The sequence below is a fragment of the Eptesicus fuscus genome, chromosome 15 (assembly GCF_027574615.1).
Source record: "Eptesicus fuscus isolate TK198812 chromosome 15, DD_ASM_mEF_20220401, whole genome shotgun sequence".
NCBI classification, from domain to species: domain Eukaryota; kingdom Metazoa; phylum Chordata; class Mammalia; order Chiroptera; family Vespertilionidae; genus Eptesicus; species Eptesicus fuscus.
In genome coordinates, this window is record NC_072487.1 from 32,460,800 (window position 1) to 32,532,888 (window position 72,089).

General features: G+C 43.0%; 2 protein-coding genes across 2 annotated transcripts; one reads left to right on the top strand and one right to left on the bottom strand.

The window, feature by feature from the left end:
- Positions 1 to 12,283: 12,283 nt before the first annotated feature.
- LOC129151752 (fibrous sheath CABYR-binding protein-like) lies at positions 12,284 to 39,278 on the bottom strand. Its single transcript, XM_054727650.1, has 5 exons — positions 39,132 to 39,278; positions 38,454 to 38,688; positions 37,838 to 38,169; positions 12,550 to 12,681; positions 12,284 to 12,370 (listed from the first exon to the last, which is right to left on the bottom strand). Exons 1-5 carry the CDS (start codon positions 39,267 to 39,269, stop codon positions 12,284 to 12,286), a joined length of 924 nt encoding a protein of 307 aa, XP_054583625.1. The 5' UTR covers positions 39,270 to 39,278.
- Positions 39,279 to 39,524: 246 nt separating this feature from the next.
- Positions 39,525 to 53,284, top strand: LOC114232771 (proline-rich protein 36-like). The gene is made up of 5 exons (XM_054727651.1): positions 39,525 to 39,706; positions 40,144 to 40,378; positions 40,663 to 40,994; positions 53,034 to 53,041; positions 53,131 to 53,284. The coding sequence occupies exons 1-5, from the start codon at positions 39,569 to 39,571 to the stop codon at positions 53,282 to 53,284; spliced, it is 867 nt and encodes a 288-aa protein (XP_054583626.1). The 5' UTR covers positions 39,525 to 39,568.
- The last annotated feature ends 18,805 nt before the right edge of the window (positions 53,285 to 72,089 follow it).

Below are 72,089 nucleotides of genomic sequence, written 5' to 3' on the forward strand. Positions count from 1 at the left end.
TTAATATTAGTGTTATAACTAATAGAAAATTTTGTCCACTATTATACATTGTTTTCTAAGCCAATGAGCATGGAAGTCCTCGAGAAGCTGAGTAGCTGAATAAGTGGACACAGTGGAGTTTCTGGACTTGTATAAATGGAGGATCAGACCCTAGACAAGTGACTTTCAAAACACTCCCTTTTTGCCCTGGATGGTTGCTCAATGCTTAGGGCATCAGCCTGTGGACCAAAGGGTCGTGGGGTGCGAATTCCCAGTCAAGGACATATACCTGGTTTGTAGGTTCAATCCCCAGCCCTCAGTTGGGGTGCAATGTGTCTCTCTCACATCAACATCTCTTTCTCTCTCTCTCTCTCTCTCTCTCTCTCTCTCTCTCTCTCTTGCTCTCTCTCTCTCTCTCTCCCTCCCTCCCTCCCTCCCTCCTCCTCATTCCCTTCCACTCTGTCTAAAAATCAATGGAAAAAATATCCTCAGGTAAGGATAAAGAAAAAAAAAACAAAAAAACACTCCCTTTTAGGATTCTCTGCATAACTGTGGGGAGACAGCCATATGTGTGTGTTTTTTTTAATGAATAAAAATCTCTAAAATGTAACAGTCACCATTTCCTCATGTCTTCCTTGTTTACATGACCAGGGATTGTTTGCTCTTTACTCCTAAGTCCTTCGCATCTGCTGCAGTGAATGCTGGGCTTTCTTAGAGCCGTGCTCTCCACTCTGTTGCTGTCTCCTCGCCTTTCCTCCGGGAAATGAGGGGGAATGTGCACAAAGATACCTGTCACAAGTGAAGCTGGCCAACACCAACTTTTAATTGGGTTCTACCGTGGTTTCCGTGACCCCTTCTGATCCCCTGGCATTTTCTCTTTTTTGGGTTTTGTCGTCACTTTTATTGTGAGGAATTTGGTTGGATTTCATGTCTGCAGCAAGAGGAAGAGGCATAGCTGGACCTGGCCCCTCTCCTGTGAGTCACCAGCATGTTACACGGTGACCAAGCCTCTTTATTGCCACTGCTGCTGGGCCAGCGGAGCTTGGAAAGCAGGGATGGAGGGCTCTGGGATTCACTAATGACTCCTGGGGAGAGGCAGGAGGAGGTTTCTGTCTTGGGGAGGCCATTGTGAAAATGCACCCGCCTGTGTCCTGTCAGAAATGAAAGATTTCTCTCCTTTCAGGACCGCTAACGGGGGCAGGGCCAAAAGTCTTAGGGTCTCCATACAGGAAAGTTATTGAGCTTTACCGGGACTTCAGTTCTCATCTAATAAGTGAGAATGGTATTAAATTTGTCATGAGGATTAAATAATTTAAACGTGTAATTCCTAGCTTGCCTGGAGCATAAACACACTTGATAAATGCAGGGTGTTTTTTTTCTTTAATTTTTCTTTCTTTTCACCTTTTCTGACTTTTAGTTATATTGTTGTTTGCTTGTATATGTGTTTCTTACTTTGTAGAATGAAGGATGGGTTTTTGGAAAGCAAGAATACATTTTTACCAAAATCCTTGTACTTTTTTACCTAATAATTTCACATATGTAAATGTCTACTGAAACAAGGGCCCAATTTTTTTTTTCATTTTTAAAATATATTTTTATTGATTTCAGAGAGGAAGGGAGAGAGGGAGACAGAGATAGAAACATCAATGATGAGAGAGAATCATTGCTTGGCTGCCACCTGCATCCCCTGCCCCCTACCAGGAAATCGATCTGCAACCTGGGCATGTGCCTGACCGGAAATTGAACCCACTACCTCCTGGTGCATGGGACGATGCTCAACCAACTGAGCCACACCAGCCAGGCTAGGGGGACCAAATTTTAAAAAGTAGAAAGCTTTTGTCATAAAAAGATCCATTGTCACTTCCAACACAAGGAAAGTTCTTCCTGGTCATTTGCCTGTTTGCCTTAAAAAACAACAAAAAACCCCAGCACTTCCATCACTTACTGTTTTCTTTTTCTTTTGTGCTATTTGCTTCTTATTCTCATTATTGTTTCCATGCAGTTAGTAAATTCTCATCCCTTCCTCAAATCATTAAAAAATAGGCCAGTATTAATTTTCCATGGGCTCAGGATGAATCACTTCCTTCTAAGAAAGATTGTCAAACAGGCTTATTTCTTTCGTCTAGGCAGCCAATTTCCCGGAGAAGCAAAATGGGATTATGATCCATCTTGCATGTTTATGCAGCTATCAGGAGATGTTTCATAATAATAACCATGCCAATCCTTCATAATATTTGGAAGAAAATGGTCAAAGAGCACACTAAGAAAACAGTCAAGAAAGTATTCAAAGGGCAGAAAAGGGAACTTGACTGGACTGGTCGGTTGCTAGATGCTGATCCTCGTCTCCACGTTGCTTTTACAAAAACCCTGCCAGGAAGCATTTTAATCTCCCATTTCTTGAATAGGAAACTGAAACCCGAAGATTTCAGATGGCTTATCTACAGATCAAGAATATGCGCACAGGGCTGCTTGACTTTAATATCCATGTCTTTGCTTTTATTCCCAGATGCCTTCAAGGCAGTGATTCTTACCCTTGGCTACACATTGGAATAATTTGGGAAGCTTTAAAAAAATTGGCAATGCCCAACCCAATACTGAAAAAGAACCAAGTTGGAGGAGTCACACTTCCCAATTTCAAGACTTATAAAGCTTTAGTAATCAAGACTGTTCATTAGTGAAAGGATAGTCAGACACATAGATCAATGGGGCAGAATAGAGAGCCCAGAAATTGACCCACACAGATACAGTCAGCTGATCTTTGATGAAGGAGCAAAGGCAATTCAATGGAGAAAGGATAAGCTTTTCAACAAATAATGCTGGAATAATTGGAAGTTCATATGCAAAATAAAAATTGAACCAAGACCCAGACCTTACACTTTTATAAATCATAGACCTAAATGTAATATACAAAACTATAAATCTTTTAGAATAAAACACTGGAGGAAAGCTATGTTGCCTTGGGTTTGACAAAGAGGTTTTTGTTTTGTTTTTTACTTTAGTAAAATTAAAAATTTCTGCCGAAACTGGTTTGGCTCAGTGGATAGAGCGTCGGTCTGTGGACTCAAGGGTCCCGGGTTTGATTCCGGTCAGGGGCATGTACATTGGTTGCGGGCGCATCCCCGGTGGGGGGTGTGCAGGAGGCAGCTGGTCGGTGTTTCTCTCTCGTCGATGTTTCTAGCTCTCTGTCCCTCTCCCTTCCTCTCTGTAAAAAAATCAATAAAAATATTTTTTTAAAAAATTAAAAATTTCTGTGAAAGAAACTGTTAGGAGAATCAAAGGACAAGATAGAGAGTAATTGCAAACACATCTAATCAAAGACTTATGTTCAAAATATACAAAATGTTCTTAAAACTAGACAATGTGAAAAACAGTTTTAAAATGGTCAAAATATCTGATCAGACACTTCACCAAAGGAGATACACAGGTTTCTAATATTTTTCTCCAACTAAGGAACCAGAACTAAGATAAATGGCTGGTTCTAGGACAAGGGTAGCAAATATGAAAGACGAGCCTGGAGCTGTTTATAGTGCCAAATGTAAGAAGGTGTTTAGGACAACAACACAGCGATGGGGGTGTCAGAGGGACACAGGGCCACCTGAAAGGCCTCCCAATGCTGGAACTTTTGAGCAACAAAATAAAGTAGTATTGGAGTGAAACCCAGAGTGTAAAATAAATAAATGAATCCATACCGATTTGAATAAATTATTGGATAGATAAATAAATGGAGGAAAACAGACATATTTCCTATACAAAGAATTCTGAAAGTCTTATGTAGATACTGTGTCCTCATCTCCTCATTCCTTGAGTGTGGGTTGAACACGGTGGCTTCCTTAAAAAGACTACAGAATGAAAAGGGGGAAGGAAGAGTAATTGACAGTGGAGAAACCTGAACAATACTATTTTAGCCAAATTATTAGGGTCAACATCAATAGTGCTAAGTCACGTTGATATACGTCCCCTTGATTTGATGTGATGAGAATGGCTTTATCTCTATGGTCTTCTTTCCAAAAGCACATAACCCCAGTCTAATCATGAGAACAACATCAGACAAATCCCGATTGAGGGACATTCCACAAAACACCAGTACTCCTCAAAACTGTCGAGGTCATCAAAAACAAAGTCTGTGAAATGGTTACAGCCAAGAAGACGCTAAGGAGACATGACCACTAAATGTAATATGGTTTCCTAGATGGGATCATCGTATACAAAAAAGAAGTTAGGGAAAAACCAAGGAGATATGGAAAAAATATGGACTTTAGTTAATAATCTGTCAATATTGGCGCATTAATTGTGATAAATGTACCATACTGATATAAGATGTTAATAGGGGAAACTGGGAGTGTGGTATATAGGAAATCTCTGCACTAAATTTGCAATTTTTCCCATACACTTACAACTGTTCTAAACTTAATTAAAATAATTTGCAATGCCTGGTTACGACCCTGGGGTTCTGATTTGATTTGTCTGGTGTGTGTGGTCTGACTCGGGACTTCAAAAAGCTGCCCAGGTGATTCTGATATTTTTCCCGGGCAAACCACTGCTCTCAGGGAAGGGATGGTTTTTGCAAATAAGCTGCTTTTTCTCCCTTCCCCTTTGCTTTTTTAATTATAATAAATGCTCTGACCTTTTCCCTGGTGAAACAGGGACTTCATGATCTTGGTTGTTTGAATGCAGCAGTTCCTTAAATGTACAGCCAGTGATAATGGAGTTTAGAGAGTGACAATTCCCATTAAATAAGAAATCTCGTCCAAGAAACTTAAAATACCACAAACAGTAAGTAGACAGGGAGGGTCAGACTATGCTAAATGTGTCTTCAGTTTAAATCTGTGCATGCTGGGATGCCTTTCATTTCTCTCTGCGCTGCTAGGCCATGCGTACTAGTACACGGAGCTACAGCAGCCCCCAGGTTTTAGGTGCAATGGTTTGGCTTTAATTAGTAGTCTTGTTCTGTGGGGTTTGATTGTGACAAATGAGATAAAAAGCATCACCTGCTGGCAAATGCAGCTTAAAGGTTCAGGAACTGGAAGCTGAACCGAGCCATCCCTGTTTTTCTCCTGCACGCCAGCCAGCAGCGGGGGTTCCTGGGGGGGCGTACCTGGTGCCTGAGAGGCCTGGCTCCTACTGACCCCAGCACCCCGAGGCCGAGAGGCGGCGGAGCCCTGCCTCCTCCCCCACGGACAGTTGTGGTGCTTAATTTGGAAACGGTGAGACTCTATTTTTAGACTTACACTGTTTGCTAAAAACTCTTATCAGGGTAGGAAATTGTTTCATGCGCATTAAGGTATGAAAATGATTTATTTCTCCATCATTTTCCTTCCTCGGAAATAGTTATCGGTAGGCATTTCTACTTTTTAAAAGCCTCTAAGAACATTAAGCAACCAGAAAATATTTGTCGACTAAGTCTTACACTTTGCTAGGCACAGGGGGATATTTAAAAATTAAAAAATAATAGTGGCCTTTTATTTATTCATCCAGGCAATGCTTAGTTGAGTACATATCATGTACCAGGCATCTGCTAGGTGCTAGATACTAAACAAAAACAATTAAGATTCGCCTCCTTTATTCAGTAGCCCATAGTCCAAGGACTCACTGTCTATATCAGTGGTTCTCAACCGGGGGTGGTTTTGCCCCCCAGCAAATATTTGACAATGTCTGGAGAAATATTTGCTTGGCACTACTGGGGAGGAGGGGAGCTGTGGGATGCCAAGCCAGATGTGTATTGTTCATGACTAGAGGCCAGGGATGCTGCTAAGCATCCTCCAATGCACAGGGCAGCCCCCCGACAACACAGAATCACCGGGCCCAAAATGTCCGTGTGCTGAGGTTGAGAAACCCTGAAGACCCACTGAGCCCTTCGGTAAAAAGAGAACATACGCTCCAGGTGTGAATTATCCAGGCCAGCGTTTAAGCCCTGCCTCTACCAGGTGGGATGGGACAGGGGAGGGCTCTACCTGAGGATCCATGGAGACAGGCTATGGTGGCACTGCTCAGAGGAAGGTCAGTGGTGCTGCCATCGGGTTCCGGCAGTTCTAACGGTAACTTCCCAGACCAGAGGGCGTGTCCCGTTAGGTCAGGCTGCTCCAGAGAGATCCCCTGAGCCCCCTCTTTATGGAGAGCAGCCAAGTGTCTGCAGTCAACCCCCGAAACCCACGGTCCTGTCAAATGGTATTACAAAAAGCCAGTGATGCGCTTACGATGTAAACATAGCATTTGCAACCAAAGTTGAAACTACTATACACATTTCGTATCGTGTTCCTCATATTTATGTATTAACTGAGTGTAACTGTAAAGAGTGGCTTTACAACCATGCTGTTCAAGACAGCCACTAGCCACCTGGGACTCCTTAAAATTAAATTAGTTGAAATTCAATAAAATTTAAAATTCATTCCTCTGCCACACTAGTCACATGCGAAGGGCTCACTAGCCACATTGCCTACTGGCTACCGAATTGGATAGGATTAGAACATTTCTACCCTCACAGTTCATTGGATAGTACTCTGTTACAAGCCATTGCTAAGGAGCCTCACCCATATGCTGTGATTGCTAAAAATACCAAAAAAGAAAAAAAAAAAAAAAAGGCTTGTTTCCTAGCAGCTGAGGCACCAGGGTAAATGCTTTGCATTAATCTCATTATCGTTGTCTATTAAAAAGACACAGACATGTTCTGCTGGGGGTAACCATCTCTTGTCAGACATGGAATTTTGTGAAGGGTAATGGATGTTGGGTAACGTATCAGATGATTGCAGTTGATTTTCCAGAAGGTATAACAATGTCAAATTCAAGTAGATAACCCCTTTAAGGCATTTCGGATCTAAGTCAAGTGTGTATTGTTAAATATTAATTCCATTATGGTATGTCGGCTGGGAATTAAGAGATGTGACCCAAATATATTTCTTTCTAGTAACTGAGTGTAATAGAGAAGTAGTGTGTAGTGTATTTCAGCCGAAGATGGGATGGGATGAAGGGAGGTGGGAGGAGCAGAATGACCTAGAATGGCTCTTGCAAAATACATAAGTTGTACAACATAATGTTTATCAGAATGGTGGGTTGGGTAGGGAAGGTCTTGCACATGTATATTTTGAAAAAGTTCCCCATGTAATTCCATTGTACCCAATCCAGGTGCATATTGTTTGGAGCTATGAAAAGGAAAATTAGTATATGTCTCCTTTCCAATGCTTGATGGGGAGGGGGTGTGCCTTTACAAAGACACCTGGGCCCCGCCTCCAGCTATGATTTCCTACATGTTGGGTGGGCCCCGATATCCACTCGGTTCTCTCTCACTGTCTCTTTCCGATGAACCCACTGGTTGTTCCCATCTCCTTTCCCCCCCGAGGTCACTTAGAATGATCCATCGGGTTTGGAACAGCTGCCTCCGGCGTTTCTTTCCAATGCCAGGTGTCTCCAGCACACATTTGCAGAGGATCACAATCTGTTCTTGGATGCGTGTTCTGATAGTGCCTGAAATGATGAGATTGTGTGCTGCCGATCAAAGGCGTCACGTGCATAGAGGATGCACGGCCAAGCAGGACATTCAGCTGAGGAGATTCAGGGGCCCCTTTTATATTTTTTTGCTCAAGATGAAGGGTACCCCACTTCCACAGGAAGGTGGGCCAAGTGTGCATGAGCAGGGCTAAAAATATTCTCCAAAAGGGACCTTAGGAAGCCCTTGGACAAGTGTTTAAGTTGGGAGTTCACAGTGTGGTTATAGGGTGTGGCTCGTTTTTGTTAATATTAGAAAGCTATTAGTTTTGAGAAGCCTAACAGTCCATCAGGTTGTTAGTTAGCTCTGCTGATGGGTAGGAAACTTCAACACTGTTCCCCTGAACCCTCCTTTAAGCTGGAATTTCATACCATAGTTTCAAGGCATATTAGCTCTGGTGGACTGTTTGTTTTTCATTTTGCTTTTTCTGTTAATGGATTTAGAATAACCCTACTACTTTCTGCATTTTCTTCGTTCCTGGTTTCCAATTTTCTCCTGTTAGAGATTCAGTTGTGTAAAATGCTGGTAACTTGGGATTCTAACAGCATAAGGTGGGACTCATATCACTGGGGACTATCCAGAATATCAAGTCTTTTTGGTGGCACATTATACATGTATTACATGGGCAAAAATATCCTACCACCCCCAGCAAATGTCCAACCCCAGCTTCCTACTTCTATTTAGAGCAGCAGAATCTGTTGGTTGTGAAGGTGACAAAAGAGATGAAATTGGGAGGAGACGGGAGCAGATTGTAAATCAATTATTTAAATTCTGTCTCTAAAAAAATCTTTGTGAATGCTTCTCCTATGTGTCTCTCTGTGTCAGAGGCATGAAGTGCCCTACTATTCTGGAAGCCAGGGTTTGTCTTTTCTAAATTATCCAACTGGGGTGGGGGTGGGGGAGAATCTTAAAGCATAAATAGTTTGGCTTTAAAAGTTCACTAATCACCCTAGCCCAGTGGTTGGCAAACTCATTAGTCAACAGAGCCAAATATCAACAGAACAATGATTGAAATTTCTTTTGAGAGCCGAAAACTGACTTCTGCACATGGGCCACGAAGTTTTAATCGCACTGTACGTGCACGCCCGCACGTGGTATTTTGTGGAAGAGCCACACTCAAGGGGCCAAAGAGCTGCATGTGGCTCGAAAGCCGCAGTTTGCCGACCACTGCCCTAGCCTGTTTGGCTCAGTGGATTGAGCGTCAGCCTGTGGACTGAAGGGTCCTGGGTTCGATTCTGGTCTAGGGCACATGCCCAGGTTGCAGGATCGATCCCCAGTGGGGGGTGTGCAGGAGGCAGCCGATCAATGATTCTCTCTCATTATTGATGTTTCTCTCTCTCTCTCTCTCTCTCTCTCTCTCTTTCTCTTTCCCTCCCTTCCTCTCTGAAATCAATAAAAAATACATATTTTTTAAAAGTTCACTAATCTTTCAAAATGAAGATGGAGAAAGAACTCTAGAATGGCCCACTGAAGCCTGCATCATTCATTAATACTAAGTGCCCATTATGTACCAGAAACTGTGGTACAGCAAGCATGTCAAACTCAAAGGCTAACAATTTTCATAGAAACGTAGGTTTATTTCAATAGAGACATGCTGAATACAAAGGGCTGATATAAATGAGTAATCATTAACATAAAATAATAGAACCTTCTAATAAAAATTATTTTTTTCTTTAACTTACCAGACACTGAATACCTGCACAAATTAATAAGCGTAATGCAAATAAACCTATTTTTCTTGTTCTCTGAAAGCGAAATATTTCCTGTTGCGCACACCAAACAAGTCAGTCCAAGACTAATGACGTGGCAATCGGCTGCTAAAATATTTGCTGCTAGTATTAGTGGGGAGAAATGGTGCACCTGCATGTAAGGCGAGTAAGGAAATGAATGCAACACAATTATAGTCATCAGTCATTAGCAAACGTTGTAGTTCATTATTAATAATTATGTATAACAGGATATTGTAAAAATTAAGCTACAAATTTTTTATTAAAACGTTTCTTACATAACTTTATATTGGCTGGACCGCAAAAACATTTGTTGTGGGCCGCATGCGGCCCACGGGCTGTGAGTTTGACATGCTTGATGGTACAGTGTGCTGGTGTGGCATGGTAAAAAAGTTATATATATATAGTTTTTGTCCCAGTTCCTGGCACAGAGCTCCTAAAATCTGTGGAGTTTCCAGAGTCATAGGAGTGTCTCTTGTATTCTAATGAGGTTACTACATGTGGTGCTTAGATAGCTGCAGGATGGGGGCTGGTCACCAGAGGAACCTACCACGTGATTAGAGAATTAGCACTATCAGCCCCACTTCCAACTTCTCGGGAGAAGGGAGGGGCTACAGAGTGAGTTCCCTCACCAGGGGCCAGTGATTTAGGAAATCATGCCTACACAATGGAACGTCCATACAAACCGAAACAGCGAGGCTAAGGGGGCTTTCAGGTTGATGAACCGGTTGATGTGCTGGGAGGAGGGCGCCCTCAGAGAGGGTATGGGGGCTCTGTGCCCTCCTGGCCCTGTGCATCTCCTTCTTTTGGCTGTTTCTGAGTTGTATCCTTTATAATAAAAATGTAATAGAAAGTAGAGAGCTATCCTGAGTTCTCATTACTGTAGTGAATGATTCCTGAGTGGGAGTTGCAGGAACCTCCAGATTTGTAGTCAACTGGGCGGAAGTATGAGTCCCGTAGGGACCCCAGTTGTGGCTGGTGACTAAAGTGAGACTGAGCCCTTTTCTGGGTTCTACTCACCACTCCTCCTCCTTACCTCCTTATGCCTAAGGGTGGTCACAGTGCTTCAGCTCCTAACCCTGGATTATTGCCCACAATCCCTGTGGTTTTATTGCACCCAGAGTATGCCTTGGTAAAAAAGTTGCTGAGTAAATAGACCTTCTTTGGATTATCCTGACTTGTGTGTTCCATCTTATTGAGACCCTGACTACAAGCACCGTGCATTTAAATGTTGGATTGATGCTTGACGAGTATATTGATTTTTATTTTAATATAGTTGATGTTAAGCCGGCCATTTAGCTGCTTATGAAGGTTACCCTATCGCTGCTTCTTAGCAATGATAAAATCATATCATAGAAACTTACCTTTGCAGTTCCTTTGGCGGGAGAGGATACATTCAGTGAGGTAAAGAGAAGGGGAGTTAGCACATCAGTTCTGCTTTATAGCATTTAGAACTGCAATTTCAGTTGCCAAAATGCTCATTACCCACTATGACTCTGGCATTAATACTATATTGCAGGCTTTGAAGACGCATTAATAGCCTGGGATTTATACCAAGATGATACAAGCTGATAAGAGGTTGATAAATGTTGCAAAAAGTCCTTGTTATTAACTGTTTTATTGGTGAGCTGGAACAGGATAGTAGCACTCAGATGTTCCATAGTTGTGCCTGAAACGTATTTCCTTTCACAATTAACATTTAAGTGTGAGAGAGAGGGGGATCCCAGAAATGGGTTGTGAAGAGAGCACACAAAAAAAAGTGTGCTTTTATTTAATTTACAGAGGTTCTGTTCTGGGGAACCATGTCATGAAACTTGGATTTGTTATTGGTCTTTTCAACTGATCCCACCCCAGCACTTCCCTTAGAATCTATTATAAGCCAATTTTTCCAAATGATGAATTTCTTATAAAATGATATAAACTTATAAGTCTGTGGCCTTTCGTAGGAGTTACTTTGAGCCTCCTTTCTTCCTTATTTTGCTTTCTGAAGTCATTACTGAAATATAAATTAGGAAGGCCAGACAGGAGTATCAAAGACGGCTTCCAATCCATTGATCTGCAGATAAGAGGGAAAGCTTTTCTCAGAAGATGGTGAGTGTTTACATCTCAGGAGAATTGGTGAGAGGCTACTTTCATCCTTGATCATTAACCTTTAGACATAAAAGCAATTTCAAAGGCCATTTACCCCCCTCGTGCTACAGATGAGGAAATGGACCCAGAGATATTAGAAGATTTACCCCCAAATATAACTATTTTGTCAGGGCTGCTGTAACAAAGTACCACAGACTGAGTGGCTTAAACAACAGAAATTTATTGCCACCCAGTTCAAAGTCAAGGTATTGGCAGAGTTGGTTCCTTCTGAGGATTGTGAGGGAAGAACCTGCTCTAGGCCTCTCTCCTTGGCTTGCAGATGGCCATCTCCTCCCTTATCTATTGAATATATCATCTTCTTACTATTTGAGTCTGTGTCCAAATATTCTTTTCTTTAAGTATGCCACCCGTATTGGATGAGGGCCCACCCTAATGACCTCATTTTAACTTGATTAGACCCAAAAGACCCTAAATCCAAATGCAGTCACATTATAAAGAGCTGAGGATTGGGACTGTAAAATATGAATTTTTGGTAAGACAAGATTCAACTCATGGCAACAGCTGTCTAAACACTGATTACAATCTTGTTCTTCCGATGCTCTTGTTAGTTTTTTTTTTGTTTGTTTTCTGTTACACTATGTGGCTTTTAATATTCTTGCTCCTATTGCCATAGAGAAGACCATTTCCTTTTACACAGAACATTTCAAATGATTCAATTTAGGAGAGCACAAGGTCAAAGTAAATTTAGGGGAATATGAATCCTTATTAATATAGGACTGAAAATATTCCTCTTGAGGATAAAGAAAAACAATAACGTTCTGATTATCAAATGGCTGATAATGTTGAACCTTTAGAGTTAGAGATGAAGTTCTCCTGGACTTATTCCATAAACTACAGTTTTTATTATTACATTGTGATGATAAAGAGTTTGTCCTGTTATTTTCTTCTTTGACTTGGATCTCCCTGTGCCTGGAAAAAAAGGCTTTCAGGGAAGCAAGGTTTACTTCTAGATGTCCTGTAATGAAGCTTTGGCAAAACCATTGCCAATCTTGGCATTTAATTCTCCTAAAATCATTTTGTCCGTGTAGGGATGCTTAAGTATATCAAGGTTATGAAGCAGCCTAATTGGTGCCAGGTATCTTAGGGAAATGTTTGTATATTGGGAAACAGAATATTTGTTATATTGTACCAAGTGGTCTTTTAGAGAAGGTGGATCTAAAGATAAATAAGTTTTTATGTATCCTGTCACTGAGGTCAAAGCGGCCTGCTTACTCTCGCATTGTTGAAAATGTCTTTGACAAAGGTTAGAACAGAAGAAAAATAATAGGGTGTTGAGCCTTTGATAATGACCTCATTCTCCTCATTCTCATATGGTCTGTCATGCTCCTTTTGAAGGAAGGGAACCTGATGATCAGAGAAATAACATGATCAGCTCCAGATTCCAAGCACACTCCCTGCTAGCTCATTGTGCTTTTCACCCAAGACAGCAGCTGTGATGTACAACTTAGGAACAGGGGACTAAGGGATGATGCTAACTATATAGTGACACTCACTAGGGGTACATATAAGTTTGGACATGACCTACTTCACCAAGTCACAGAATATGCCTCTTGATGCTTAAAAGAGGTAGTAGTTTCTAGGCTTGAACTCCTGCATCCTTCCCCCTGCAGTGCTTCCCAAAGCTCATCTCTTCAATCACCAGCCTTTCAATATACACCAAGGAAAAATATTTGTGGTTAAACAAATTTGGAAGACAACCACACACTAAATCCCTCTCTTGGCTACTCGTTATGCTTATTAGACTATTAATGTCTTGCAATGAAGAAGCCATTCAACTTTCTTTAACCAGGTGTTTCCAGAGTCACATGATCATGGAACCATTTGTTCATGTGAAACATGTAAGCTGCAAGCAACACGTTTTGAAAAATCTATTTAAAATTTACGTAAATTGAAAAAAATGTATCCATTGAAGAAGAATGTAGATCAAGTTCATAGATGACAGAGTAAGAGATCTGTAGAGATAGCCCTCTAAAATACGTGAGAGAGGAAACCAAGATGGCGGCATAGGTTAAACACCTAACCTGCAGCCGGGCACAACAATTTCAAAAATACAACTAGAGGTCAGAACGGACATCGTCCAGAACCACAGGAGAGCTGGCGGACTGAAATGCCCACAGCTGGGGGGAAGGAGAAGGCCACGGGGACAGTCGGGGAAGCCGTAAAAGCCTGAGGTATGGAGAAACGGGCGGAGACACGAGCACACGCGCCTGCGGGGAGGATGGAACCGGAGAGGAGGGGGCGGCTGATGACCTGGCCGGAGTTCACTGGCAGGAAGGAGATAAAGGCTCCGGAGTGCGCTGAGCACCGGCTCCGATTGCACTGAACCCCATTCCAGGCGAAACCCTGGGAAACTCACTCACTTTCACAACTCCGCCGCCCCCGCAGGCCGCCCGGCCCGGGACGCTGGGGACGCCGCCGCAGCGGCGGCGCCCGGAGCCCGGCGGCCTCCCAGCACCCGTCCCCGCCACGCAGCCCCCGCGCACCTGGTGCCGCGGGCCGCGCGCCCCGCACACCGGACGGAGGCCCGGGCGCCCTCTCCGTGCACCTCCCGGCGGCGCTAGGCTTCAGTAGAGTTGACTGAATTCAAGGGATTAAGAAGTATAAATTGGGGGGACCCAGCGGCGGCGACGTCCGGAACACGGCGATGGCGGTGCCTGGAGCTCGGCGGCCGCCCAGCGCCCGACCCAGCTGCGCGGCCCTCGCGCGCCTGGTTCTGCGGGACGCGCGCACCGCGCACCGGACGGAGGCCCGGGCGCCCTTTCCGTGCACCTCCCAGCGGCGCTAGACTTCAGTAGAGTTGACTGAAATGAAGGGATTAAGAGGTATGGATTCAGAAGTTTGAAAAAGATGGCGGCGGAGGTTAGGGGCTGTTCTGTTGCCTCGCACCCAGCGAAATCGGAGGGGATGAGGTGTGGAGGTGCGTGGGTCTGGCTGGTGGCGGGGGAGAGGGGCCTTTGTTCCAAACCTAGGGGAGATTGGCTCCCCATCACCCTGAAACCCATCTTCTGGCGAACCCCGGGAGACCCAGATGCCTGCGGGGAGAGGCGGGACTTTTGCGGAGGTGCGCCCAGCAATCAGTGTTTGCTGCGCTGGAGTGCGGAACGAGGGGACTTAGATACGTGGAAGGCAGAACGACCAGACTCACAGCCATCTCGGCTCGCCGCACCATGGCCTGTGGGCGCCCTGAGACCCCGCCCCGCCCTGGGACCCGCCCCGCACGTTTTGAAGACCTGCCCCGCAAGTCTTGCAGGCACACCTGCGCCCCAAGCAACGGCTTATGCATGTGGGTGGCCTGCCCTCTGGCAGCGGACCAGTTGATCTGCTGTTCTAGTCGGACTGCTCCAGGGCCACTCAGACAGGAGGAAGAAACTACAGTTTTTGCTGTAATCCTTGCTGAGTGCCTAAGGCAGTAGCTGATCTACACCCCATTGGAGACCCAGAAACGAGGGCATCTAGTGGTCTGTGGGAGATGACACCAGATTTCAACCACGTGCATAAGGCACACATTCAACGGGAATATTCAGTGAGCGCCAAAGCTTTGCTGCACCAAGACCCGGCCCATAAACGTATCTCCTGCACAGCATCTCTTCCTTTATAGACAAAGAGAGCCCCCCCAGTGACACCAACACCAATCAAGACTTAACTATACAAAGGAGGACCAAGATGGAGGCATAGGGCGGAAGCCTGATTGTTGCCTACCACAACAACTTTGAGACTACAACAAGAGAGCAGAGCAGACACCATCCAAGACCACCATAGGACTGGCTGAGTAGATGCTCTACAACTAGAATAAAAGAGGGGGATGTGGGATGATGCTGATGCCGGTGACCCAAAGACCACACTTTAAGAACTACAGCTCAGGCGACACAAAAGAACTATGGCTCAGGCGATACAACAGCGGCCTGGAACGTGCTCAGCGCAGTTCCCCCGGCGGTCTCCGGCTGAGGGGACGGCTCCACTGGCAGCCAAGCACGGACAGACGAGCCCCTATGAGACATGGGGTGGGAGACTCCGCGCTTGCTGACCTCTGAGTCCGTCAAGAATCTCAACGCCCCGGAAGCGGCCAGGTGCGCATGCTCGGCGACCGGCCACCGATGCAGACCCAAGGGCCGACACAGCGACGCCAGACTGGCCCACCGCCATGCACCGGGTGCACCGGAGCTTCGCCGAGCCGCTGCCCGACGAGTTCTGCAGCAGCCATACTGGAGCTCCGGAAGGATGGCCAGGGGAATTGCTGAGGGGGGATTGACCGGCAGGAATTGGGATCGGGAAGACGGGGCCCCGCTGAGACCCGGGTGCGGGCGGGGTTGCGCGCCTCTGGGCTCGGGTGTGGTCACACGCCTCTGGGTATAAGTGAGGCCTCACGTCCCTGGGTCTAGGTGAGGCCACATGCCCCTGGGTCCAGGTGAGGCCGGACTCCGGGTCCGGGTGAGGCCAAGTGCCCCTGGGTCAGGGAGAGCCCACACACCCCTGGGTCCAGGCGAGACCATGTGTCCCTGGATCCGGGTGAGGCCGCGTGCACCTAGGCCCGGGTGAGCCCAAGTGGCCCTGGGTCTGGGAGAGGCCAAGCGTCCCTGGGTCCGGGTGAGACCATGTGTCCCTGGATCCGGGTGAGGCCTCGGGCACCTAGGCCCGGGTGAGCCCAAGTGGCCCTGGGTCTGGGAGAGGCCAAGCGTCCCTGGGTCCGGCGAGACCATGCGTCCCTGGATCCGGATGAGGCCTCGTGCACCTAGGCCCGGGTGAGCCCAAGTGGCCCTGGGTCTGGGAGAGGCCAAGCATCCCTGGGTCCGGGTGAGACCATGTGTCCCAGGATCTGGGTGAAGCCTCGTGCACCTAGGCCCGGGTGAGCCCAAGTGGCCCTGGGTCGGGGAGAGGCCAAGCATCCCTGGGTCCGGGTGAGACCATGTGTCCCTGGATCCGGGTGAGGCCTCGTGCACCTAGGCCCGGGTGAGCCCAAGTGGCCCTGGGTCTGGGAGAGGCCAAGCATCCCTGGGTCCGGGTGAGACCATGTGTCCCAGGATCCGGGTGAGGCCTCGTGCACCTAGGCCCGGGTGAGCCCAAGTGGCCCTGGGTCTGGGAGAGGCCAAGCATCCCTGGGTCCGGGTGAGACCATGTGTCCCTGGATCCGGGTGAGGCCTCGTGCACCTAGGCCCGGGTGAGCCCAAGTGGCCCTGGGTCGGGGAGAGGCCAAGCGTCCCTGGGTCCGGGTGAGACCATGTGTCCCTGGATCCGGGTGAGGCCTCGTGCACCTAGGCCCGGGTGAGCCCAATTGGCCCTGGGTCTGGGAGAGGCCAAGCGTCCCTGGGTCCGGGTGAGACCATATGTCCCTGGATCCGGGTGAGGCCTCGTGCACCTAGGCCCGGGTGAGCCCAAGTGGCCCTGGGTCTGGGAGAGGCCAAGCATCCCTGGGTCCGGGTGAGACCATGTGTCCCAGGATCCGGGTGAGGCCTCGTGCACCTAGGCCCGGGTGAGCCCAAGTGGCCCTGGGTCTGGGAGAGGCCAAGCGTCCCTGGGTCCGGGTGAGACCATGCGTCCCTGGATCCGGATGAGGCCTCGTGCACCTAGGCCCGGGTGAGCCCAAGTGGCCCTGGGTCTGGGAGTGGCCAAACGTTCCTGGGTCTGGGTGAGACCATGTGTCCCTGGATCCAGGTGAGGCCTTGTGCAACTAAGCCCGGGTGAGGCCACGTGCCCCTGGGTCTGGGAGAGGCCAAGCGACCCTGGGTACGGGAGAAGCCACATCCTGGGTCCGGGTGAGGCCGTGCGCCCCTGGATCCATCCGGGTGAGGCTGGGTCCCAGGTCCGGGTGAGACCACGCGCCCCTTGGGTATGGGTGAGGCCACGTGCCCCTTAGTCCGGGTGACGCCGTGCCCCTGGGTTCGGCCGAGACCAAACCAGAGGGAGTCGGACCTCCATTACCACCATTTGTCCACCATCCAGAGCTGAGGGGTCAGTGCTGACATGTACACATAAGGAACTACTGGACATTGAAATTGGGTCTCAAAAGAACTGTTGGTCCAGGGGGAAGCTCGCTACAGATTGATTCATTTGCCTGTCAGCATAACTATTATTGCTCGTCTCACATTCAGTTCTTATTAGTATATATCTAGTGACATTTGATCTCATTCATCTAGAGGAAATGATGAACAACATAGACTGAGGAACAAGAACAGAACCAGAATCAAGGAGGCATCGATCGGACTATCGGGCCTCAGAGGGAGGATAGGGGAGGGTAGGGGGAGGGTCGGGGGAGGGGGAGAGTTCAACCAAAGGACCTGTATGCATGCATATAAGCCTATCCAACGGTTAAGTTCAACAGGGGATTGGGGCATGCGTGGGGAGAGGGGTGGGATGGGAATGGGGGGATGAGGACAAATAGGTGTCACCTTAATCAATAAAGAAATTTAAAAAAAAAAAAATAAAAAAAAAAAATAAAAAATAAAATACGTGAGAGACAGTCCTTATAATCTCTCATAAAATATTCATTGTGGCTATTAGCAGGGACGGAATAATAAGCTGGACTTGCCAGGCTTTGCACTCATTGGGATCTTTCTTGATTGTAGGGGTATAGATGGCCGTGTGTGTGTGTGTGTGTGTGTGTGTGTGTGTGTGTGTGTGGTGTGTACATGCCCTGAATAATCAGATGGCTTAAAAAAAGAAAAAAAATGTACTGGGCTAATAATTGGAAGGCATGACATATTTTTGGCCTTTGACATAGATTTGTGATGTGACATCTCCACAGCTCCATTCCTCCCCTAGCTAGTGTGGGTGCCATTGCACGGCTCCCATTCCTCTGTCACAAGGCAGGCCTTTAAGTGCCCAGCGGCCTTCTCTTTGCACTTGGGACCTCAGCGAATACTTGTGAAGATGAAGAGGAGGAGAAGGTTGTCAGGCTGGTGACGTAATGTCTCCGTGTTTGGTACAAAGAATCATTCTTGAGGGAGGTGTGGGTGGACTGTCTGACGCTCTACAGCACCCATGCAGCGCAGCCCTCTTGCCCGTGTAGAATGTTGGTAGTTAGATGCTCTGTAACAAAGACCCTTTAGTTTTAAATAACAGACTCTATCTTGAGCTAGCTTAACAGAAAAGGGAAATATACTGTGAGTATATTTGAGCATATGATAGAATTTAAACAGTTTGCCCAATCAAATCTTAAAGTTAAAACATGTGACAGCTCAAGGGATCTGCCTTTAACTCTCAGCTTCTGTAAGCCTCAGCTCTGACTTTGAGTCAAGTCCGACTCTAGTTCATTTAGTTATGACACCTCTGTTTGTTGAGGAGAATGTGGCGATACCTTGAGCTGAAGAAAAATAGGTCCTTTCTCCAGCCCCAGAGGATAAATTGTGACAATCTAAGCCAGGGATGGGGAACCTTTTGTCTGCCAAGGGCCATTTGGATATTTATAACATCATTCCTGGGCCGTACAAAATGATCGACTTAAAAATTAGCCTGCTATATTTGGTCAAACGTTTACTTAACTCGCCCCGAATGCCTTAACAGGGCCAGACCAAATGATTTCGAGGGCCTCATTTGGCCCCAGGGCCAGATGTTCCCCACCCCTGAGCAGTCCTAGTAATCTTTTCCCTTTGTCAGTAATTGGTGTAGGGGTGGCCATGTGACCCAGCACTAATGTAGGAGATGTAAATAAAGGTGGCTGGATGTGGGTTCTGGGAAAGCTTTTGTTTTCCCAATAAAAAGAAACAGCAGATTTACCAGGCATGGATGGCTCTTTCCCCTTTTGCTTTCCCTCCTCTTCTCTGGAATTTGGATGCGATGCCTGGTGGTGCAGCAGTCATCCTGTGACCATGATCCAACAAGCACCAGGTGAAAGCTGTGTGCTAGGAACAGAGTGTGCAAAGGAGAAAGAGCCAAGGTCCCTCTACGGTTGAGCTGCCACACGGACACTGGATTTCACTCCTGTTTTGTCCTTAATCGAGAAAAATGATAACTTATCTGTTGAAATCACAGTGCACTGAGATAGGTCATTGTTATTGTTGTTACTTAAAACCAAATTCATTCCTCAGTGAAAACGTTATGTAGTATAAATATAGTTGTCAGTAGCCACTCCCTAGGGATTATAGTGACTCTCAGATCTTTAATGGGGGAGAGGATAGGGGATGGTTCATGAAATGGTGGTATATTCAAAGTGTCTATGAAAACTACCCTGAAGCTTTGAAATCTCACCACTGCTAGTACACACGTGTCCTAAATAGAATTAACCCTTTAGCACATTAATTTTACTGGTTTTTATTGATCCCTTATCATCTGCTATACATTTTTCTAGGTGCTGGGCTAGTTTGGAGAACACGGCGATGATGTTAGCTCTCATTAAGTTAACATTCTGAGGAGAAAATAGAAAATAAACCAGAAAAGCAAATGAACAGAATCATTTCAGATAATGAGAAGTTCTATATAAATGTAAAATGGAGTGTTGTGATAGAGAGTCATGGGAGGCTTGTATGCACAGAAGGTCTAAGAAAATGATATTGCAAATGAAATTTCAATTGCAGAAAGGAGCCAGCTGTGTGAGACCTGAGGGCCAAGCTTTCGGGAGAGCGTGGCCGATGCAGAGGCCCCAGGCAGGAGTGAGCATGGCCCGCTAGAGACACAGAATGAATGAATCATCGATGCGTGTCCACTGCACTGTGATTTGGGAGCCCACCCAGGCTTATCTCATTGTAGCGGTGCCTGGTGGTGCAGCAGTCATCCTGTGACCATGATCCAACAAGCACCAGGTGAAAGCTTTGTGCTAGGAACAGAGCTTTCACATAATGGGCATTATGTGTATCTCCGGGCTGCAGACAGCTACATGTTGCATAAGTGACTTTTCCTATCATCTGCTTCAGCCTGTCAGAACCCAGGGGATGGATGGCTGGGGGAGGGTCCATGTAATAGACTGTGATCAAGGTTACTGATCATCCCCTTTCCTTTGAAAATGGACCTGTCATTCTCAGCCTTGTCTCTAGGCTCCCCAGGGACTGGCTTCCCTTGGAATGGGGTCTGCCCTATTCTGGAGGGACTGGCAAAGCATTCAGTCGGCACACAACTACTTCAGGAACACACTGCAGTCACTCCCACAAGTTAGAGTTGCCACACTTGATGTGTCTTGCTGGGAAAAGACCAACACAGAGAGGCGGGAAGCCGGAAGGGCTCCTGGCTCTGGCTCCCAGCTTGCCTTAGCTGGTCATACCTGACATCGTTTTCAAGTGACACTTACCAGTGAAGCAGTGGCTTGAGATCACAGGGCTGGAAGCTTTCTCAAACTTTCCCTCTTGTGTCTGGCATTACCCAGAACAGAAGTGTTAGAATGAATGCCACCCTCCCTACTTGAACCTGGGGCAATTAGAACCATTGTAATTATATCTGTGGGCTGTTAGATTTCCTCTGGGGTCCTGTGTGATTGGTGGGGCCCTAGGAATTCAATGATTGTTTACTTTAGAAGAATAAGGTGACTTGGAAGTACCCAAGCTACCATTTAGAAACCCCAGTCCAGTTCTCCTAGATCTGGTGCAAAATAAATCACAAAATATCAAAATTTGAAGAGACTTTGGTGATTAATACCCCTCCTCTTTGAGATGGAATAAAAAAGGAAAAATGACTTGGCCAATGTTAATAATCCTATATAATAAAAGCCTACCATGCTAAGTGTCTGGTCATCTGGTCGACCATTCAACCAATCAAAGCGCAATATGCTAATGATATGCTAAGGCCGCTCAACTGCTTGCTATGATGTGCACTGACCACCAGAGAGCAGACACTCCAACCGGTAGGTTAGTTTGCTGCTGGGGTCTGGCCGATTGGGACTGAGCGAGGTGGGCCGGACACTCCCTGGACCCCTCCTGTGGTCCCTCCCTGGTTGGCCAACCTCCCATGTCTCTCCCTGGCATCGATCATGCACCGGTGAGGTCCCTCGGCCTGGCCTGCACCCTCTCGCAATCCGGGACCCCTTGGGGAATGTCAGAGAGCTGGTTTTGATCCAATCAAACAGGCCAGGATGTGGGACCCCACTGGTGCACGAAGTCATGCACTGGGCCTCTAGTACTAAAGGAAAAGCAAGGTTCTTTGAGATTTGCATGGGTCTTGCATAGACAATTCTGATATTTTGTTGTAATGTTCTGCTTTGACTTATGGAACAAAGAAAAAAATATCTCATTTGTCAACAATGTGAACAGAGTTCTCTATTCCTCTATCTGGCTTGACTTGCCCGTTCTAAGTAGCAGGCATTCTTTTTTTTATTTCACAGAAATGAATCCATTTAGTTAGTAAGTGGCAACACTGAACTCAAGCTTAAGCATTCCAACTTTCATCCAATATAATTCCCAAGTCCATCTCCACTTGTGCTGTCTGAGGGTTGAGGGACATAGCAGAATTAGCCATAACTAAGGTGGGGTAGGACACATAGGTGCTCTGTGGTGGATGTTCTAGGTTGCTGGGAGCTCTAAGGAAAGGATTCTGATTTTCAGCAAACCATCCTCACCTCACTGACATATGAATATTTCCCCCTTAGATCTGCTGTATCTGAAGCCCAGGTCCCCTGGTTCTCATACAACTTGATGCTGTCATCTCAATAGCTGCCTCCACTTATTTTAAACTAGAGGTCCAGTGCACGAATTTATGCATCTTGAAAGGAATTGTGGGCCACGAGGCTGTGGTGGGCACAGGGTCTCGGCCCATCCTCTGTGCCCTCGCCTGGCCCCTCCCACCACAGCACTCAGTCCTCTGTCTGCCAGCAGCCCTGCTCCTGCCACCACCACTCCCATGAGCTGATGACGCCGGCCCCACTCACACCCGCTGACCTGGCGGAGCAATTGGGGCAGGTGCCAGCATCGGGTGTGAGTGGGGCCGGTGCTGTCAGTGGGTGTGAGTGGTGGCTGCTGCCCTGATCGCCCCTCAGGAGCAGGGGGAGGTGGGGGAGCCCTGAGGGGCAATCGGGGCTGGCAGCTGCCACTCATACCCGCTGATGGCGCCAAAGCGATCGGGGCCGGTGCCAGGCGCCGGCAGCGGGTGCGAGCGTTGGCTCTGGCGCTGGCAGCAGGGTGTGAGCACCGGGCGAGACCATGGTGTGCAGGAGCAAAGAATTTTCAGTAACCACCATATGCTCGCCCTGATGACAGCACCAGTGCCCCACGTTGGTCTGGTGCCCCCACTCACCTGCTCCACCATCCCATCGCGGCTGACGCCCGCCATGTTCCATGCTCTGTCACCTGCTGCTGATGCCCACCATGTTCTGTGCGCACTCCCTGGTGGTCAGCGCATGTCATAGCAACCAGTGGTTCAGTTGTTCAGTTGTTCTGCCATTCTGTCTATTTGCATATTAGAGTTTTATATATATAGATACTGTCTCCCAGGCATAGTGTGGCACATAAAAGCCCAGTCTGTTAGCAGCAACTGGCTGCTCCAAATCCTGGCTCCACCACTTCTTTCGGGGGACCTGATGTATATGACTTAACCTTCCTGGGTCTCGGTTTTGTTTGCTATAAAAGGAGGCTAGCAAGAGTACTTTCCTGGGAAGATGGTTGAGACTAAATGACAGAAGGGATTTATAAGAGTGTGTGCTCAATCAACGTTAGTGGTTGCTGCATTGCTCTCAATACAATACAAGGAATTCTGTTACAGGACTGATGTCTCCAGCAGTACAGAAGGAATATGTTCATAGTTCATATTATTCGTAGGCATCCCAGGGTGAGAAGAATCTGAAACATAGTTATGTCCAACTTGCTGTTTGACTCCAGAGAATGATCTGTCACAGATCCTGTCCTATAGGGGTTATCTTTTTATTGTCCGGGTTACTGCCTCCAACAGCAGAAAGCTTTGGCTCACCACCTGTAAAGCTCAAGTTGACCTGGAAGTCATGCTTAGAAAAGAAAAAGAAGTGCCTCTTCTATAAGTTGAAGAGTATAAAGGATGCAATGATAAAAACCACTGTCCTGGATTTTTCCAAAACTCAATAAATCTCTCTGCATAAGGGTCTCCAGGAGTTGCCAAAGTATCCTTTATCTCCTTGTTTTTGTCACAGGATAGACTGGAAAAAAGTTAATGAACTCCCTCCCGTTGGATTGTGCATTTGTGCTCCAAGTCTATATAGAAGTGCTACTACTTCAAGTTATACACATCTAAAATACACCCCATGCTTGTTTCATGGTTTCTCAACAATATTCTCACTTGGGGCAGGTGCCAGCATCGGGTGTGAGTGGGGCCGGTGCTGACAGTGGGTGTGAGTGGTGGCTGCTGCCCTGATCGCCCCTCAGGAGCAGGGGGAGGTGGGGGAGCACTGAGGGGCAATCGGGGCTGGCAGCCGCCACTCATACCCGCTGATGGTGCCAAAGTGATCGGGGCCGGTGCCAGGCGCCGGCAGCGGGTGCGAGCGTTGGCACTTCCTGTTTGTCTATTTCCTCATGCAAAGCTGATTCTCTTTCTCTATCTCCTCCCCCTCTCCTGTTCCTTCCCCTCCCTCCTCTTTTCCCCTCTCACTCTTTTTGTTTTTTTTAACATATTTTATTGATTTTTTACAGAGAGGAAGAGAGAGGGATAGAGAGGGATAGAGAGTTAGAAACATCGGTGAAAGAGAAACATCGATCAGCCGCCTCCTGCACACCCCCTACTGGGGATGTGCTTGCAACCAAGGTACATGCCCTTGACCGGAATCGAACCTGGGACCCTTGAGTCCGCAGGCTGACGCTCTATCCACTGAGCCAAACTGGTTTCGGCTCACTCTTTCTTCCCACCTTTATACTTTTTGCATATTTAGATCCTCTCTCTCTCTCTCTCTCTCTCTCTCTCCCTCTCCCTCTCTCTCTCTCTCTCTCTCTCTCTCTCCTCTCTTTCTCAAGACCTTTCAATGGCTCAGCATTTTGTTGCAATGAGTGAGCAAGGTTGGAAAACAAAGCCAAACTGGGAAGCAACAGCTCAGCTTCACAGAGTAAATTGTGCTATTTCTGGCCAGAGCAGATGTGGCCTGATGGTCTTTGGGGAACAATATCTCTCAGGTAAAAATAAATTACTAAGATTAGAACCAAAACGATGCAAATCCTTTATTTACAGACAGATCATGAACTGGGAGCCACATGGAAAGAAGACTAGCTTGGAACTCAGTCAGGATCCTGTCCTGGGTTTCTTCCAGATTACCCTCCAGTCATCCATCTGGTCTCAAGTGAGTACCCGTGACTTACAAAACCATTTTTAAAAACCAACAACAACAAAAAATAGGGAGAATAGAATAACAAAACTCTGTGTGTCAGTACTGAGTTCTAGGCAGTCCTAACATTTTGACAGTTCACTCCAGACCTACTTGATTCCTCTTCAGTCCCATTTGCCTTCCTCCCATCCCACAGATAAACACTGTCCTGAATTTGCATGCTTTCCTACTTCCGTATACATACATATCTTTCAACAGTAGGTACTGTCATTTTGCATGTTTTGAACCTTTAAATAAATGGAAGCACACCGGCTTTTTCTGAATCTAGCACTAGACTTCAGAAACATAGCTCTGGTCCATTCATTTTAACTGCTATGTGGTGTCAGGTTTCATGAACAGACCACTATATATGAGTATTCGTTTTTCTATTGATGAACAATCAGATTGTTTCCTTAAATTTTTATTTTATTTTTCTATTTCAAATGACATACAATGTTGTATTAATTTCTGGTATTTCACTTCATGATTACACATTTATATACCTGATGAGGTGATCACCCAGATAAGTCTAGTATCGATCTGGCACCATACACAGACATTGCAGTATTATTGACTGTATTCCCTATGCTGTACATTACAGCTCTGTGGCTATTTTTATAACTGGCATTTTGTATTTCTTAATCCCTTCACATTTTTAATCCCACCACCAACCTTCTCCGATCTGGCAACCACCAATTTGTTTCTGTTTTGTTTGTTCATTCTGTTTTTTAGAATCCACATAAAGTAAAATCATATGGTATTTGTCCCTGTCTGACTTATTTCACTTAGCATAATACCCTCTACATCCATTCATGTCACAAGTGATAAGATTTCACTCTTTTTTATGATTGAGTAATACTCCACTGTGTGTATGTGCCACATCTTTATACATACAGCTATTGATGGACATCTAGCTTGCTTCCATGTGTTGGCTATAGTAAACAAAGCTGCTATGAACATACAGGTGCATGTATCTTTTTAAATTAGAGTTTTAGACTTATTTGGATAAGTAACCAGAAGTAGACTTGCTGGGTCATTTGGTATTTCTACTTTTAATATTTTGAGGAAGCTCCATACTGTTTTCCATAGTGGCTACACTAATTAACATTCCCACCAACAGTGAGTGCATGAGGGCTCCCTTTTGTCCATTTTCTCACCAACACTTGTTGTTTGTTGATGTATTGATGATAGCCATTCTGACAGGTGTGAGGTGATATCTCACTGTGTTTTTAATTTGCATTTTTCTGATGACTAGTGACATTGAGCATCTTTCCATATGTCTATTGTCCATCTGTATATCCTCCTTGGAGAAATGTATGTTCAGGTCTTTTTTGGTGTTAAGTTGTATTAGTATCATAGATACTTTGGATATTAACCCCTTATCATTGGTGAATATTTTTTCCCATTCACTATTTTTAAATATGTTTTTACTACTTTTAGAGAGGAAGGCAAATGGATAAAGAGATAGAAATATCAATGAGAGAGAAATATCATTGACTGGCTGCCTCCTGTACACCCCCTACTGGGGATTGAGCCTGCAACCCAGGCATGTGCTCTGACTAGGAATCAACCAGTGACCTCTTGGTTCATGGGTTGATGCTCAACCACTGAGCCACACCGGCTGGGGTCTTCTCCCATTCAATAGATTGTCATTTCATTTTGTTGATTGATTCCTTCTCTGTGAAAAACTCTTTATTTTAATGTAGTCCCATTTGTTTATTTTTTGTTTCCCTTGCCTGAAGAGACATATAAAAAAATTACTAAGAACAATGTCAAAGATTTTACTGCCTATACATATTTTCTTCTAGGAATATTATGGTGTCAGGTCTTACATTGAAGTCTTTAGTCAATTTTGAGTTTATTCTTGTATGTGGTATAAGAAAGTGAACCAGTTTCATTCTTTTGTATGTATCTGTCCTGTTTTCCAAACACTAATTTTTGAAGATACTGTCTTTACCCCATTGTATGTCTTCCCTCCAATGTTAATTGACCATATAGGCAGGGATTTATTTTTGAACTCTCTATTGTGTTCCAAAGATCTTTATGTTTATTTTTTGCCAGTACCCATGATATTTTGATTACTATGACCTTGTAGCATAGTTTGAAAGTATGATACCTCTAATTTTGTTCTTAAGATTGCTTTGACTATTCAGGGTCTTTTGTGGTTCCATATAAATTTTAGGATTATTTGTTCTGGTTCTGTGAAAAATGCCAGATAAGGATTGCATTGAATCTGTAGATTGCTTTGGGTGTTATGAATATTTTAATGGTTAATTCTTTCTATCCATGAGCACGATATATCTTTCCATTTATTTGTATCATCTTCAAGTTTTTTTGTTGATGTCTTATCGTTTTTCAAGTACAGGTTTTTATCTCCTTGGTTAAATTTATTTTTAGGTATTTTACACTTTGATGCAATTGTAAATTATTTCCTTAATTTCTCTTTCTGATAGTTTGCTATTGGTATATAAAAATGCAACTTATTTATTATTATTTCATTTGTATCCTGCTATTTTTTTCTAAAATCATTTCTTCTAATTTTTATGTAATCTTTGGGGTTCTCTAGATATAGTAACATATGATCTACAAATTATTACAGTTTTACCTCTTCCTTTCCAGTTCAGATGCCTTTTTTTTTCTTTTGTCTGATTACTGAGGCTAGGACTTCCAGTACTATATTGAATAACTGTGGTGAAAATGGCATCCTTGTCTGCTCCTGATCTTAAAGAAAAAGCTTTAAGCTCCCACTATTGGGTATGATGTTAGCTGTGGGTTTGCCCACACATGGCTTTAATTATGTGTAGGTGTGCTCCCTCTAGCCCCACTTTGCTGAGAGTTTTTATCATAAATGGCTATTGGATTCTGTCAAATGCTTTTTGCTTTTTATGCATCCATTGATATGTTCCTATGATTTTTATCCTTCACTTTTTTTACATATAGTATATCATGTTCATTGATTTGCATATATTGAACCAACCTTGCCACCTGGGAATAAATATTTCTTGGTCCTACTGTGTGATCTTGTTAATCTATTGCTAAATTTAATTTGCTAATATTTTGAGAATTGTTGCATCTGTGATCATCAGGGATATTGAGGTAGGCCTGTGTTGCTATAAATTGTCTTCTTAGAACTGCTTTGGCTGTGTCCTTGAAGCCCAGTGGCATTGTATCCCTGGACACCTAAGCTGGATGCTCTAAGACTGTCTCTTATGTGTGTTGTGTGTGCCCTCCTATTGTAGTTGAAACTTAATTGCTGTTGGCACATCTGTGGTTGGGATTAATCTTCAGGCTGACTGGCTATGAAGATGAGCTGTGACTACAGCAGACAAGCTGTTGTGGGGTTGTGGGCGGCGGGGGGGGGGAGTGGAGAGCGGGGGGGCTGACCCCATGGACCAAGAGTTACTTTAGCAGGCTTCTAATGGCCAGATGAGTCTGCCCTCGGAGTGGGTCATTTGTGGAGTTGGTTGGGTGGTGCTCTTGTGTGATCTGAAGGTGGCCACTGTGTATGTTGATTCTGGAGCCTCTTGGGAGGGGCTCCAGTGCAGGCCAAGGTTAGCCATTGTTTGTGCCTGGCTTGGAACCACCTAGGGGGAACTACAAAATGATCTATAATTGGTTACCACTTTTTCTAGGTCTGGAGGCGCTTGGAGAGGCTAGGCTACAAACTGAGGCCAGTTGTCATTAGTGCCCTGGTTAGAGTCTTTTTGTGGCTGCCACTTGGGCTGAGTTTGTGGCTTCTTAGTAGAAGCTACATTCCAAACCAACACTGGCCAGTCTTGGGGCCACCTGATGGAAGCTGAGACTGGTTGCCGCTTATTCTGGGCTTGGGGCGACCCAGCAAGAAGCGAGGGCAAGCAGAGGCTAGCTGCTGATTTTTTGGTGTTGTGGATTTTGAGAGACTTTTGGAAAGTTTTCAGCCCGAGAAAAGGCAGGCCACTTGTACGGAAAAGCCACTGGAAGTGGCTTAGGCCTCTAGTGAGAGTTGGTGGGGCAAGGCCTCAGGGACTCACCAGTGTGGGGTGAACAGTGTTAAGCCAGTTAGTGGAGAATTGAGATTTGGTGCTCGCCTGCACTTGTCAGCTCGGTGAGGGTAAAGCTCAACAAAGGAGCCATGGCATCTGCCAATGCTTCTATCCCAGCAAGAGCTGCCCTGACCCAGGCCTCTCCAGTCAGCTGTGCCCTGAAACCCGTCATTTCCATTTCTCCCTGTATGTCCCTGGTGCTTTTCAAGGTGCTGCATCTGAGCTGTAGCTCAGAATGAGTGAATCTGGGAGTGAGTGAGCAAGCAGGCCCCTCAAGAGAAACACCTGGGACTCCAGCAGCCCTCCATCACTTGGATGTAACCCCTGCTGGTTTTCACAGCCATATTTTATGGCGGATTCCCCTTCCTGGCACTGGTGCCCCAGGTTGGGGAGCAGGGTCTGGGGTCCCTTACTCCTCAGGGGGACTTCCACAGCTGAGATATCTCTCCCAATTCTTAATCACCACACTGTGGGCATGGGACCTGCCTATTCTGTGTCTCTGAGACCTCCCACCGGTCTCATTGTGGCTTCTTTACATCCTTAGTTATAGGACTTCTGTTTAGCTAGTCTTCAGGTGGTTCTCCATGATGGTTTCTCTGTGATTTAGTTGTAATTTTGATGTTGGAGATGAGCATAGCATTTACTTACTCCACCATCCTGACTGGAAGTGCTAGATTGCTTTTAATTTTGTGTTATTTAACCAATGCTTCAATGAATCTTCTTATATATTTCCTATACTAACATGCAAAAGCTTCTCTAAATCAACATTTCCAAAAAGTTTTATCTGCACCCACAGTTAAACACACATTTTATATGGAAGCCCAGAACATACATGTGCTGCATTTGTCTGTGTGTGTATACACATATATGTGGAATAAAAGTTTCTCAAAATAATGCTCACCCTTATTTTCTATTCAGTTATAATCCAGTTTAACCCAGTCTGTTTCACACCCAAAAAATATGCTGGTTGCAATTTACCAGAGTGATTTCATGACCCAATGATGCATCTCCACTAAGAATTTAAAAAATTGTCCCGGGGACATATATCTAGACATGGAATTAGAGGGTTTTAGGTTATACCCATATTTTCAAATTGAGGAGTTTATGTCCTTATGAGTTCCTTGTATACATTTAAATGGATATTTGTATTTAGCTAGAAAGCTATGTGTTCCTAGAAGAAAGCTTTTATTTAATATGTCATGTGGATAGAAATGGAAATCCTGTTTTAAACTTTCTGGGCTTCAATTTTTTTCGTCTGTCACAAGAAGCCAAAACCAAACAAAAGCTCTGGACTCTTTAGTGTTTTTGCAAACTGCTTTCCTAGGGAGGACTTCTGGGTCTGCTACCGTGGATCTAAGTCCTGAGGGGTGAAGGGGCAGTGTTGGGACAGGGAAGGGGAGAACGAGTAGTTGGAATTCTGGGCTTTCACCTCAGTCCTTCCTTCCTCAAGGTGCCCATTTTAATATGTACCCATTGTATTTCTATTAGATTAAGTGAAAAAAGGAGTGTGCAGCTTGGAAATATTTATAAGCTATGGGTTCAGATGTTCTCCAAGATGCTTTCTTAGATGAAAATAACAAGTAAAACTGGACCATGTAAAACTGCATCCAGAATTGAAGAACAAAACGGCTTAGGGTGCAGGGCTTTGGCAAACGATGTTGGTCCACCTTAGAGTCAACCTATACCTCCTGCCACTTCAGGACATAACTTGGCTAGGATGCTGTTAGAGTCCCGAAGGGCAATGAATTGGGGACAGGTCGGGGCTACCACTTTGGAGATTAGAATATTCTGTCATTTGGGCTTCATCCACATGAGGCTGCTTTAATTTTTTTTTTTTTTTTTTTTTTTTTGGTCTTCATTGTGTTTGTATTCTGTGAATAAGGGCCTAATGTAAATTTTTCTGTGCTCCATTTCTGCCCCATGTACTGTCTGCAAGCTCATTTTCTCAGCAGGGAATACATACAGTTAAACCATTATATTCATAGATGAAATGTTATTATCATTTTAATGAAAATATTTAGCTCCTCACGGGTTTATTTTTGCCTTCTCGAATAGAGTAAGAGTGTTACAGAAAACCAGAGAAGAACCAAGCAATACTTATTACGCGTGGGTCCAGAGGAACATGTCTCTCAAATTCTGGGCCCCAACATGGAGGAACTATGCCTATTTATATGTTTTTACCTTCTTTGTCTCCCAAATATGGGGTGTTTCCGGCCCCCTTTGCAAGTTCTTAAAGAGCCCCTATGTGCTGGGGCCTTGAGACCTCAACCAAAGGCCTGGCCTGGTGCCAGCACTGATCATTTCTTCCGGAGGAAGGTGTAATGGCCTCTCTGAAGTGGGAGTAGTCTAATTTTCCTTATTATTCAAGCAAGCAAGCATTTATAGAAGCCAAATAGCAGGGTTAAAATTTCAAACAGCAGTTTTTATATAAGATGGGTGCTTCAAGAGAATAAAAATCTGGCAGTAACTTCGTAGTAAAGTGATTTGGAGATGGACATATGTTAACTATTTTACATAGAATGGTGGATCCCTTTCCTAAAAGGCCTGCTTTTTCTCTTGCTGTCTCCACCTCCCTGGGCCCAGATGACTGCTTCTTCTCTGATCCCAGCCCCGCCCCTCGATTTGTCCTGCTTGCATTTCATCTTCCTTAATCACTGTTTTCATCACATCACTGGCGTGCTCAGAAACCCTCCAGCGTTCTTTATTTTCCACCACATCAAATCCAAGTGTGGCTGCCTGTTTTCAAAGCTCCTAATCGATTCTTTCCTTAAGACTCCAGCTTTATTTCCTTTGCCAGATGTGGTTCTGGTTCCTGGGGTTTAGAGATAATGGAATTTTTGTACACCAAAAGAATAAAAACTTGAAATCTGCATCGTTTTTCTAAAGCACAATTGAGCCTGGTTGCCTTGAACAAAAGCATACATCAGCAGCGATCGCTACCCTCCCTCCCCCTCCAGGCCATGTAAGTGAGACCGGGGGCCTCTGGGGACAGTGGTGGAGCAAAGCCAGCTGTTTATGCCCTACCCTTTCTGCAGATACTGGGAGATTAGGTTCTGAGAAAAGTGACTTGATTCACTGGAATGGTTTGTGAAAAGCTCTGCCATTTTGATAAGATAGGCAGAATGCAAGCAATTTAGATGGCAAGTAGGCGATACAGTGAATTGCAAACCGGGAAGGACTGGTTCAAGAACTTGGAAAAGAGTTACACACAGCCGAAGGCAGAACTCCACAGATCAGAGTCCCAGAGAAGATGCTGGTGGGATGGTAAGGGAGACTCAAGAGAAGCCTTACCTATTGGAGTAGGTGTGTAACATCTGTGAATATCATTTTTCTACTTTTTGTCTATTGGGGTTGCGGGTATGTTTATCATTTACTTTGTTGTTCTAGAAACTATTCCAGTAAGCCCTGGCTCTTCCACTGAGTAGCAGTATGAGTTGGGGTCAAGTTTCTTTTTCCATAAAGTGAAGGCAATACTAGTACATAGAGTGTGGGTTTATTGTGAGGGTTAAATGAGATACACATTGACAGAGCACAGAGCATTGTCCAGGACAAAAATAATAGCTATTATTCCTATCATATTACAAGTATGCTTAAGGTCCTCTTCATGTGAACAGCTGTTAAAATCCCACCTTCTCTCCAAATACTTCAGGTCAGTTCAGTTTAGCTGACATTTACCGAGTGCTCATTATGTACCAGGCACTGAAGTGACACTGATGAGACTATAAGTAAGGCATTGACCTTGCCCTTGAGCCGCTTACTTCTAGTGGAGACAACAGACTCAGATTATTGCAGTGTAAGGCTGATACAGTCACCACTAGCCAAGTGTGACTACTGAGTACCAGAAATGGGGCTAGTCTGAATTGAGATGTGCTCTACCTGTAAGGGACACAATGGATTTTGAAGACTTGATATAATAAAAACTGTAAAATAATGAATTTTTAGTATGGTATTGATTTCCTCTTGAAATAACATTCTGAATATGCTGGATTAAGTAAAACACATAATTAAAATTTGTTTCACCTGCTTATTTTTAATTTAAAAAAACAACCCCTTGCAACGGGCCCAGCCAGTGTGGCTCAGTGGTTGAGCATCAACCCATGAACCAGGAGGTCATGGTTCAATTCTCAGTCAGGGCACATGCCCGAGTTTCAGGCTCAATCTCCAGTATGGGGCATGCAGGAGGCAGCCAATAAATGATTCTCTCTCATCATTGATATTTCTCCCTCTCTCTTCCTCTCTCTGAAATCAATAAAAACATATTTAATAATAAAAAACAACAACTTTGCTGCTAGGAATTTAAATGTATGTGGCTCCTGTTATATTTCTATTAGACAGAACTGGTCTAAGGTGATACAGTGGAGTTAAACCAAGGTGCTACGGGAATGGAGAGAGGCAGGTGTCATGCAGCCTGGAGGTTGAAGGAAGGCTGCCTGGAAGAGCAGATGCATCCTGAGCTGAGTCTTCAGGACAAGCAGAGGTTATTCAGGCAGCGACAAACCGAAAGGGCCTTCCAGATTGAGGTAACAGGAAAGGCACAGAAGATGGGAGTGTTGAAAGCTGCTGGTTGTTGCAGAGCATAAAGTATTATGAATTGGGAACTGGAAGAAGATGAAACTACCAGAGAAGTGGGGCCTGGTTTTCCCATTATTTAACATCCAGTTGTCATTAACTGCTCTGGTTCTTGTCTTATGCATGAGGTCTAGTTCTGTTTCCAGTATTTATTGGTGTGAAGTTTTGGATGATCAGCTGTTGAAAGCTGGAAGCTTATGTCTGCACAAGAAGAGTACTATCCTGGAGGATGGGACTAATGTGCATATGCTACTCAGAAGGCAGAATGCCATTTCCTTTCTGCAGATAGTCCCAAAGGGTGGGTAGGCAGCCAAAAATTGCTGACTAGAGTAATGGATGAGAATCATACAGGAAGGTGAGAGATTTGGTATGTTCTGGTTCATTGGGTTAAAGGAGAATATACCTGACTACATCACACTCATTTGTCTGTCAATGGATTTCAGTGGGACTCCTGCCCCCACCCCAAATTCCCACCAATAAGGAATAGAACCACCCATCAGATTATATTAATTTGGAGGCTCATTATACCCATTTGATCACAAATCACACTCAGGTCTTCTGCCTTTTACCAGTATAGATGGTTATTAAATGGATATTTAGTAGGTTGTGCAAGAGAAGGTGGAGGAGGAGTGGCTAAAGGAGACTCCAACAATGTAAGTGGGTGGAGAAGTGGAGAGTTAGAGGGCATCTTCCATGTCTGCATCTCACTTTTGAATGTACATGAGAATCTTGTGAGAATACCCATTCTGATCATCATGTCCAGGGGTGGAAGCAACAATCTGCATTTTCATCAAGCTCCCAGGTGATGGCAAAGCCACTGGTCCGTGGACCTCACTTTGAGTTGCAAGGTCTTCGAGTCCATGTAGTACAATCCTTCACCACAGGGACACATATGAATTGTCAACAGCACTTTGCAAAAGCTATCTTTTGTAAACATGTTTCATACAATATTTTTATCAGCTACATAATATTTAGTCATATCAAAATTTTGTTGTTTTTCAAACAGTCCCCAGTTGGACATTTTGGTTGTTTTTAATTTTTTTTTTTGTCATTATAATCAACACTTCAATAAACACTTATGAACCTAAGGTTTATATACATTAGGGTAAATTCCTAGAAGTGAAATTACTGGGTTAGAAGATAAGATGTTTTAAGGTTTTTAGTTCATTCCTGGCCAGTGTGGCTCAGTTAGTTGGAGCGTCATCCAGTGCACAGAAAGGTTGCGGGTTCGATTCCCGGTGGAGGCACATACCTAGGTTGCAGTTTCAGTCCCCGGAAGGCAACCGATGGATATTTCTCTTTCACATCGATGTTTCTCTCTTTCTACCTTTCCTCTCTTTCTAAAGTCATTTAAAAATATTTTGAGGTGAGGCTTAAAAAAATTTGTTTTAGTTCGTTTGTATGTTTGTCATATTGTCCTGTGGAAAAGTTGTACTATTGTGTATGTGTTACCACAAACAGTAAGAATACCAATTTCTCTACAACATGCCCCATAATCTTTTTTTTTAATCTTTGATAGTTTGAAGCACAAAAACAAATGGTATCCCATTGTTTTATTTGCATTTTAATAACTAGGGAGATTGAACATTTGTTTTCATTTGTCTATTGCCATTTTAATTACTTATTTTGGGAAATTAACTTTTCAGATCTACTCATTTTTCTATTAGGGCAGTTTTATTTTTCTTAATGGCTTGATAGATTGTAGTAATTGTTTTAGTGCAAAAATATTTATTCCAAATAATTTTCCCAGTTTATTTGCTTTGCAATTTTGTATTTCATTACAACTAGAATGTGTTCTGGATTGGGTCTTCTATCAGATTATTCTTTATTTTTAAGAAAGTTATGTTTTTGTGTGTCTGTGTTAACTGTTAAACTTGCTAAACATTTGTATTCATTTGAATAGTTTAAGTTAATTTTGAATCTTATCTCTTTTTCTTGTCTTAATTTATTAGCTAGAAATTATAAAACAATGCTAATGCCTCTTTTTAAAATTTTTTATTAATTGAGGTATAATTGACATATATTTCCGTGTATAACAATTTGATATTTGTATACATTGAGAAATGATCACCAAAGTATGTCTAGTTAATACCTGTCACCATTCATAGTTACAAAAAATATTTTTCTTGTGATGAGAAAAAACCTTTTGCACTCGGATGTCGAGATTAAAATTACTCTTCGAATGTATCAATAATTTGAAATATAAAAAATCCAAATAAATAAGTTTGTATGAAAAGAAACCAGTTTTTTATTCTACTGCGGCGCTTTGTAAAATCTGGGGTATTTAAAAAATTAAATCCCGAGTAGAATAAAGGAATCGAGAAAAAAAAAAGCGAGTGCAAAGGGTTAAGATTTACTGTTCTAATAATTTTAAAATATTTAATACAGTATTATTACTACAGTAATCATGCTGTACCTTACATCCCCATAACTTATTTATAACTGGAAATTTGTGCTTTGTTACTCCCTTTACCAATTTTGTCCACCCCTATCCTCAGCAACCACCAATCTGTTCTCTCTCTGAGCTTGTTTTTATTATTAGATGCCACATGTAAGTGAGATCATATAGTATTTTTCTTTCTCTGTCTCATTTCACTTCGCATAATACCCTCTAGATCCACCCATGTTATGACAAATGGCAAGATTTCCTTCTTTTTATGGCTGAGTTTTTAAACCCATTTGTCCATTGATGGACACTTAGGTTGTTTCCATATCTTGCCTATTGTAAATAACATGAGAGTGCATACATCTTTTCAAGTTAGTGTTTTCATTTTCTTCAGAAAATTACTCAGAAGTGGAAATCTGAATGATATGGTAGTTAATTTTTACTTTTTTGAGGAACCTCCATACTGTTTTTCATAGGTTGCATCAATTTACATTCCCATCAACAGTATACAGGGGTTCTCTTTTCTCTGCATCCTTGCCAATACTTGTTGTTTGTCTTTTTTATAATAACCATTCTAACAGATGTGAGGTGCTATCTCATTGTGGTTTTGATTTGCATTTCCCTGATGATTAGTGATGTTGAGCATCATTTCATGTACCTGTTCACTACCTGTATGTTTTCTTTGGAAAAAAATATTTATCCATATATTCTGCCCATTTTTAAAAATTGAATTGCTTGGGTTTCTTTGCTATTGAGTTGATTGAGTTCTTTATATATTTTGGATATTGGCCCCTAATTAGATATATGACTGACAAGTATTTTCTCCCATTTGTTAGGTTGCTCTTTCATTTTGTTGGTTTACTTTACGGTTCAGAGGCTTTTTAGTTTGACATAGTTCCAGTTGCTTATTTTTGCCTTTGTTGCCTTAGCTTTTGGTATCAATTCCAAAAGATCACCACTACGATTAATGTGAAGTACCTATGTAACGTGAAGTACCTATGTTTTCTTCTACGATTTTTATTGTTTCAGGTCTTTAATGCATATTGAGTTATTTTGTTGTGTATAGTATAAGATAGTTGTCTAATTTCATCCTTTTGCAAATGGCTGGCCAGTTTTCCCAACAGCATTTATTGAAGAGACAGCCCTTTCCCAGTTGTGTATTCTTGGCTCATAAATTTATTGACATACATGCATGGGGTTATTTCTGTGCTCTCTATTCTGTTGCATTGATCTGTGTGTCTGATGTCATGCCAATACCATAGAGTTTGGGTAACTATAGATTTATAATATAGTATGAAATCATGGAGTATGATGCCTTCAGTTATTTGGGGTCTTCTGTGATCCTATTCCAATTTTAGGATTGTTTATTCTATTTCTATGAAAAATGCTATTGAAATCTGTTTTTTATTGTTTAAAGTATTACATATGTCTCCTTTTATCCCCATCGCAACCTCCCCTGCCACTGCCACCTCCCCTGCCACTCCCACCGCCCAGGACAAGCCCCTACGTCCCCAGTGTCCATGTCTATTGGTTGTGCTAATATGCATGCATACAAGTCCTTTGGTTGATCTCTTACCCCTCTCCCCACCACCCTCTATCTGGTTTGATGATCTCTTTGGTGTTTCTCTGTCTCTGGATGTATTTTTGTTCATCAGTTTATGTTGTTCACTGGGTTCCGATCCAGCATGAAGTTGTCTTTCTAGATTTCAGCATTTTTGTCCTGGGCACAGGAATAGCCAGCCTTTACTTGAATGGCTTCTGGCCCCGGGGTCACACTTAGCCCAGTGGCCTCTACCTCAAGATTATGTACACACTTACTAATAGGGCTTCTTTTTTACATCCGATCTCTAATCCATCTGGCATTTCCCTTTCAAATAACAAAAGTGCTATTTCAGAGAAACACAAACAAAAATATGTGAGCACCTATTGTAAGATCCATGTGTAGGGAACGTCCAGAACAGGTAACAGAGCAGAGACAGAAAGCAGGCCAGGGGGCTCCAGGGGCCGGAGGAGTGAGGAGTGAGGACTGTTGGTGCAGGGTTTCCTTCTGGGGGATGGAACATCCTGCAACTAGACGGTGGTGATGCTTGCCCAGCATCGTGAGTGTCCTTCAGGCTCAAGAATGACACCATTTAATATACAAACTATACTTTTATTTATTTATGAAGTTCAATCACTCCAGGGAGAAACAAAGCATAAAAGAAGAAAGAAGAATAGAGAAAAACAAAAAGACCCAAAAATACTCCGAATAATAACAATTAAAAAATAAACAATTGAATAACCCCATGAAGAAAAGTGAAACATAAAAAGGAAGGAAAATAGAAGGAAAAGGTCAACGAGGGGAGGTAGCACCAGTTTTTCTGAGGGGAGACGGCGAGCAGTCTCAGCCTGCGGCTCTGGAGCTGGCGCTGCTGGGCTTTCAGGAGGCAGCTCCTCCTCTGAGGCAGGACCCTGGGCAGGTTCCAGGGAGGGCTCCTCATCCAGGGGTGGTGGGGCCTCAGTCATGTCTGCAGGTGCCTCCCAGGCCGGCCCCGGCTCCACAGCTGCCTCCGGAGAGGCTGATGGAGGTGGCAGGACCTCTGGAGGTGCCCACGCCTCCAGCTCTTCATCCGACTCCTCGTCAGACGCCTCTGTCTGGACTTCAGGTGTTTCTGCAGGAGCCTCCTCTGCCTCCTGGGCCGGTGCTGGGTTGTGAGAGGAGAAAAGATCACCCACATGCCTGCATTTCCTTGTGCCCCCTTCACCGCCCTCCGCCCCCCAGGATAGAACCCAGGCCAGAGCCTTCCAGAGAAGCCACAGCCCAGGACCCACCACAGGACGTCCTCCTCGCTGACAGTCCAGCAGGTGGGTGGTCTGAGGCCGGGCTTTGCCCCTGGCCAGGCTCTGGGGGTGCTCCCTGTGTGCCTGGCACTGAGCCCTCCCCACAAGCTCACATGCACCTCCCCCCATTCTATTCCCACCTTCTCACCCTTGGGCTCTGCCTCCTCGGGCTCCAGGGACTCTGGCCAGGAGTGATTCCCGTGGCCATTTGGCCGCATGTAGGCACACGCTGGGAACTTCCTAGTGAGCCTGGGCGACTGCAGGCCGGGGCTGGAAACAGGATCCAGGATGGACCTTAAAACTCTCTTCGGCCTTGGATTCCAGGTTGCATGCCACCTCCAGAACCTGGGTGGCTGCTGTCCCGCTATGACCCGAGTTAAGTCCTGCAATGACAGTGACCGGCAACCGGCCCAGAGATCTCAAACCCTGCCTGGCCCTAGTCGCTGCTGCTTCTGCGCCCTGGACCTTCTGCTCCCGGATCAGGCCCGGCCCTGTGTCTGCACAGACCTCCACCCAGCGGAAATGAGAGTCACCTCCTGGGCTCGGGATAGACCTCGGGCAGAGGGGGCCACCCACACTCCACGTCCACCCAGCCAGCCTTGACTTGGGGTGCGAACATGACTGGTCAGCCAGGCTTCTGACCCCTCCTCAGCCTGTTCTTGCTCAGGCCCTTTCTATGTGAACCTCCCTTACACACAAACACACACACACACACACACACACACACACACACACACACACACACGCAGGGGACATCGGGCTGCTCAGGTGGGGTAAGTGTGGTGGCCTGGCCCGCACACAACCCCCCTGGGCCTCCCTGTGTTACCTCTGGCTCCAACCACTTCAAGGGCGACACGGGTCTGAGCTGAGGATCGAAATAGCGTGGGCCACTGCGGAACCCACTCTTATGGCTGCTTCTCTTGACGCCTTGGTCTCGGAACAGGGGGAGACAACACGAAAACATGGTGTCCTCTCCAACGTCTCTATCCGAGTGAGATGGGAAGGGGCAGTTATAGAATGTAGCTGCCTGGTTACCGGGTTCCATTGAGCTCCATCGTCAGGAAGTGAGGTCACTGCTCTTGTGTGAGGAGGTGCTCTGGGTAGGGTGACCTCACTTCCTGACCCAGGGGTGACCTCACTTCCTGACCCAGGGGTGACCTCACTTCCTGACGATGGAGCTCAATGGGACCCGGTAACCAGGCAGCTACATTCTATAACTGCCCCTTCCCATCTCACTCGGATAGAGACGTTGGAGAGGACACCATGTTTTCGTGTTGTCTCCCCCTGTACCGAGACCAAGGCGTCAAGAGAAGCAGCCATAAGAGTGGGTTCCGCAGTGGCCCACGCTATTTCGATCCTCAGCTCAGACCCGTGTCGCCCTTGAAATGGTTGGAGCCAGAGGTAACACAGGGAGGCCCAGGGGGGTTGTGTGTGGGCCAGGCCACCACACTGACCCCACCTGAGAAGCCCGATGTCCCCTCGGTGTGTGTGTGTGTGTGTGTGTGTGTGTGTGTGTGTGTGTGTGTGTGTAAGGGAGGTTCACATAGAAAGGACCTGAGCAAGAACAGGCTGAGGAGGGGTCAGAAGCCTGGTGGACCAGTCATGTTCGTACCCCAGGTCAAGGCTGGCTGGGTGGACGTGGAGTGTGGGTGGCCCCCTCTGCCCGAGGTCTATCCCGAGCCCTGGAGGTGACTCTCATTTCCGCTGGGAGGAGGTCTGTGCAGACACAGGGCCGGGCCTGATCCGGGAGCAGAAGGTCCAGGGCGCAGAAGCAGCAGCGACTAGGGCCGGGCAGGGTTTGAGATCTCTGGGCCGGTTGCCGGTCACTGTCATTGCAGGACTTAACTCGGGTCATAGCGGGACAGCAGCCACCCAGGTTCTGGAGGTGGCATGCAACCTGGAATCCAAGGCCGAAGAGAGTTTTAAGGTCCACCCTGGATCCAGTTTCCAGCCCCGGCCTGCAGGCGCCCAGGCTCCCCAGGAAGTTCCCAGCATGTGCCTACATGCGGCCAAATGGCCACGGGAATCACTCCTGGCCAGAGTCCCTGGAGCCCGAGGAGGCAGAGCCCAAGGGTGAGAAGGTGGGAACAGAATGGGGGGAGGTGCATGTGAGCTTGTGGAGAGGGCTCAGTGCCAGGCACACAGGGAGCACCCCCAGAGCCTGGCCAGGGGCAAAGCCCGGCCTCAGACCACCCACCTGCTGGACTGTCAGCGAGGAGGACGTCCTGTGGTGGGTCCTGGGCTGTGGCTTCTCTGGAAGGCTCTGGCCTGGGTTCTATCCTGGGGGCCGGAGGGCGGTGAAGGGGGCACAAGGAAATGCAGGCATGTGGGTGATCTTTTCTCCTCTCACAACCCAGCACCGGCCCAGGAGGCAGAGGAGGCTCCTGCAGAAACACCTGAAGTCCAGACAGAGGCGTCTGACGAGGAGTCGGATGAAGAGCTGGAGGCGTGGGCACCTCCAGAGCTCCTGCCACCTCCATCAGCCTCTCCGGTGGCAGCTGTGGAGCCGGGGCCGGCCTGGGAGGCACCTGCAGACATGACTGAGGCCCCACCACCCCTGGATGAGGAGCCCTCCCTGGAACCTGCCCAGGGTCCTGCCTCAGAGGAGGAGCTGCCTCCTGAAAGCCCAGCAGCGCCAGCTCCAGAGCCGCAGGCTGAGACTGCTCGCCGTCTCCCCTCAGAAAAACTGGTGCTACCTCCCCTCGTTGACCTTTTCCTTCTATTTTCCTTCCTTTTTATGTTTCACTTTTCTTCATGGGGTTATTCAATTGTTTATTTTTTAATTGTTATTATTCGGAGTATTTTTGGGTCTTTTTGTTTTTCTCTATTCTTCTTTCTTCTTTTATGCTTTGTTTCTCTCTGGAGTGATTGAACTTCATAAATAAATAAAAGTATAGTTTGTATATTAAATGGTGTCATTCATGAGCCTGAAGGACATTCAAGATGCTGGGCAAGCATCACCACCGTCTAGTTGCAGGATGTTCCATCCCCCAGAAGGAAACCCTGCACCCACAGTACTCACTCACTCCTCCGGCCCCTGGAGGCCCCTGGCCTGCTTTCTGTCTCTGCTCTGTTACCTGCTCTGGACGTTCCCTACACATGGATCTTACAATAGGTGCTCACATATTTTTGTTTGTGTTTCTCTGAAATAGCACTTTTGTTATTTGAAAGGGAAATGCCAGATGGGTTAGAGATCGGATGTAAAAAAAGAAGCCCTATTAGTAAGTGTGTACATAATCTTGAGGTAGAGGCCACTGGGCTAAGTGTGACCCGGGGGCCAGAAGCCATTCAAGTAAAGGCTGGCTATTCCTGTGCCCAGGACAAAAATGCAGAAATCTAGAAAGACAACTTCATGCTGGAAAGCAGTCCTCACGACCCAGGCCAGATAAAGTTGTGACCTCCCTGTGGTCCAGCAATCTCTGGAAAGTTGGTGTTTTCTAAAGGGACACTGGGCAGACACAGGCACTTACAAGCGGAGGTAGCGCACACATCTTTACATGTCAGAGTTGCCCCACCTCCTGAGGACACACACTGTCACCATCAGACTGGCAGACTTCTGGACAGGTGGTGACCAGCCCTGGGGACAAGGTGAGGCAGCAGAGGCCCCAGCAGATGCACTTTGGAGAAGGGGAAATGCCCCTCCTTTGGGGAACAGTGTGCAGGACCTGCCAAAGCTCCACAGGTGCACACCTGCACCTGGCAGTGCTATCAGAAAGGAAAACTAAGAAAACAATACTATTTGCAATTGCATTAAAAATTAGTAAATTACATAGGAATAAATTTTACCAAGGATGTCAAAAACCTGTACTCAGAAAACCACAAGACATTGAAGAAAGAAGAAGTAGAAGAAGATACAAGTAAGTGGAAGCATATACCGTGTTCATAGGTAGGAAGAATTCACATCATTAAAATGTCCATATTACCCATAGCAATCTATAGATTCAACAGCATTCCTCTCAAGATACCAATGGCATCTTTCAAAGAAGTAGAAAAAAATCATAATTTCTATTGTCCAGAAATTTAGAACCAGCTTATCTGGATGGCTTTGACATGGTTTTTAAAGCAGTTGTAGTCAAATGTCAACCAGGGATATAGTCATTAGAAGCATGAAGAATCTGCTTCCAAGATGGCTCACTCACACAACTGTTAGCAGAAACCTCACTTCTTTTGTAGTGGTGGAAAGAACTCAATTCCTGAACACATGGATCTCCCCCTGAGGCTGTTGGAGTCTTCTCACAAATTAACAGCTAGATTCCCCTAGAGCCGGTGATTTCAGACCAAGGAGGAAGCCATAATGTTTTTTATAACTTAGTCAGAAGCCTCCTACTATTCTGCCATGTTCTATTTATTAGAAGTGAGCTACTATGCCCATTTCTCACCCAAGAGAAGGGGCCTTGGCACTGACCTTTTGAATGGAGGAATGTCAGAAAGTTTGTGGACTACTTTAAAATCACAACACAAGGCAAGCTATTTGTAAAATTCATCTGTAATATAACCTCTTGGGATTTCAGTATCATGCTATGTGAAAGAAAAATGCATATCATATGTACTGTTAGCTGACATTTTGCCTTAAAGTTTGACCAAACCACGTTTGTCATACAAGTATACATGTGTAAGAAATAAGTTTTACATAACTTTTTGTTTATCAGTGAAAATTTGTGCCACAGAAGATTTTTGTTTGTTTAGTGAATGATCACTTCATGCACTAAAGTATAGATTGTTTTGGTGTTAGAACTGAATGCTCACCAACGATGTCTATAGAAAGGAAGGGCATCACTAGTCAAAGAAAAAGTTTGTCCCTGTTCACAAATATACCGGTGATGCTAAAACCTATTATTTGTAATACTCTTAGTTTTGAGAGAAATAACCAATTTTCAGCTGTTGATTGCAAGTTCTTTCAGCTTTTTTGGCAATGAAAATGGCAGCCACGTAAAATGTTGCTTTTCCACAACACAAGACCACTTGATGTTAGGAAAAGTGGTGCTTGTATGTATCTCTATGAAGTGATGAATGGTATTAAAACATTTTTAATAAATTTAATATTTTGGCCACAGTTTTTTCTCTAACTGGCTTTCTTAAATGGTGTCATCCAGAATGAAAATATAGTTAGATTTCCTGGGTTCAAAACCCAGCTGGACCACTCACAAGTTCTGTGATTTGATTTTATTTTTTAAATATATTTGTATTGATATCAGAGAGGAAGGGAGAGGGAGAAAGAGATAGAGACATCAATGGTGAGAAAGAATCATTGATCAGCTGCCTACTGCATGCCCCACACTGGGGATAGAGCTGCAAACCAGGTATGTGTCCTGACCAGGAATCAAACCAGGCATGTGATCTCCTGGTTCGTAGGTTGATGCTCAACCACTGAGCAACACCAGCCAGCAAGTGCTGTGATTTTAGACAAGTCAATCTCTTTGTGATGCAATTTCATTATCAGTAAATAAAGTTTATAATAGCATCCACCTCAAGGAAATGACCTAAAGTTTATCTGTCTAAAGTGTATATATGCCGCCTGGCATAAAGTTACCATGCAACATATATTAGCTATTATAACAATTACTATTATACCCTGAACATATAATTTAAGGAATGAAATATCATGAATTTTAATCTAACATATAAAAATCTAACATACAAAATTTCTGAGGAAGTTATGGTGAAAATAGCTCAATCATCATAATTTTGATCCTTTCCCAATACTTAATGATTTCCTTTCATCATCTATGTAAAACATCTATAAACTATTTTTGAAAATATTTTAAACCCATCTACACAAGTTTCTTCCTTAGACTGTGAAGAAATACTGAACTGAGCCAAATGCAACCAAGCATTGGATTAGGAATCCTTCATTCCTCTCTCCAATGTAAATCACTCATCTTTCCCAATTTGTAGTAGGTGTGCTCATCAGCATACAGTAAAGTGGAATGCTATAATAAGTCTTTAGTGAGAAATTTGTCTCTAAATTCTGGTCTATGATCAAGTCTAATGTCCATAAATATCTATGAAACCCATAAACTGTTAACTAGCATTTTCATCTTCAACAGTAATAGACAAAAAACGAAAAGATGACTGGGTGAGGAAACTGATCAATGAATTGAGCTATTTGTCATTAAGCTAGATATAGATATTTTTTAAATTTCTTTATTAAGGTATCACATATTTGTCCTCATCCCCCCATTCCCATCCCACACCCCTCCCCACGCATGCCCCCACCCCCCCTGTTGTCCTTAACCACTGGTTAGGCTCATATGCATGCACACAAGTCCTTTGTTTGATCTCTCCCCTGTATTCTCACCCTCCCTTACCCTCCCTCTGAGGCCCGACAGTCTGATCCATTCCCTCTTGTTTCTGGGTCTGTTCTTGTTCATCAGTCTATGTTGTTCATTATTTCCCCTAGATGAGTGAGATCATGTGCTACTAGAAATACACTTATAAGAACCGAAAATGAGACAAGCAATCATGGTTATGCTGAAAGGCAAATGAATCAGTCTGTAGTGAGTTTCTTTCTGGGCCAACAGTTCTTTTGAGACCCAATTTCAATGTCAAATAGTTCCTTAAGTGCACATGTCAGCAATGATATTTCAGTTCTGGATGGTGGACAGATGGTGGTAATGTAGGTCCGACCCTCTCTGGTTTGGTCCCGGGCAAACTGCAGTGACTCACAGCTGCTGACTGCTAGTATGGCAAGGCGACATCAGCGTCTTCCATCTCTGGACTGCTTCTCTTCTGTCTTCATGGCTGGAGTAGTCCTGTCGATTCCTCTCTGTTGCCGGAATCCACATGGTCTCAGAGTTGTTTTCTGAAAATATACAAACATATTCTCGACCAAAAGTTAATAAAGAATATTTACTATAAATTTGACTTGGGATCCTTTTTCATTTTTTGCCCAAATGATTTTCCTCTGGCTTGTTTTGACACCATGTGTGTTTTTCATGGGTGTCTTGCTTTTAGCATTACAATTAATTTTCTAAAGTACAAATTTTCTAGATGTAATTTACTTACAGGATATTTGTCCTTACATGATATTCTTCTACTATCCCCCCTTTTTTTGATTTAAATATTAGGAGGCTTTTGAAAATTTTTTAATGTAGTCTTGATAGCTTTTAAATTTTAATTTTTTGCACTATAATATGACTGCTTTAGGTTCATTACATGTTATGCAATTTTTTAGTTAACACTTTAGGAACTGCTTTTTGTCCAGTACTATTAATTTTTCTAGAATATTCACTTGTTTCAATTAGCTGATTTAAATTAGCCTGAAAATTTGACTACTATTTTACTGTCAAATTTATTACTCTAACAACAATCTTATTTTACCCTGTAAATATTAGTGGAAAGGATTATTTGCCTTCTTGAGTAGGCCCTGAGCATTCCTGGTGGTAGGCTGCATTTAGATATCAAAAACCCACTTCCCCACACCATGGGTTCAAGACAACTCAAACAATTCTTGTTGCAGTGAGAGGGCAGCTGCTGTCGGCCAAGTCTCTGTCTGTTACCCGGGTCCCGATTTGAGCTGGGCATGGGATGTTAAGCAGCCATGGGGGCAGGAGACTTCCTTCAGAAAGGGTGAGGGTTCAGGCCCCTGCAAAGTTAGGGGGGTGAGGGTCTGTGCCCCACCTCTGTTGACCCCCAAGTTCTCTCCTGATGGCCCCTCTGCGACTGTGCCTGTCTTAGGTTGTTCCTTCCCTGAGGAATCTTACCCGTCTCTGGCTAACCAGCCATCCTCCGGGGCCAAGCAGGGTGATGTGAGGTTCAGTTCTGTCTCCTTGGTACACTATGTCCCCGTGGCCTCCACGCCCAGCACCTGCCTTGGGATCCCCTCGCCTGCTGGCGGGGCCCCAGCACTGATCATATATCGTGGGGAACCCAGGTTTCTTCTCCAGGGAGGGCCCAGCTCGCCCCACTGGGCGAGAGACAGATCCATGGTACCAGCCACCACGAGGCTTCAACCTCTACATGAACAGAAAACTCAGGCAACAGCTGTGTGCAATTGGATTGTGAGAAGAGGGTCCCTCTTGGCCAAAATGGCAAGAGGGACCAATATAGAATGCTCAGGTGCCTTCCCAGGAAGCCCTCTACACAATGGAAGGGATTAAATCCTTACATGTCCTTTTTAAATTGCTGCCAGACATTCAAAGAATTTGTAAGTTTGCTTGGGATAATTATGTATTATGCTGTTGTAATTCTAAAATATCAAGAGATGTGTTACCTTTGTCTCCAAGCACCATAAAGATGATTTTTTTATTGATCCCCAAGGGTGTGAGGTACTATTATAGGTAATGGGGGTAATCCAAATCTGGGAAGAATTTTAATATCATTGTAGAATAATATCATGTAAGGATATTCTTTGTTCTAGGCCATGGCAATTCCCTTTCAAACTGGCTGTCCATTTCTTTTTGTATTGACAAGGTCTTAGTTACATTTTCTGCACCTCTCCAGGGGGCAGGTAGTGATAGTAGTGACACCCTTTCTTTGGTGTCCACACAAGCCAGAAACCTCTCTTTAACTTTACACACAAAGGGGCAGTGTTTTGATTTTGTGTCATACAAAAGGGAAGCTGGGTGGAGACCCCTGTGTAATTATACTTTCTTGCCCCACCAATGATCCTCCTGGATGACCAAAGTGTTTGCTATTATTGGTGACTACATTAGTCAGGGGATCAGCCCACGTAAGGGGTCTTACCCATGAAGGGTCAGGAATATAAGTCCAAAATACTTCCACATTTTCCCCAGGTAATATTACTGTACATCTGATGATTGCTAGCATGGTTAGAAAGGCGTTCTCAGGCATTCTTGGGTTTCTGGTTACGTCACAATTTCTTCCCTGAGGTTTGACGTTCTGATTGATGTTTCTCTGTCTCTGGATCTATTTTTTTTTTCTACCAGTTTATGTTGTTCACTATATTCCACAAATGAGTGAAATCATGTGATATTTATCTTTCTCTGCCTGGCTTATTTCACTAAACATAATGTTCTCCATCCATGTTGTTGCAAATGGTAAGAGCTCTTTCCTTTTTACTGCAGCGTAGTATTCCATTGTGTAGATGTACCACAGCTTTCTAATCCACTCATCTGCTGATGGGCACTTAGGCTGTTTCCAAATCTTAGCTATTGTAAATTGTGCTGCTATGAACATAGGGGTGCATATGTCCTTTCTGATTGGTGTTTCTGGTTTCTTGGGGTATATTCCTAGAAGTGGGATTACTGGGTCAAATGGGAGTTCCATTTTTAATTTTTTGAGGAAACTCCATACTGTTTTCCACAGTGGCTGCACCAATCCGCATTCCCACCAGCAGTGCATGAGTGTTCCTTTTTCTCCACATCCTCACCAACCCTTGTAGTTTGTTGATTTGTTGATGATAGCCATTCTGACAGGTGTGAGATGGTACCTCATTGTTGTTTTGATTTGCATCTCTCGGATGATTAGTGACTTTGAATATGTTTTCAGATGTCTCTTGGCCTTCTGTATGTCCGCTTTCAAAAAGTGTCTATTTAGGTCCTTTGCCCATTTTTTGATTGGCTTGTTTATCTTCCTTTTGTTAAGTTAATGAGTTCCCTGTAAATATTGGAGATTATACTCTTATGAGAAATAACATTGGCAAATATGTTCTCCCATGCAGTGGGCTTTCTTGTTATTTTGTTGATGATTTCTTTTGCTGTGCAGAAGCTTTTTATTTTGAAATTTTGATAGAGATTGCATTCAATTTGTAGATTGCTTTGGGTGGTGTAGACATTTTAACTATATTATTTCAATCCATGAGCACAGAATATTGTTCCATTTCTTTTTCTTTAGTATTTTTCATTAATTTCATTAATGTCTTGTAATCTTTAGGATACAGGTCTTTCACCCCCTTGGTTGAAGTTATTCCTAGGTATATCTTTTTGATGCATTTATAAATGGGATTCTCTTAACTTCATTCTGATAGTTTCTTATTATTGTATAGAAATTCAACAGATTTTTGGTGTTTGTTTTGTTTTCAAATTATAAGAGAAAATATAGAAAAAGAGATAGAAAAGGTGAGCCAGATGGGCTTCGTGGGCTCAGGAAACCAGTTGTAGAGGCCAAAGAAAGGCAGAGAGAATAGGCCTGGGGGAAGGCGTGGGCATGCTCAAAAGAGAGAAAGAGTGCTTCAACAGTATTTTTTGTATATTGATTTTTGTATCCTGCAACTGTATTGAATTTATTACTTTTAACAGATGACAATATATATCATTGTCCTGTTCCTAATCATAGGGGCAACACTTAAAACTTTTTACCATTGGGTATGATGGTAGCTGAGGGCTTGGCATACCTACTTGAAGAGTTTTTATGATAAATGGATGTTGAAATTCGCCAAGTGCTCTTTCTGCATGTAATGAGATAAGTATGTGGTTTTGATCCTTCATTTCGTTAATGTGGTATATCACTGATTGATTTGTGGATGTTGAACCATCCTGGCACAAGACAAGATGACTACTCTCACCACTTTTATTCAACATGGCAATGGAAGTCCTAGTAAGAGCAATTAGGCAACATAAAGAAATTACCATCCTGGCATCCCTGGAATGAATCCCACTTGATCCTGGTGTATGATCCTATTAATGTATTATTAAATTTGGCTTGTTAATATTTTATTGAGGATTTTTGTATCTTTGTTGGCCTGTAATTTCCTTGTGGCATCTTCTCTGGTTTTGGTATCTGGTTAATGTTGGCCTCATAAAATGAGTTTGGAAGTCTTTCTCTTGAGACAATTTCAAACATAGAGAAAGGTTGCAAATACAGTACAAAGAACTGTTTTTCCTAAACCATTTGAGAATATGTTACTGGCATGATGCCCCATCAACTCTGAATACTTTAGTGTATGTTTTCTACAAACAAGAAATACTAGGTTATCAAAATATAACTATCAATACCAGAAAATAAATGATAGTAATGTATCATCTAATTTTTAGACCCTATTCAAGTTCTGCCAAAAATCCCAGCCATATCCCAATAACACCTAGTTTTTGTTGTTGTTTTTAAATATATTTTTATTGATTTCAGAGAGGCAGGGAAAGGGAGAGAGAGATAGAAACATCAATGATGAGAGAGAAACATTAATCGGCTGCCTCCTGCTCGCCCCTACCGGAGATCGAGCTCGCGACTCAGGCATGTGCCTTTGACTGGAATTGAACCTGGGACCCTTCAGTGCACAGGCTGACACTCTATCCACTGAGCCAAACCAGTTAGGGCAACATCTAGTTTTTTAATCACATGCTGTCCATTAAAAAAATTATACACAGCCTTGGCTGTTTTGGCTCAGTGGGTAGAACATCGGCCTGTGGACTGAGGGGTCCCAGGTTCGATTCCGGCCAAGGGCACATGCCTGAGTTGCGGGCTTTGTCCTCAGTGGGGGGCGTGCTGGAGGCAGCCAGTCAATGATTATCTCTCATCATTGATGTTTCTATATCTCTCTCCCTCTCCCTTCCTCTCTGAAATCAATAAAAATATATTTTAAAAAAATTATACACAAATGTTGATAGGATTATCATAATCCCAAATGTGTATTAACTGATGAATAGGTAAATGAAATATGGTATATCCATACAATGAAATATTATTCAGCCTACAAAAATAATGAAGTATTAATACATCTTAAAACATGGATGAACCTTGAAAACATTATGCTAAGTGAACTAAGCCAGTCACAAAAGATCATATATTGTATGAGTCTATTTATAGGAAAGCTCCAGAATAGGCAAATTCATAGATCAAAAGATTAGTATTACCTAGGGATTGTGGTTTTTGGTAGAGGGAATGGAGAGTGACTGTTATTGGGTATGTTTCTTTATGGGGTTATGAAAATAATCTAAATTGTGTGTGTGTGAATCTAGTTTTATTTTTATTGATATAAGATTTTTTTTACAACATTATGAGTTTCAGGTGCAATATTATTATTTGATATCTGCATATACTACATCATGCTCACCAACAAAAGTCCAGTGTCCATTTGTCACCATATAATGGATGCCTTTTACCTGTTTTGCCCTCCCTCCACTGGTAACCTTCTATCTGTTGTCTGCCTCTCTAAATTTCTTTTTATTTTGTTGTTAGTTTGTTCATTTGTTTGTTTTTTTAAATATTATGCATATGAGTGATATTTGTCTTTTTCTGTCTGACTTGTTTCACTTAGCATAATATCCTCAAGTTTAATCCGTGTTGTTGCAAGTGGCAGGGTTTTATCTTTCTATGACTGAGTATTCCATTGTGAATATATATTAAAACATCTTTACTCATAAGATGATGGACATTCAGGCTGTTTCCATATCTTGGCTGTTGTAAATAATGCTGCAATGCACATAGGTGTGCATGTCTTTTCTAATTTGTGTTTTTGTATACTTTGAATGAATATCCAGAAGTGGTAGTTCTATGTAGTGAACCCCTTTCACGTCCCGTGTGGTTCAGGGTTCAGGTTCAGGGTTCGGGCTCTGGAGAAGGCCACACGCAAATGAAAGAGACTGGAAAATATTAATTTGGAAATATTGGGGGCAAGGCAGGAGCCCAACTCAAGGGGAAAGACTCCACCCTGCTCTGGCCTAGTATCCCTTTTATTAAGACTATGGGATACACCCATAGCCTTTAGGCAGGCAATTCCAATAATAGCCAATCAGCAAGAATTTACATAAAACCAGAAGGTGGAAGTTGCTTCAGCTACCATTGTCTCAACTAAACTGTGGGTGTAAGGCTCTGACCTTTCAGAGCTTCAAGGTTGACCAGCCTTCTGGGTTCCTTATCCACACCTCTCTGCTAGTGAGGACATTGGGCGGCTTCCAACAGTTCTATTATTAAATTTATCTCCATTGTTCAAAGCATTACAGATGTCCCTTTTTTCCCCCCACTGACCCCTCCCCCCTCTACCCTTCCCACCCAGGCCTTCACCACACTATTGTCTGTGTCCATGGGTTATACATATATGCATATAAATTCTTTGATTAATCTCCACACACACCCCAACCTCTGCCTTCCCTCTGAAATTCTTCAGTCTGTTCCATGCTTCTATGTCTCTGGATCTATTTTGTTCATCAGTTTATCTTGTAGCACCATACATATTTTAGGATTATTTGTTCTGTTTTTGTGAACAAATGCCTTTGGGATTTTGATAGAGATTGCATTGAATCTGTAGATTGCTCTAGGTATTATGGGCATTTTAATAATATTAATTCTTCCAACCCATGAGCATGGAATATCTTTCCATTTCTTTGTGTCTTCTGCAATTTCTTTCCACAATGTCTAATAGTTGTCATGTCTTCTACCTCCCTGGTAAAATTTCCAGGTAAAATATGTGTTAAAATTAGATGGTGGTGATGATTGCACATCTTTGTGAATAAACTAAAAACATTTATTCATATACTTTGAAAGGTTGAAGTTTATGAGATGTGAATTATATCTGTTATTATTTTTAAAATTTTACCCATAATGTGTCTTTAGTCTCCTTCAATATGGAGCAAATTGTTCAGTCTTTTCTTGATATTTTTGAAAATTACAGGCCAGTTGTTTTGTAGATTGCTCCTCAGTTTTAGTTTGTCTGATCTTTCCTTACGATTACATACAGGTTATGTATCTTGGCCAGAAATATCACAGAAGGGATACTGTGTTGTTATCATTGTGTGTTATCAAGTGGTACATGATTTTTATTTGTCCCAGTGCTGGTGATGCTCAATTTGGTCACTTGATTACGGTGTTATATGTCAGGTTCATCTCCTATAAAGTTATTCTTTTCCCTTTTAAATAACTTCACTTTGTGAAAAGTTACTTTGAAAGGGTGTAATTATCCCATTCTTTATCAAACATTTATCCATTTATTTACAGTATATCAGTATGAACCCATGTTCTCATATTTGATTTGCCATGGTATGATCCATTACTAAAGTATCTATTTTGATGTCAAATTATCCCAGATTTGACCAGTGGGAACACCGTCACACTGCTTCTATGTTCTCTCGGTGTGACCCCTTCATTCTTTGACCACTTCCTTACCCTCTGGTGCAAGATACTGCTCCAGATTTATCTTTATTCTGCCTTTCCCCACCCTAACACCAGCCATTTTTCAAAGAAGCCTGGTTTCTCTTAGTGAAGAACGATATTTAGAGACCACAATTTGAGCTCTAAGGTAGGCTCATTGCTCTTTGGATGTCACTGCTCCCAAATCCCTCTCAGTGGACAGGGCTAGAGAATATATGTACGATTATGTGTATAGATACATTTATGTCTGGGATTTTCTATATTATCTGTTGGTCGGTCTATCTATTCACCCATCCATCCATCTATTGAAAATCCATGAATTTTATAGGGATATTTTTACTTCAATCCAACTACATTGGTTTATTCTAGATTTCTCCATTCCACATTTGTAACTCCCTTCTCTGAGAATAAGAAACCTGACTTCTATTATCCTTAAGATAGTTACCTATATGATCAAATCATTGTGTAAAACCACTCTTCCATCTAAACCACTGCCCTCTCCCTGTGTATGCTCTTCTCACACCACTCAAGTTCTGGCACACCCCCACTTCTTCTTGGGCTTAGCTAATGGGCTTGGATGAATTGTTTAAGAAGGGAAGGGGGATAGGATTAGAAGGGAGAGAAAGCTAGTTTTCTCTTGTGATTTATAATTTAGTGAGTTATACTAATAGGTTTTTCTAATATTGACTCATCCTTGGACTTTCATAATGTGCCCAGCTGTGATTTTTCTGCTCTTTCATTTAAGATTTCTTGGTAAGTTATTGTTATGAGTTGACAAAGCTTTGGAATGCTAGAAATTTTCTTAGACATTCTCTTAATTTCCTTCTCTTTGATTTCTATAGGGGCAATACAGAGCTTTCTCTTGGCTTCCTTGCAGTCTCCAGTGCCTTTGATTTTGGAAATGCTACCAGCTTGATGACTGCATTTTCAGTGGTGGACATTTTTGATATGCCTCAGAAGCAAGGACTTACAAGAATATCTACTTCCCAGTGGTAATGTGTGACTCTCACCATAAGCTATGCCATTATTTATAATATTCTAATGAGTTTTTTCATAGAAACAAAACAGAGATTACTAACATTTCCTGAAGTTTCCAAAAAATAATTCAACTAAATGCCTATTTGTCAGTACAGCATTGAAAGGAACCAGCCTAAGGAATAATTGGTGAGTCAACCAATACCAAAACCACAATCCTTCATCTTCTTCATAACCAGCCTGACACAAAAAGACTTATTGAAAAGATAAATCTGCTTTGGAAAGCATTTGCATTTTAAGCAGAGATGGAATTTGGGGAAATGCCATGTAGATATCCATTATTCTACAAATCATAATTATTGTCAGTGACCTGAAACCTGGAACAGGTATTAATGGTTAAATAATGTTCATAGTTTTGTTCTTCAAGACTGCCTTTGTCCTCCACCCAATCATTACTGTTGCCTTAGCTTCTCTAGGCCTAAAGTGCATAAGTTGCTTATATTTATTTGGGTAGTGTTTACATTTGGAGGCACCATCTTCCCCTGACAGAAAACAAATCATGGATTGCTATCCTTTTAAAAAATTTTTATTCATACTTTCTTCCCTATATAACACCAACCTCTGGCCATTTCTGTTTAAAGAAGATACTACTTGTTATATATGTAGATTCCTCCAAAAAGATCTACTTATGCCCGTGTACTCATGCACATGTGTACACATACATGTAACCACATGTTCTGTATATGTTTTTATATTTTTTTCTTGACTCACTCCCTCCTGAAAAACCATTTGAGTATAACCAAAGCTAATAAGAGATGAGGGTAGAATAGATGATATGTTTTGTTTATGAGATTGAAATTTATTTTAGCATGAGCACTTGACCCTTGGGGATCTGTGCCCCTGTGTGAATTGCATGCTTTAGCTATGTCAATGTTTCTGAGAACTCACACAGAGGGCAATCTAATTATCCAAATAAAAGAAATGTCTGAAAACAAAGGATAAGTAGAATTTTCATTCTGAAAGCATGCTCACTTGCAAACTGATAGGTAACATTCTTTTCAGAAGTGCATTAACTGGAATATTGTTTGAGCCTATGATTATTTTCTTTTCACTCATTCAACAAATATGTATGTATTGAGAGCCTTCATGTCTGGACACTATCCTGGATGTATTAACACACAAAGACAAACATGATTCTATTTTTTATAGTAAGGTAGGGAGAGAGAGAGATAGAAACATCAAGGATGAGAATCATTGATCAGCTAGCTGCCTCCTGCACACCCCACAGTGGGGATTGTACCCGGCCATATGGCCCAACCAGGAATCGAATTGTGACCTCCTGGTTCATAGGTCGACGCTCAACCACTGAGCCACACCAGCAGGGTCCAAACATGATTCTTGATGGTAAACTTAACAACTAGTTTTCCAGAAACAAAACCCCTGAATTTTAGTATTTTCCATTTTTTGGTGTATAAATACTCCCATATTAGCAAATTCCATGATATCCATGTTCTGCATTGGCTGGTACATAGTAAGAGATTTTAAACTATATAAACCATCATCATCATCTTCATATCTTGATCACAATTATTATGAACAAGCTTGCTTTAAGAACATACTGAAAAGAAACTCATAATCTATAGTGCAATTTGCCTACGATATATACATAGGGGTATGTGTGTATAAAGGTGTATGAAAGCTGAGAAGGGTCTGAAAGGATACACTGGACTTGGTATGGTTACCTTAGAAAGATGGGGAACTGAGGGAAAGTTAGGCAACACAGTGGGATTTTTTTCTGTTTTTACTAAAAATCTGTAAAGTTTGGATTTTCATGAGTATGTATTATTTTTATAATTTTTGAAGAAAGAATTTGCATTGCTCCAGTTGAGCAAGCATACCTCTCACATGATATTAGTCAAATGGTAACCAAATATATAATGGATACAAGGCACTTCTTTTGAGAGTCAGGTACTAGAATATATGAATGATTGTTAAGTTGTTTTCCTGGTGAAAAGTGACACACTCTGTTGACAGAAGATAAAACAGAATTAAGACATTTGATAAGTATTCCAGTAGCTATAAGACAAACCACCTCAAAACAGTAACTTAAGACAATGATAATGTTTATTTTGCTCACAGGTTTGTAATTTGGGTGGGGAGTGGCAAGGAAATTTTTTCTCTGAAGGCTGAAGAATCACTCCTGAATCTGATGGTCAATACTGGCCGTTGGCTGGGACCACCAGGGGGCTGTGCTGGAACACCTACATGTGGTCCAAGACTGCTTGTGTTGGACCCCATGCAGTCCGGGTTCAAACAGGGTGTATCCCAAGAAAGAGCCAGGTAGAAGCTGTATCACCTTTTATGACCTGACCTTGGAAGTCACACAGCATCTCTTCCTTTTATTCCAGGTACTCAGAAGGCATTGCCCAAGTGCAAGAAGAGAAAAAGACTCCATCTTTTTAGGGGAAAGAAACAAGTTCCGCAGGCATGCGTGGGAATGGAAATATTAACATGGCCATTCCGGGAAAATACAGCCTGGCACCGTGAGGTGAGTCCTCTTCTTTGCGATGTCATCTGCACCACACACCTGCAGAGCAAAGAGGGAAAATTGGTCAGATCCTCTCAGCTGCCCAGCTGAATGTGAGTATTGCAACTTCACCTTGACTCCAAAAACCATATTCATGTATTGTGAAAGCTGTCATTCGTATTAACTAAATTTAAAAGAAATTTTAATATTATAGGATTATAGTTCCCATGCCTAGCATAGCCCTGGTTTTTAAAGTAATTTTCCTGTGTACTGTCAAACTTCTCTTAATCTAAAAAGGCATACTGATAAATTACAGGGATGGTAGAAGTGTACCTTTGCTCTGTCTGACTCAGGAAATGTGGATTTGTATTATTTTTGTCTCTAAGCTTACTTCTCAAATTCAGAAAAAGGGCACAGAAAGAAGATACATGAAAACGAATGTTTTGCAATGGAATTTCAAATATTCCTCTTAAATGCACATGAGTATCTGATTCGGTTGGTTGCCCTTTTTTGTTGATTGTTTCTTTTGCTGTGCAGAAGCTTTTGTTTGATGTAGTCCCATTTATTTATTTCTAGTTTGTTTCTCTTGCCTTTGGAAACAAATTCACAGAAACACCACCATGTACTGATGTCCAGAAGCTTTAGTGCCTGTTTTCTGCTGTGCCTTTAATTATTTAAGGTCTTACATTCAAGTCTTTAATACACTCATTTTTATTTTTTAAATCTTTTTTTAAATTTCTTTATTGATTAAGGTATCACATATTTGTCCTCATCCCCCCATTCCCATCCCAAACCCCTCCCCACGCATGCCCCCATCCCCTGTTGTCCGTGACCACTGGTTAAGCTTATATGCATGCATACAAGTCCTTAGGTTGATCTCTCCTCCTTACCCCCACCCTCCCCTACCTTCCCTCTGAGGTTTGACGGTCTAATCGATGCTTCCCTGTCTCCGGGTCTGTTTTTGATACACTCATTTTGAGTTAACTTTTGTGTATGGTCTAAAGTAGGTTCAGTTTTCCCAGAACTATATATTAAAGAGACTTTTCTTCATTTATATTCGTGGCTACTTCATCGTAAATTAGTTGTCCACACTTCTAGGCTCTCTATTCTGTCCCATTGGTCTGAGTGTCGGTTTTTGTGCCAATACCAGGCTATTTTGATTACTATACCTTTGTAGTATTGGGGAGTGTGATACCTACAGTTTTGTTCTTTTTTCTCGGGATTACTTTGGCTATTTGTGGTCCCATACTAGGATTATTCTATTTCTGTGAAAAATGCCAATGAGATGGGGATTGCACTGAATCTATAGAGTGCTTTAGGTAGTATGGACATTTTAGTAATATTAATTATTCAGACTGTCCATTTTTGTGTGTGTTCTCCAATTTCTTTCAAGAATGTCTTTTTTTTTTTTCAGGATACAGGTCTTTCATCTCCTTCGCTAAGTTTAGTCCTAGGTATTTTTTATTCTTTTTGATGTGATTGTGAATGTTTTTTTTCCATTTTATTTTCAGATAGTCTGCTGCTAGTAGATAGAAATGCAAGAGATTTTTGTATGTTGATTTCGTATCCTGAAACTTTACTATATTTGCTTACTATTTCAAGTAGGTTTTTTGGTGGAGTCTGTGCAATTTTCTATATATAAAATAATGTAACCTGCAAATTAGTCATAGTTTTATTTCTTCCCAATTTGGATGCCAATTAGTTACTTAGGTTAAAGACCTTAGAATGTTAAATCTATAGGAAATTTTAAAGGTGTCCAGCCAAAGCTTTGGCTGGGAGCCCTATCCTCGAAGAACCTTCTTCTAGTTTTAGGTCTAGAGTTCTGCTTTTGCAATCCTTCCAGCTGATGATTATGGGATGTTCTTAGGCACTTCCTGCCCCATTATTTTGACCTTAAGAAAGCAACCTTTAAGCCAACTTAAATGTTCTAGATGCCATAGGTGAATAAGTTGCTTAATGCTCAGCAAAGTATAGAATTATTTAGGGATCAGACCAACTGTAGCTCAAGCCTCAGTTCTGCCACCTCTTAGGTTTGAGGTGGTCATGTCACTCCACATCTCTGAGCCTTATTTGTGTATTCAGGTCAGTCACAAAATTATCAGTGTAACTGAGGTTTGCACATCTAGAATGTGCTGGCCCTCGCCTGTATGCTGAGCCTGCAGTACTAAACAAAACAGATATAGTTCCTGCTCTGAAAGGGCTCAGTTCCTTCCAACACATGAGAATGAATTACTAATTACAATCAGAGGATAAGTTCTCTAATAAGGAGAGCCCAGGCTTGGAAATGGGCACACTGTGCAGGTAAACCTTTTGGGTATAGTATATCAAAGATGAGATATAAAGAGTGACTAGGAGTTGTCAGATGGTTAAGAGTAACTACAAATGCCTTAACTTTCTTCCAGTAAAATGGGGACACATCTACCTTGAGGTGGTATATTGAGAAATAGAGCTAATGAATATAATAACACCAGAACTATGCTTGACAGTTCAGTATTGGGCCAGAAAACATGTATTGAATGGGTACCACCCTAGGCAACGGGGATTCAAATATGAGTAGGATGCCCTCCCAATCCTCCTGGGTCTTCAAGGCTGCATGTCTAGCTCTTTCTCCTTAGGCTCTGTTACTGCTCTTGCCCCACTGTCTTGTACTTGCCTATTCACATCTTGAGACCACCAGCTTAGTGAGGTCAGAAATGCTTCTCTCTTGTTCACTATTGTATCTTGAACACGTAGTTGTTCCTAGTGTCTGGGACCTTTGCCTTTTGTCTTATCCTGTCCTTGGTGCCCTGCCACATCCTTTATCCCTCACCTTTCAGCTTACACCGGCCCAGCTTTCAACCACCAGCTCGCACATGCAGGAGGGAGAAAAAGAGTTGGGACATGTGCTTCAGCTGGGACATGTGCTTCAGCTATCCCATAGCTGCTCTCGGCAGGGTTGGATGATCCTGAGACATGTGCTTTAGTTATCCCAGAACAATGGCTCAACTGATAACTTTATCCTCCATTGTCTCACTTCCATACCAATGATTCCCCCACTCCCACATACACTTGAATCCTTGTCTCAAGGTCTGCTCAAACAGAATGTCCACTTAGCATTCAAATCCCTCTCCTGTATTTAGGGAATTCTGCCACCTCTAAAGAGTGCATCTCCCATGAAAGGACCTGAAAATGTCAGGTGCATGTATAGCCAGGCGAGGACACACCACCTTGTCTTGGTCAATCAGACACACCTATTCCACTCAGTGATGTCATGAAGAAGCAGGAAATGCCCAGATTTGATTCTGTTGACAGACAACCATTTGAATGGTAACTTTCAGCATCTAGTGTTAGTGGCACATGTGGTGTGACCAAGACCAATGCTTCACCCAGACAGTGAACTTGGAGGGTTTTGAGCACTGCTCCTTCCCTCTGGTCTCAGAACACGGATCTTTGGTCCCCTCAGATTCTTTGATCTCTCCAATAGCATTCGGATAAATGTCTTTCCTGCCAGTGTCAAGGTTGGTTTGTGTAGCTTCTAACTAAGAATGCTGTCTTTCTGTGTCAGTCAGGATAGAGCCAGGTTTTTCAAGCAGATGAGATTTATTATAGATAATTGGTTAAAAAGGGAATGGAAAGGCTGGACAGCCAAATGGGGAGCAATGAGGCACCCCACAGATGAGTCACAGCTAGAAGCTGCCATCACCCCTAGGGCTGCAGGGACAGTGGAGGAGGGGCGCCCACTGTCTGACAGGAGCTGGAACCACAGTGAGGACTGCTGGCCAGGTGACCAATGAAGCTCCACAGGAAGGGGGGGTGGGGAAGGAAGTATCCGGCCTTCTTCTTCCGCCCATCCTCCAATGTTACATCATCTCTCTCATAAACTGTAAGTAAACAGTAGCACAGGGCAGAACAGGGGGTGGGCCAAAAATAGACTCGAAAGCCAGCCAGTAGTTGACATGCACATGTCATAAGAGCTCAAATACTTTGTGGCTGAATGAAGAGAAGAAAGCAAGGAGAGGGCTGAGATCAGAACTTTGTACTATACCAACCCTTAAAGGAAAGGGGAATGAGAGGAGCCTCCCTAAGGAGAAATCATCGGAGAGATAGGAGGAAACCAAGGCAAAGCTCTGAAGCAATGAGATCTGCCAGATGCTTAACTGGATTTCCACCAAACAGACCTCCGAATTACTCATCGCCTCTAGACAGAAGACTCAGAATGCTTATTCATGAGCTTTGAGCATCATAGCTTCTAATCCAGGCTATTCCCTGGGTAGGTTGGGTTATTAAGCGAGGATAACAGCGCTTGCCAACTGTCACTGGGCAAGGCGAGAAAGCAACGAATAATGAAGATTTTTAAATACTTGGCAAAATAGAGAAATGTGTTGCAGCAGAAATCTTAGTTGATGAAACTAGAGAGCAGTGCATTCACTCTCACAGTTCGAATTTATGGGACTGTCCTCCATGAATAAATGGAGTGTGGTATCTTCGGCGGTGCTGCCTTATAGCGTGAGAGAGAAAGCCCGCAATTGGGGTTGTGAGGAGGGAGGTGGTAGAATGGAAAGAGCGGGTGGAAGATTCAGGAGGACCTCATTTCGGTCTCAGCTCTGCTGCTCCTTACCTTTGCGGTTTTAGGCATATTTTAAATAAGCCGAGCTTTAGCTTCTTCCTGTTTAAAATTGGCGTCATCATAATTCTTGGCTGATCATTTTGATGATTATGTGGGCAGAGCTTCTAGAACAATGCCCAGCACAGACAAGGTACTTCATAAATATTTGTTCCCTTCCTCAATCTACCTTCTTTTTTGCCATAGTTCTAGCCTTGGCGGAAGAAGCGGTGAGAAAATAAACATACTTTCTAGAACAAATGGCTAGCCAGCATGAACTGACTTTATAGAGAAATGCTTACAGGAGTTAAAACCCCAAACTCAAGTGTTCTGCTTATTGCTGCAAGTACCAAAATCCACAGGCGTTATAAATCCAAGGCCATTTCCTCAGAATGTCAGATGGTCAAAAAAAAGTCATCTGCACCGACTTCGTTTCTTGAAAAACCCTCCCTTCCCACAGCTGTCACAAGTGCCACTCGTTTATATTCTGGGCGGGAGCCCTTTCTCAGGTGGTGTCTTGGTGTTTCTGTGACCCAAGCCAGGAGGCCTGTGCCTTGCTTGACCACACTGTTTCTTCCCGACACGGCCTGAAACAGGATGGCCTCTGGGCCCACCACCAAGGAGCCGGCCTCCGCTCTGGGTCAGCGGCAGCGCCGAGCGTTGCCAGGCTACGCCACACAACACAAGACCCCATCTCCCTCTGGTTTTCTGGAGCAGCTGTCTGCAGTTCAGCTGTTGAAATTTCAGTTCCTTCGCTGAAATCCAAACACATCTGGCCCCCCCAGACAGGAAGCTGCCTAATGAAGTGACTTCCTCCACGCGGACTCGTCTTGTGGTTTTATTCAGCCCTTCTAGCCAGTGTGGGGGCTGAGCACCTCGGAGGGGCCTGTCTAGGGATGGAGGCACTGAGGTAGGAAATGCCACCTGAGGGCTGCCATCAGCTCTTCACAGCTTGACTTTGAAGCATCATGTGGAGCTCACACAAAATCAGGTCTCACTTAGGCTGCAGCCTTGAGTGGACAAGCTGGACACCCCTCCAGCAGCCCATAATAGTCAAGACACTATTTTTAGCAACTTAAGTATAGTGACATATTTAGTTGTTCCAGTCACTCCGTGAGGAGGTACATTCTGAGCCACATTTTGATGGGAAATGTGAAGCACAGAGAGGCTAACTGATTGAGATGAGATCATGCGTAGCAGAACCAGGATTTGAACCCAGGCAGTCTAGCTTCTGCGTCTACTTTCCTAAGCTCAAGCGGTGCAACCTTTCTTATAACTTTCTACACATGCTCATCTACCAGATGATCATTCCCTGTCGCTTAGGTTCATCCGGATCGCTTGTTTCCTACCAGTTGTCTAACTGATTTTCATTGTTATCCAGGGAAGTTCCTTCATCTCCTTCTGATGTTGGTCCCTTGTTTTCTGGATATTGGTTTTTCTTTCTTGGTTTGCCTCACTGTTTTAAAGGGAGCCATCCTTCAGAAGCCTTCTTGAGAAAAATGTACATAGATCTGAAATGTCAGAAAATGTCTGTATTCACTACATTTCGCATTCTTGATCATTTACATGGGGCCTGTTTTTCCCCCTTTCTTGAAACTTTTACTATCTTTCTGAAAGTTTATAGCAGTTGTGTTTTTTCTCATTTATTGTGCTGGGTTCTCAGTAGGCCAATTCAGTCTGGACACTCATGTTTTTCAGGTCCAGAAAATGTTCTTGTAATATTTCTTTTGACATTTTTTTTTCTCTTTTGTATTCTATTGTTAGGATGTTGGGCCTCCTTGTTTCATCTCTTTTCTCTCTGATTTTTTAAAAGAATGAGATATTTCCTTAGCTTTATTTCCTACATCTTTTACAAATATATAGATTTATAAAATACTAGAGGCCAGATGCATGAAGATTCATGCAAGAATAGGCCTTCCTTCCCCTGGCTGCTGGCACCGGCTTCCCTCAGGCACCCAGGACCCGGGCTGCTTTGCTCTGGCTGCTGCCAGGCACCTGGGGCCTGGGCTGCTTTGCTCCAGCTGCCACCGCCACCCACCAGGGGCTTGCTCTGAACCGCACCACAGCCGCTTGGAGCACGCCCCCACCCCTGGTGTGTGTCCACTGAGGCTGCGGGCGGCAAGCATTCCCCTCCCGCCCATCTACACTCAGAGCTCCTCCTGAGCCAGTCGTGATGCAGCCTCCTCCTGAGGAGGTTGTGACGCATTAAGGTGTCCAGACTAATTTGCATATTACCTCATATATATATGTATATATAATTACTATGTATATAATTTACAATCTATATACAGGGTAGGGAAAAAGTAGGTTTAAAGTTTTCTATATACAGGGTGGGGGAAAAGTAGGTTTACAGTTTTAAATACATGAAACAGTTTATTCTTGTATTATTATCTATATGAACAATGATAAACCTACTTTTGACCCACCTTATATATATAAATTGCAAACATATATAATTTTAGCTATTAAAAATTTTAAGAACCCTTTATTATCCTACTAATAATCTCTGCTTATTCTTTTTTCTTTTTCTTAATAGGACCCTGATTTTGTTTTAAGGATAAATACCTTATTTTTATTCTCTGAGATCATTAACTATAATTTCATTAAAAACAGTGTGTAGTCTCTTTAGTTTCCATTCTTGTTTTGATGTCTCCTATCTTTTATGTCAGAGGCTTTCTTCAAATGTCAAGTAATCCTTGGTTTTCTGTTGATATTTTAAAAGTTAGGTTTAAAAAATGCTGATTGGAAGCTCTGTGTGTTTGGACTTGGCTTTATCAACTGTAGAGTGCACTGTAGAATAATTGGGTGATGAGTTGACTTTTTATTGGGAAATTTCTAAATGTCTGTACCAACAGGCACATGAGATATTTACCTGTGTAAAAATCAATGTTAGGTATATGAGTTCCTAAAACTTTCTGCTATTTGATTCATGCTGACCCATATCTATCCCCAATCAGCTTTATAAATTGTTTTCCTAAATGAAGCCAGTTCTTTCAAAAAGAATTATGCTCAGTTTGTGCCATATACCCAAACATCAACTGTTGAGTTATAAACTCTAATAGTTACATGATAGCTGTTGGCTAACTTGACTTCTGACTGGTGCCAACTTACTTTCATGTTACTTTTATTTCCTCATAATGTGTAATTATTGCATGTAGACCCATTCTACTCATTAAGATAATTACGTTTATCTTGAAGTTCATCAATCTCCTTGTTTATGTATCCTCTTCATGAGTGAGGTTGAGATTTTCTACATATTGGAACAATCACACTGGAAAGCCCTGTCTACTGACTTTCCGTGTAACTCTCTATAACCCCTTGGCAAACTTCCTGTTAAGGGCTCCTCCCACCCTTTAAGTGGTATAAAAGCATCGTAGTTGTAGCCAGATTCTTATGTGATTTCTTTTATGTGGAATAAAATACTTGATTTGCTGGTCTTATCTTACTAGACCTCCTAGCAACATTTGATATACTGGATTGCTCTCTGCTTCTTGAATCTTTCCCACATACCACATTCTTCTGATTTTGTTTCTACCTCCTATCACACTGGCCACTGTTTTCTATTCTCTTTCGTTAGGTTCATCTTTTCAACTTGACCTGTGATGTGAGAGTGCTTCAGGATCGTGTACTCACCTCTTCTCCTCTCTGTCCCTGAAGGTGATTCTATCCAGTTCCTAGCCATATGCTGATGACTTAGTCTCTGTGTTGTAGCCCCAGGACTCCTGAGTCTATTTGCCTACTTGACATCTTCACATAGATGTTCAATACAGAACTCTTGAGTCACACTATCTACACACGCCCTAACTGCCCCTTACATACTTCTTTCTTCCCATTTTGTAAAATGGCACCACCTTCCAGCCACTTGCTCAAGCTCAAAATATGACCATTACTCTTTATTTTATTCTTCTTCCACTTAACGCATGTATCTACAAACACTATTGGTTTTACTCCAGCAAATGTTTTTAACTTGTCCGATTCTCTGTATTTCCACGACTCTTACCTTAGACAAAGACATACTGTTTCTTCTGGACTACTGCAATAGCTTCTCACCTGGTATCCTTGCTCCCATTCTTGCACATAGCAACCAAAATTTTAGAAACATAAATCAGACCATGCCATTGTTTAAGACCCTCCAGAAGTCTCCTTACAGAACTGCACATGCTCTAGCTCTTACCTACCAGCCCTGCGTTTGGTTCCTCACAACACCAAACTCATTCCCTCCCTCTAGTCTGTGAACAAGTGCTTCCTTTGCCTGGAATGACCTTCTCTCTTATTCGTGCGCGTCACAGTCTTATCTTCTCTTCGAAAATGTCACCTCTTCAGAGTCCTTCCCTGGGCTCCTACATAGAGTCACACTGAGTCCTTTTCTTTCTCATCAGCCTATTTTTATTCTAACACTTATCACTATCTGATATTTTAATAATTTACCTGAATGTAAACTCCTTGAGAGCAGTGACCTTATCAGTCTCATTCAACATAGTATCATCAGTGTCTGGCACTGAGAAAGCACTCAATGCCTGGTTTTTGAAAGAATGGGTTAATAGATGGATGAAAGGCGTTTTAGAAGCCTTATAGTCCTCCTCTCTCTCTCTCTCTCTCTCTCTCTCTCTCTCTCTCGGTGAGTAAACCAGAGAGAAAAGCAACTTGCCAAAGATCATGTAGATTGGCGGCTATTTGTTCTAAATCTGTTCACTGTTACACTAACTGCTACATCCAGTGGCAAATACTTTTAATTATACTGTTGGTTCTACCAATCTAATCAGTTCATTGTCCTACCTTAAGGTCTTATCCAACCTGAGGGTGCTATGGACAGAAGCCTGGTATCCTTGCTCCCATTCTTGCACATAGGTTTTATTGTGTCATTTGCCAGTAACTGGTCATCTTTATCCTGGGGCAGTTATATAAGCTTTGTTCATAAACTTTGAGAACTGACTTTTTGGCTATTCTCTCTTGTTGGCCCACAACAAACCCACCTTTTTATCTATTACTCAAAATCAAGTTCTTAACATGCTAAGCCTTGATTTTGTTGCCTGATCAGCTTTGCCATGATAGAGGAGTGGGATACCCAACAACAAACTCATTCTCTGTCACTTTTCTCCTCTATTTAGAATAATAAATATGAAATTCACTTCACAGGGATTAAATGAGCTCATTAATAATCCAGTTAGTTGGATTAAATAAATTTATGAATATGAAAACATTGGCTGAGTGTAAGATGCATTACAGACATGAGATTAAATGCAAGAGATTGCTCATATTAATCAATTCCTAATGTATTAAATATATGGTCATCAGTAATTGTAATCTTTTATATGTCAGGCTTTCAGAACAACTGCCTCTTATCCAGTATACTTTTGATTTTAATACTATTTTTAATAAAATTATGTTTACTGTAGCCGATCCACATGGTATAAAATGAAAATTGAAAGTATATATTTTTACCTCAGACCCCACAAATATAACCCCGGACATAAGCAGATAGCATTAGCTTGCTGTTTTTAGTTATTAATAATAGGAATAGCAAACATAACATAATAGTTTAATACATGATTAGGAGTCTGGCATTGTTATAAACACTTATATATAAATCCATTGTGATGCTCACAATAATCCTATGGCTCAAGTATTACTATTATCTAATTTCATATAGGTTATGAGTAAACTGAGGCCCAGTGTCACAGAGCTAGGCAGAGGCAGCTCGGGCAGTCTGGCTCAAGGGCCAAGCTCTTGTTACTATAAACAACATGGCTTAGATACCTTTCCAGATGAGTCTGTGGAGATCTGCATAATGTTATTACCTACAGAACATCCCATTGTATGATGTCCTTTTTTTATCGACTCACAATTAATGAGAATTTTAATTTCTTCCAGATTTTATTACTAAAAATAAACTGCAGAAATATAAGATGAAGCTGCTCTGCTCAGCCCAGTGCTTTTGTGTGAATCTGTCTACAGCGTACACTTCTAGAGGTGGCTGGCTGAAACAAAGAACCTGTGCGCTAAACTTTTTGAGTTGACAATAACGAATTGCTCTCCACAACGAATAGTAATTTCCCCTGGACTCTACAGACCACAAGAATCACTGCGAGGACTTGTCATTTCTTTGTGCCTCTGTTTTTTTGTGTGTGTTTTTTTATCTAATTTTTTAAAATCGGATTGCTCTGCTGTTTGAGGAGGAATTTACCACATGACAAACAACATTTTAGGAAAGCTCCTGTGTTTCTGTGAGGTGAGGTCTCTGCTCCTGCGCCGGAGGATTACCGTGAGGCTGTTCACCTGGACTCAGCCTTATTTATTGGCTCTTATTTAAGCAGAACCTCTAAACCAGTGGTTCTCAACCTTTCTAATGCCGCAACCCTTTAATACAGTTCCTCATGTTGGGGTGACCCCCAACCATAAAATTATTTTCGTTGCTACTTCATAACTGTAATTTTGCTACTGTCAATGAATCGTAATGTAAATATCTGTGTTTTCTGATGGTCTTAGGCGACCCTGCTAGCGGTTCTCAACTCGCGACCCACAGGTTGAGAACCGCTGCTGCAGAGCCTAAGACCATCGGAAAACACATATTTACATTACGATTCATTAACAGTAGCAAAATTACAGTTATGAAGTAGTAACGAAAATAATTTTATGGTTGGGGGTCACCACAACATGAACTATATTAAAGGGTCGCAGCATTAAAAAGGTTGAGAACCACTGGTCTAAACCAATATACAGTTTCACTCATTTGCACTCCAGGGAGAGAGAGAACTGTGAGGAGTGAGACACCGCAGAATGCAATCCCCCCTCATCCCACCCCGGCAAACTTCTGAAGAAATGGAATTGGTCACGTCTTTCCCATTTCAAGTCTCTCTTCCTAACTAGAGTTGTTTCTCAGTGCATTGGCATGTGAAAAGTCCAGGAGGAAAGGAAATAACAAGGTTACTTTATTAACTACCATTTCATTCATCCCTTGTTTGTTTTGTAAGGGGAACTATTAGCTAAGATATGGTGCCTGCCTCCAAGAAGATATTGCAGTCTTCTCCAGCTACGGTAGGAATGGAGCATCGAGAAAATCTCTTGCATTTCAATGGGAGGGAACTTAGAGCAACAGAAAGATCAGGACTAAAATTTCCCTATTTTCTTGAGAAAAGTAAAGCTTTGAGAGGTTAAAGGACTCAGCGTAGCTTATTCAGATAGAGTGGCGAAGTCACAGCTGAGACTTCGATTGAGTTTCAGAGGTCACGTGTTCTCTATTGCACCTGCGAGGGGGAGAGGGCTTGGGTCTCCAAGCCTGACTGCTGCCCATGTCTAGTCTCATCCAATCAGCACACTGACATCCTTCTCTGTGCTCCAGGCATACAGAGCTGCTGGATAAAATATAACAAAGCTATTTTACATACGTGGAGGGCGGATGAAATTCCTATGTGCCAAAAGAAGGAGAACCCCATAAGCAACGTGGTGAGTGCTTGAGCTGATGCCAAAACAGAATAGGGGACATCGGATGTGGCTATAGGACCTAACAGCTAGGGGTTGGAGTTTTTAACAGAGATCTAGAATAAAAGACTTGGGCCTGTGAGTGGTGAGGCACTGAAACTGAAATTCACTCATAAAGCTAGAACCGAGGAGGAAATGTTCCCACTGTACACGGGGATCAGAAAACATTGCTCACTTACGACCAACCCACTGGTGAAATTCTCACCAGTTAGATATCTCCAAAATGAAAAATTTTTAAAATTTCTGCCATGCAAAGGTATAGAATCCAAATTGCTGATTACTTTCATAGTACAGGACTCCCAAATGGAGATATTAATATAGGTACTGGAAATACTTCAGACCAGTGAGATCCTGAAGTTCCCAGAGGAATACAATGCCAGACTTGTTTGAAAGGTTATTACTACATCTTAAAGTACACAGAAATTCCACCGGGAAAATGTATCCTCGCAATAAAAAAGTACAAATCAAACAAGGAAATGGTCCACAATGGGGGAGAGGACTTGTACCCCCAAAACCTGAGAAAACTTAACAACCTAAAGCTGTAGGAAAAATAAATAAATCTGTCTGTAAGTATATGTGCAATCATCGAGGAGCTAAAGAGAGGGTACTGAAAACTTCATGAAAGAACAGGGTACTGAAAAACAACAGGCAGAGATGAAAAAACTCAATAGAATAATTTAAAATAAAAAGTTGTGGATAGAATTAAACACAATGGCCAGCTTTAAGAGCAGATTGGCACACTTAAAGAATGGATGGTAGGAAAGATAAATCTGAGGAAATTATCCAGAGGGCTGCAGAGAGATAAAAAGGCATAAAATTCAAAAGACAGGTTTAAATTAGAAGTTTCAATTTAGGTTTAATGGAAATGTCAGAAGGAGAAAGTGGGAGAAGGGGCAATATTTTAAATGAAAATAGCTCTGGAAAATTCACAGCCAAGAAAAGCCTCAGATTGAAGAAACTCACTGAGTCCTGCACACAATGTATAAATCTACTCAACTCATGTGAAGAATAGAACACTGAACATAAGCAAACGCTAGCTGAAAAGCAAGTAGAGAAAAAAAGATAGTATTGCAAAGGAACAATCATTAGAATAATAGTGGACAAAAGCAAAACAGAGATCAGAATGCAAATCTCTGATTATCAGAATCACCTGAGACGCACATTAAAATGCAATATTATGGTTTTTCCCCAGATGCTCTGGATGGTGTTCAGGAAGATGCCTTTTACAAAAGCTACTCTGGTCATCAGGTGGGTTTAAAACCCCTTTATTCCTTAGCACCAAATACATAAGCGCACGCAGATGTTCATCTACAATTGTCCCTCCACATTCACCGGGGACGGGTTCCACAACCCCCCATGGATACCACACTTCATGGAAGTTCACGTCCCTTCTGTAAAATGCCGTAGCGTTTGCATAAAACCTACTCACACACTCCATAAACTTTAAATCATCTCAAGATTACGTATAATCCATAGCACAATGTAAGTGCTATTTAAATAGTGAGACTGCATTGGTTAGGGGATAATGACAAATAAAAATCTGTATGTTCAGGACAGACGCAATCATCATAGGCCTAACTACACAGTGTACATCAGCAACAACGTAACATTCTTGTCAAGTATTTTTGATGCACAGTTGGTTGAATCTGCGCATGTGGAACTCACAAAAACGGAGGGTGGACTATAGTCATACACTCTGACCTCAAAGATATGTTAGTGAAATTACTCCTTTCCCCCACCCCTGAAAAAAATGCGGAGGTTGGGTCCATAACCAAGGATAATTTCTGAAGGTTTTTTTCTTTCCAGTCTCTCGGGCAGTCATCTACTTCCAGAAGATGATCCCAAAAGAAAGGCAAGTGAGTTTAGTCCGAGCACCTCCTACCTCACAGTTTCTCTTGTATTGCCATCTTCAATGTAAGAATGGTTAGAATCAGATGTTGCATCATCTCGCCTTGCACCTCTGAATCCTGGGTGGGTACTTGATGAGACTTAGGAATAGCCTGTGGTTGTAGAGTGTTTGGCAAGACATGCTTCCTATGTTACTTGATATTTCATGTTAAATATAAGCAGACATGTTAACCCACCGATACCAGAAATCTAGTCTCCTCTGCCTTTACGGACATCTGTTCTCAGACCAAGGGTTGTTCAACTGTTATACTTAGGGCTAATTCTATGGTAAAGTCGCACTGCCTACAACTATTTACAATAGCCATACTTTTTGAACTAATAGCACTACTTGTAGGAATTTATTCTAAGTGCCTCCAACACATAACAAAGACCCTTTATACAGGCACACCGCGGAGGTGTTATTGTGGGTTCCATTTCAGACCACCACAACAGAATGACTGTCACAATTAAGACAGTCATCTTTTTGCTGGTGGAGGGTCTTGCCTTCAACTTGTCAAATCTGCTGTATCTGAAGTACAGTGAAGGGAAGCACAATAAAGTGAGGCGTGGCTGTACTCGAAGTGGTGCGGTCTGGACACTCTGTTCCAGACACATGTAATAAAGCATTTTGCTTTTGGGCATGAACTCCTTACACACATGCATGACACTATTTCTCCTTTTAGTAGAGAATGCTTAAACAATGGCATATCCACACAACAGCACCGTGCCAGGTTCAAAATTATGCTTTGAACAGGCAGCTCACAAGACAAATTTTAGAATTACCATAAACACAAAGAAATATTTAACCTCATTAATAAAGGGAATAATAAAACTCCCTTTTTACTCATCATAAGTTAAAAAAAAGAATGATAATATCTGTGTTGGTGAAGGCGTGGAGAAATGGGCACTACTTTGGTGTAGGCAGTACATATTGATACATACTTTCTAGATAGAAATTTGGTAATATGTAGCCAAAGACTTAAAAATTCACATAATTTTTTTCTCAGCAAGTCCACATAAATGGTTTTTTTAAATAATTTGAACAAGTATAGCATTGTTTATATTTAAAAAGTTGGGAACAACTTAAGTGTCTGAAAATAGGAATTATTTAAAATGTGCTATACACTGGAATATAGTTGGGAAAGATATTCATAATACATTGGTAATGGTTTTAAAATTGTAAAATAGAAGGTGAAATAAAATAATAATTTTGTAAAATTATAGATAACAACACATAAAATGCCAAGAAGGTGATGTAATAAGAAATCATAATGATGGGAAAATGTATGTTACCCCCCCCCCCCCCAAAAAAAAAAAGATAGTGATTATCTCTGGGTGGTGGAAACCTATGGGTGGTTTTCTTTACATAGTATTGTCTACAAATTTTGCAATAGAATTTTAATTATTTAAATAAAAAGATAGTTTGACTATCATATGAGGTAAAGCGACCTTCTTTTTTTTGCCGTAATTGGCATTGTGACTACAACTATGTAGAAATGTATACCTTACTAGAAGGAAGGAAGGAAGGCATTCCCGCTAAGGGCAGAGTTCTTTGGCCAGTGGAATAGGGGGCAAATGTTTTTCTATTTCTGTTAATGTCTCAGACTTTCCCATCTATGACCAATTTTATATGTAGACGAACTAGAAGGAAATGTGTTTTAAATATAAATTAAATGGATAAATTAGGATCTTCCCTTTACATTTTTATCTTCTATGCCTCTCTGCTGTATCAACTGTCCACACGGAGTCCTAATGCCAGATTTCTGGGCTCCCACCAGGTCACCGCATTAGGTACTTTGACATAAGATACTACTGGATTTGTGATTTCAATTATGAAAACAGAAGCTTTTCTAGAATCCTCGCCTGAGTCTAGCAGGGAGCTGGGCGGGACTGAACGTCCTGCTCCTCACCCGGCATCCCGTCTCTGAAGGGGGTGGAGGGGACGCGATCTCGGCACCACTGCTCCAGACCCCCGTGGCAGTGCATTTGCTTTTTGGCTTGAACTCCTCACACATATGCTCTGCCTTCCCGCCTTCAAGCAGGGAGCTCCTTGCCTGCACCAGTCGGGATGTCAGCAGGCGGCCTGCTGGGCCCCCGAGCTTTCTGCATGAATTCCTGTGTGGTTTCTGCACATGCAGCTTGGCACCCAGACACACAAACACACCTTCCTGCCTTCCTCCCCACACACACTCCGTATTCCCTTAGAAGTCATCCCGAGTCTTGGCCTGGATATTGAGACAAAGCCAGGCTTTCTTCAAAGAATCGCGTCCTTTCCATCTGCTGAGATGCCCTTTCCCCTCCCCAGAGAAGGCACACTCTCCAGTCCCTCTGCAGCTTCTGGCTCTCCCTCT

Bases quoted from the DNA above. Each gene is read 5' to 3' on its own strand.
- LOC129151752 (XM_054727650.1), bottom strand. From the start codon at position 39,269: ATGTTTTCGTGTTGTCTCCCCCTGTTCCGAGACCAAGGCGTCAAGAGA. The intron at 38,689-39,131 runs GTAACACAGGGA...CTGTCATTGCAG, and splicing joins TGAAGTGGTTGGAGCCAGAG to GACTTAACTCGGGTCATAGC. The intron at 38,170-38,453 runs GTGAGAAGGTGG...CTCACAACCCAG, and splicing joins CGAGGAGGCAGAGCCCAAGG to CACCGGCCCAGGAGGCAGAG.
- LOC114232771 (XM_054727651.1), top strand. From the start codon at position 39,569: ATGTTTTCGTGTTGTCTCCCCCTGTACCGAGACCAAGGCGTCAAGAGA. The intron at 39,707-40,143 runs GTAACACAGGGA...CTGTCATTGCAG, and splicing joins TGAAATGGTTGGAGCCAGAG to GACTTAACTCGGGTCATAGC. The intron at 40,379-40,662 runs GTGAGAAGGTGG...CTCACAACCCAG, and splicing joins CGAGGAGGCAGAGCCCAAGG to CACCGGCCCAGGAGGCAGAG.